Source organism: Cibotium barometz, chromosome 5 (assembly GCF_041138505.1).
Source record: "Cibotium barometz isolate CiBa-2024 chromosome 5, ASM4113850v1, whole genome shotgun sequence".
NCBI classification, from domain to species: Eukaryota; Viridiplantae; Streptophyta; class Polypodiopsida; order Cyatheales; family Cibotiaceae; genus Cibotium; species Cibotium barometz.
The window spans coordinates 15,950,837-16,022,925 of NC_141050.1; the positions used below are offsets into that span (position 1 = coordinate 15,950,837).

At 42.2% G+C, this 72,089-nt stretch overlaps 1 protein-coding gene across 1 annotated transcript; it reads left to right on the forward strand.

The window, feature by feature from the left end:
- The first annotated feature begins 14,731 nt into the window (after positions 1-14,731).
- UNE5 (thioredoxin family protein) lies at positions 14,732-52,050 on the forward strand. Its single transcript, XM_086798033.1, has 11 exons — positions 14,732-15,151; positions 17,100-17,184; positions 17,270-17,367; positions 17,453-17,508; positions 19,058-19,175; positions 19,286-19,313; positions 19,403-19,494; positions 19,649-19,805; positions 19,964-20,088; positions 51,283-51,382; positions 51,510-52,050. Exons 1-11 carry the CDS (start codon positions 15,003-15,005, stop codon positions 51,588-51,590), a joined length of 1,089 nt encoding a protein of 362 aa, XP_086654159.1. The 5' UTR covers positions 14,732-15,002; the 3' UTR covers positions 51,591-52,050.
- The last annotated feature ends 20,039 nt before the right edge of the window (positions 52,051-72,089 follow it).

Below are 72,089 nucleotides of genomic sequence, written 5' to 3' on the forward strand. Positions count from 1 at the left end.
AGCTCTACTCAAAAGAGCTAAGAAAACAACAAAAGTTTGAGCCAAAGGGGGAAGAATAGTACTTATAATAAGTGGAAGCCTTCAAGGCAACCAAGTTGGAAGGATCTAATGAAAAAACCCACTGTAAATGCCATAAAAATAGATCATGGGATAGCTTATACGGTTTCAATAGACTCCAAGGAGGTATACTCTAGTTGGAAGGATCTAATGAAAAAACCCACTATAAATGCCATGAAAATAGATCATGGGATGGCTTATACGGTTTCAATAGGCTCCAAAAATACTTCCAAGTGTGAACAGATAAGACAAAACAAGGCCATAAAGGAAGGGCGAGTCAAGAAGGAGGATGAGTCTTCGAGCCCAATAACCAGTGAAATCGGTAAGAGGATTCTAAATAAGTCCCTTCTCAATTCAGGAACTAGAAAGTGACAAACCCAAAAGGTGTGTGTCCCACCAAGGAAAAACCTAGCAACCAGGAGTGTCCTATGAATGGACCAGAAGATACAAAACAAGTGGATTTAGCATTGCCTGTGGAGGAACCCAAATTGGTTTGGACAGCCCCACTGACTTAACCGAAAGGGTAGGAGACATAACTTATAGTAGTTCTCAAGAAATATAGATTTAATCCAAATCAGTTGGGATAGCCACTAACTTAACCATAAAACTCATAAAAGGAATACAAATTTGTGTTCACTTGGAGCTATACAAATTTGAAAGGAGTCTCTCCGAGGTTTGCCAATACATAATTCCATTGGTGGTGGACGGTGCTAGGCCGGTAAACAAAGACCATACACATACAATGAGACCTATGCCAAGGTAATCGAAGATGCCGTCAATAGATACAAGTTTCATTTATGATATTGAGCACATAAATTGGGTGTCAACTGTCGTGATTGTGCCCAAGAAGAATGGTAAGATCCATGTATGTGTCAACTTGAAAAAAGTAAATGCAACCATAGTAAGAGATCATTACCCACTACCATACATTGAACACTTGCTTGAAAGAGTGGCAGGAAAATAAGTCTACTAAAACTTCTTAGATGGATTTTTTTGGGTATAACCAAGTATCCATGGACCCAAATTACTAGCATGAGATAGCATTTGCTATAGAATGGGGAACATTTGGATATAAAGTAATGTCATTTGGTTTAACCAATGTGCTAGGTAGCTACGTTTCAGAGACTTATATACATAGTGTACAAGGATTTCCTAAGGAAGTTCTTGGAGATCTTCATGGACAATCTGTGTGAACTCATAGTTAAGATGAGAGCACATATGTCAACTTGAAAAAAGTAAATGCAGCCATAGTAAGAGATCATTACCCACACCACTGCCATACATTGAACATGTGCTTGAAAGAGTGGTAAGAAAATAAGTCTAAAACTTCTTAGATGGATTTTTTAAAGGTATAACCAAGTACCCATAGACCCAAATTACTAGGCATAAGATAGCATTTGCTATAGAATGGGGAACATTTGGATATAAAGTAATGTCATTTGGTTTAACCAACGTGCTGGCTATGTTTTAGAGACTTATATACATAGTGTACAAGGATTTCCTAAGGAAGTTCTTGGAGATCTTCATGGACAATCTATGTGAACTCATAGTTAAGATGAGAGCACATACCCCGTCTGTGACTAATGTTGGACCGACATTACGAACTACGTTTGAACCCAAAAAAGAACCCTAAAAGACCCTGAAACGTGCAAGTTAAAGCATAATCCTAGGGCATGTGGTGTCTAAAAATGGAATCTCCATGGATGAAGGAAAGATTCGAATTATCATAGAACTCAAAAGACCCATAACACCAAAAGAAATCCAAAGATTCATGGGTCACATAGAGCATCAATATAGATGCTTCATGTTAATGTATGTAGAGATTGCTAGACCAATATATGCCCTATTGGTATGTTTTTGTGTAGATTGAGAAGTGCAAAGAGTCATTCCATAAGTTTTTTGATTAGTGTTTCTTTCCATCAAATCTATTCATAAACATTAGTTTTCTTCTATATTTGCCTAGTTTATGGGGGATCTTGGTAGTTGGAGGATATTGAAGGTTGCAGTTCAAGTCTTGGTGCAATTTTTCATCAAGAAAGTGTGTAGATTGAAGATTGTAGTTCTGTTGACGATTACAAATTTTTGTATAGTTAACAGTCTGATTTTGGTAGATCTATGTGAAGATTGCAATTCTATTAAAGATTTTATGTATTTTATATAGATTTATGTGCAATTAATAGTTTTATTGTAGACTTAGACAAAGTTAATGTGCAAAGCAAAATTTCTAGAATCTTGGTGTAGAATTTTAAAGTCAGCAAAAATTATTGTGTAGAATCAAATATTGGTGACAGTGAGCGATTGTTGATCCAATCTTTCATTGATCTTGGTTATTTCTTGCAAGAATCTGGTTTCTCTAAGAGAAATTGTTACAAAGTTCAAGAAAATAATGAATATTGTTGAAAGTTTATGCAAAAAAGCAAGATAATTGAATCTGGGTGACAATAGTGCAAGATTATACCAAAAATTGTTGATTAAGGGTCATTAAGATAGTTTCTTGATCAAGAAAATGACTAATAATAAAGATTAGTATGAATCTTGTAGTTAATGATTAAACTTGGTACAACTTGACAAATTAGAGCAATTTTTTGATCAAGAAAGTGATGTATTATAATGGTTAGTGCTAATCAATGTGATTAGCACTAATCTTGGTGACACCTTAGCCTTGAATCAGTTAACAACAAATTAAGTTATTGATTAGGTTCTACACACTTGATTAAGAATTATAGCAACAGCCTGATTAAAGAACTCAATTGAGGTAGTTAAGTGGCAGTTTTGCAATTGTTGGTGATTTAAGATCAATTGGAACAACATTTTGATCAAAGGTTAATTGGCATCCTAGTGCACTAATTTATAAGTGGATCGATATTACCTTGACAAACAATGACAAATTAATAGCAACAGATTCTCTATGCAACATTGAATTTATTGGCAAAATGGAGGGATTAATAGCATGATTAAAGTTTTCCTGATCTTGTATGAAGACTGATGAAAAAAATCAGTCTTACTGGGAATTAAACCTAAACTTATGAAACGAGTCTAGTGTGCTTCCATATACACTACAAGACCTTTACATACACAAATATGAAGTTTATGATATGCAAACAACAATAATCAAGAAAGAAACAAGTAAGGCAACAATTGACAAGACTTTGTAGATTGCTGAGAATTGTGTGATAGTTACAGATCTTAAGGAAAGTGTTATGCAAAATATAGATTTTAAGATTTGTTAGGTAGCCAACACAAAATTGATTTGTGGTTATTAGGAGAAGGGTTTTGTATAGTTTAAGGCAAATCGATCTCAACAAGCCTAACAACCTCTACAACCTTAACACCTTCAAGTAGTACAGGTTTTTAGCCAGTAGTAGTAGGCTTCTTCCTAGCCTTGGTGGTCTTATGGACCTTCTACTCAACAACTACCAAAGAAGATAGCCCCACAAAAGGCGGCTAGGAGTCGATTGAGAGAGTAGGAGAGTTGCCATCATGTGAGAGTGGGAGGTAGGTGAGTTTTTTTTGGGAGCCTAGGAATTTTTATGAAATTTGTCATGTGTCAGTAGGAGCTCAATGACCTTTGTTAGGAGTCGAGAGTGCTATTGTGGAGTTAAGTGTCACAGAGCTACCAAGAGCCATCGATGTCTAGGAGTGGCATCGAGGTGGCATCAAGCCTGAGTGTATGCTATAGGGGAGCAACGTCGGTGTGTGTACAAGTGGGCATCACATGCCTGTCTACTAGCGTAGGGGGCATTTAAATAAACGGCAACCAAGTCACTATCACCTCTTAAAAGTAGGCAAAACATAATTGCATTCAAAATATCACTCTCTCTTGCTCTATGGAGGAGTTACAAATGGAAACAAAAAGGTAGCAAATGGCACAGTTGGCACATAGCAAATTTCTGTTCAACGTAGACAAAGAGAAAACCTCAGAAAAGGGTAGAAAGTCGACATCACTAAAGACCTATTTGCATGAGTGCCAGAGTAGAGAGAAGTAGCGAGAAAAGAGAAGAAGTGAGTAAGGAAGCTATGCCATATCATCTCAGCAGCAAATCATTAGCCTTGTTGGCAGTAGGAAGGGCAAGGGATCATCGCCTTATTATAGCAAACAAGGGCAAGCAACCGCATCACAGCAACACACATCAAAGCAAATCATCTTGTTGTAGTAGACAAGTGCATCATAGCAACAAACATCAAAGTAGATCATCAACGTTTCATTATCACAACAACAACAACAACAACAACAACAACAAAAAAACAAGCACTTCCTCGCCTTGTGCAAACACACCCCAAAAAAAACTTCATCGAGCTCAAACCTCTCAGCATCTTTGCGATGTCATTCAAGTTAGCATTAATAGAACAACAAAAAGCAAACACACCCCAAAAAAAAACTTCATCAAGCTCAAACCTCTCAGCATCTTTTTTTTGGGGTGTGCAAACACACCCCAAAAAAAACTTCATCAAGCTCAAACCTCTCAGCATCTTTGCGATGTCATTAAAGTTAGCATTAATAGAACAACAAAAGCAAGGTGTTGGTGTCACTGATCTTAAAGAGCGCCTACTTCCATTAAGACCTCAGGGTTTTTCTTTACCCCTTTTCACACTCATTGTCCATACTTCATTCATTTCACACCCTCCTCTTCGCTTTTCATATTTTGGTATTCACACGATGGTCACATGTGGGGTGTATCATAGTGGTTGATCCCCATGATGCCTTGGGTGTATTGATAGCTTTGTTCACGTCTTTTGAGCAGTGAGGTGTGCTCACACACATTGAGATTATAGAGGGTGTTCACATGGCTCATATTTTGTTGTGAGTCTTGTTCACATGCCTTGTGTTTTTGTTGCGACTTTTTTTACATGCCTTGTGTTATTTGTCACTAGCCTTTTCACATGCCTAGCATATTGAGGTCACCCCTTGGAGGCTCTTGTGGATCCTTTTCACACACTTTGTGCTTGTTGGGTGGTGTTTACGTGTAGCGATGATTTACTTCTATTATCTTTCATTGGACCGACATGTTGCACACCATCGTCATCAAAATTACTATATCACCGTCCCAGATCTTGATCTTAGGAGGTTCACTCATACATTGACTTCATGGCTCTACAATTGATATTTTGAGTTGCCATTTTGTGTCATAGTTCACATATCTTTCGTCGAGTTTACACATACTTTTGGTACTACGAGGCTTAGACCTCTATATCCTCATTTGCTGACTTCATGCTATGACAAGGTGGCATACTCATGCCACAGTTAGATGTTCGAGCTTGTGGGTTTGTTGCCTAGTCATTTGAGGCGTTATTTTGAGGAGGAGGATATATGTGCCATATGTTCTACACATGACTTCATCGACTCGTTACTTGGTTACCTCAACACACAGATGGCTCGACATTATTCGCATGGGACGAGCGTTCTTTTGGTGACTTGTATGAGTGTCTCGCTCTCTTGAGCCGTCAATGATTTATATTCCTAATGGTTTAGATTACATCGATACATATCTAGATGATGATGATGTATCTTATACTCATACACATGATAATGTATCACACCCACACACACATATGATGTTATTGATGTATCACACCCACCCACACACACATGTGCACATGATGATACAGATGCACACATGATGATACACATGCACATGCACATGCACATGCCATGATGCACATGCACATGATGATACACATGCACATGATGATAGTGTGATACATGTGCATGTGATGAGTTGGACACGTGCACATGATGATGATGTGTATGAACTAGATCATCTCAAGGGCAGGGATGACATCGAGCATTACAAGTGTTGATACACCTATGCCTACCTCCTTTCCTAGGGATCATAGTTTGGCATTAGATGATTTCATGGGTCGGCATTTAACTAGTGATGCATCCATTAGCACACATAAGGTTAGTGTTTCTTCGCATGTGGAGTCACGAGATACACATGAGCATAAGCACAAGTTTCTTGTGCTAGGTATATCAAGCTACTCTTCTAGGGCTTTCGCATGTGGAGATGTTCACGATACCACTACTTGTAGTTCTTATAGTTTGCCTGGCAACGTTTATGTGGGTATATTGCATATATTTGAGCAGTCAGGCATTGAGCATGAGGGTATTTGAGTAGTCAAGCATTGAGCATGAGGGTAGTGATGACTTTAGTAAGGTGAGATCTCATAGGAGACACATGATTATACATATGGATTTAGAGAGTTTTACATTTGACTTGGACATTTTCTTAGATCCAGTTTTACATTTAACTTAGACATTTTCTTAGATCCGATATTGATGGAGATAGACCCTACCTATGAGGATTACTTTAGTGACCTTGGAGATTCTAGGGTTAGTGACTCTATGGATGATTCCACTTATATCTCATGTGTGGATACGTTGTCAGCTTGACGATGATGCTTATGATGGTCCTATTAATCATATTCTTACCTTAGAGGATCATGTACACATAGAGGGATTTGCACATGAGGATTTGGTGCATAGTTCAGATCATGCCCATACACACATGGATATTGTGGATCATGCCTCAGATGCTCAGAGTTGTGCTACATCAAGCGATTGTGTTGATTCCCATCTGACTTTGCATGATGCTGACTACGAGCTATGTGTGTTTGGTTCCTACGATTGTCCACACGACCCTATGTTTTTCGCAGTTGCGATAGTTACCTTTGGGTGCATCATTTGCCATTTGTAGTGTATGGTTTTTCGGAGTTGCGATAGTTACCTTTGGGTGCATCATTTGCCATTTGTAGTGTATGGTTTTTGACTATGTGGCTCAACATTCAAATACACTTGTGGCCCACATGATGGTTGTTTTGTGCCAGGATAGTTTGACATTTCGGCCACATGAGTTTCAGGTTCATTGTGTGGACATCTTTAATGCTAGATTCACATTACGACTGTGAAGAGGGACTAGTTGTTAGTATTCCCTTTGACCCATAAGGATTTATGACTAGCCTCACCATAGACATTGATCTCCCATATTTACCATTTGACTAGGTGGTTGAAGGGCCATTCTGATAAAGTTTGCATGGCTTAGATTTCCATCTGATCTAGGTGGTTACATGATAAGTCTCGTCTTCGACAACATACCACCTTCCTTTCCATTCAACCCAAGGGAGGATCATGCAACTTTTGCATTGACATCACGCAATTCATGTTTTTGGCATCTATTTGCTATGACATTGACACTTAGTCATGATTTTGGTTTTGTATATATCCTTTTGTATGTCTTTTGTGCATAACCACCCTTTGATTTTGAGGATGAAATCATTGTAGGAGGAAATGGTTTGTAACAACACATGCACATGGGGGATGGGCCTAGGCACATGGGGCGTTTATACATGTGGTGTTAAGGCATGTGGTGTTAAGGTATGTGGGTCTTGGGACTATAAAAGGCACCAGCCCTAGTACTATTGTACTTTTTGATACCTTTTATGACCCTTTATGATCTTTTGACATGTTATGTTGTTTCTTGGAGCTCATGCTTCTATGGCTGATTTATGGTAGTCATTCCATGTTTAGGTGGCTACTCTCTATGATGAGCAGCACATGTGTGTACTGCATGATAATGAGTGCAACCCTAGATCCCCTTCATTGCAAGAGATGGAAACGGAGAAGGAGAGGGAGAAGAGGAGAGCAAGCATCATCACTCATACACTCACACAAAATCCAATACACAATCTTTTGGTAAGTAAGTATGTATATAAGAGAGAAAGCAAACATACAAGCATGTACCACCACAAAAGATGGAGACGGAGAAGGAGAGGGAGAAGAGGAGAGAAAGTATCATTACTCATACACTCACACAAGATCCAATACACAATATTTTTGGCAAGTAAGCATGCATCGAAGAGAGAAAGCAAACATACAAGCAAGTACCATGTAAAGGCAACCATGGTTGCACGACTTCTTCACCAAGACAAGGGTGCTGAGAGCTCACGTTTTGCTCCACCCAACCCTAGACAAAATAAACACCAGACCCTCTATACATGGACTCCATTCTTTTATTAGCTAGTAAGCTCTTCACATCTGCCAGCCACTCTCACTAGTGTCCGTACACCTGATCATTTTAGCTCGCCTAAACCCCTCTTGTACCTTGTCCAGACAGTCGAGCTCTCTAGGCTCCCAATAATTCCATTGTCATGACATTACTCCCCCCTTAAGATGATTTTTCATCCTCGAAAATGAAATTCGGGAACCTCTTTCTGAATGTGCTTAGCTTTTCCTAGGTAGAACCTTCTTTTGGTCTATCCTTCCACTCGACTAACCACTCCTGTCATATAGAGTGCCGAGTTCTTTTCTCTTGAAAATCCAATGCTTTTTCTAGTTCATGTGGTAGGGATGGGGGTTCGATAAGTTCTACTAGGATCTTTTGATTGATGAGATTATCGTCATCACCCAACTTCTTTTTCAGTCTATTGACGTGAAAAACTGGATGAACTTTAAAGCTTTCTGGTAAAGCTAACTTATAAGCAACACTACCTAATTTTTCAAGTATTGTAAATGGACCAAAATACCTTGGAGATAGCTTCGTACTTCTCCTCATTTTTTAAGATTAGAAGTGTGCGGGAACCTTTAAAAACATTTTATCACCTTCCTCAAAGATGATTTGCCTACGATCTTTGTCTGCATAATGTTTAGCATGGTCCTGTGCTCTCTTAACATTATCTTTTGCGATTATTGTCATCTCTTGGAGATCTTGAAGAAAATTTTTAACCTTTTGTATCTTTTCTTTCTCGAGTCCAATGGCCCACTAGAGCTTGTGGTTGAAAACCATACATCAACATAAATGGACTAAATCTCGTTATTGAATGTTTGGCACTATTATAAGCAAATTCCAATATGGGTAAATACTCTTCCCAATTGGTTTGCTTTTTACTTACATATGCTCGACCATCGCTTTGAGGATGATCAGCTGTACTCATACTTAGCAGGGTGTCCAATCTCTCAAACACAGCACACCAAAAATGATTGTTAAACTTTGTATCTCTATCACTAACTATATCGCAGGTAAGCCATATAATCAATAGATATTTTCAATGAAGAGCCTTGCTAACTGAGATGTAGTCACTGTCGTTTTTGTCGGAATAAACTGACACATTTTTGTCAACCTATCTATGACTACCCAAACCGAATCGTGGCCTCTATTCGTTTTAGGTAATCTGACTCTAAATCCATTGAGATACTCACCCACTTGCCATTTGGAATCTCTAGTAACCCACCTACCTTTAAGCATTCTGCTTTATTGACCTGGCACTTTTGGCATTTTAAGACATAGTCCTGGATCTCCTTACGTAAGCCAGACCAATAAAAGTCTCTTAACTAGTGCATATGTCTTCCGTATTCCAGGATGACCAACACTCAGACTATCATGACATTCATATAAAATACAGTGCCTAATGTCTGAGTCCGAAGGTATACATACTCTACCTTTGTAAAGTAGTAACCATTATTGATGGAAAAATTCTTCCAACGATTTCTTTCATCACTTGTGACATGTCTCCTTGAGACATCTCTCGAGACTTACCTCCACTAATGGAAGTGTATGTCTCATGAACGGGGCTATTTTTTTTTATAGTCAAGGGATCCCTCTTCTCTATGACACTCCACACGACGTGGGCATAATGTGGATCATCAACGCACTTCCCCCCTTAAGTGATTCCAAAATATCACTCTTAATTTGAGTAAAACTTAACTTGTTAGCCACGGGCATGTGACTCAATGAATCAGTTTACCACATTGTAACATCTTTTTCTATATCTCAGCTGAAATTCAAACTCTTGGGGCAACTTTTCCCATCAAGCTTTGCGTCCTTTCAACTCTATTTGACTAGATAGCCATTTGATACTCTCATGATCAAAGACTATCTCAAATTTGGCACCATATAAATAATGCCTCCACTTCTTTAAGGCATTAATTATAGCATATAACTCCCTTTCATAAGTTGAATAATTTTGTTGAGCTCTATCCAAATTTTTGCTTTCAAATGCAATAGGTTTCCCCCTTTGTAAGAGGACTGCATCATTACTAGCATCCGTCTCTCTACCACAAAGGGTTGATTCGAATTGACAACTTGGAGAATGAGAGCTGTAGCTATAGCTACCTTAAGTATTTCTTTGTTGGGAATCCCCCCAAACAAAGGTCTTTCCCTTTCCTTTAAGTTGATTTGTCATCGGAACAACTATCTTTGCATAATCTCGAACACACTTTCTATAGAATCCAAACAAACCAAGAAAAAATTGTAATTCTTCTAAGTTTGTGGGATGTGGCCATTTCAATATGGCTTTAACTTTTGTTGGATCCATATGAATGCCATATTTCGAGATTATGTGGCCTAAGAATTTATTTTATGAAGAATTCACATTTACTCTCTTTGGCATAAAGTGAATGCTTCCTAAGTAGCTCAAATACTTGCCACCATAAGTGTTCGAGATGTTCTTTCTTATTGGTACAACTATAGATTAGGATATCATCTAGGAAAATCACAACATATTTTCCTAGATAAGGTTTCAAGACACTATCCATGAGTGTGATGAATGTGGCTGGAGCATTAGTTAAACTAAAGGGTATGACTAAAAACTCATAGTGACCAAACTTTTGGATATCTGCTTTCCAAATTCTCACTTGATGATATCCGAATCATAAATCGATTTTTGTAAAGTAATTTGCCCCTTGGAGTTGATCAAACAACTCGTCTATTCATGGCAAAGGGTACATATTCTTAATCGTGATTTGATTCAAACCACGGTAGTCTATGCAGTCTCGTAGACCCATCTTTTTTCTTCACTAATAGAATCGGTGAAGCCCAAGGTGAAGTGCTTGGTTAAATGAATCCACTTTTAAGATAGTCCATTAACTGCCATTCGACTTCTTGTGCTTCCTTAAAACTAAGTCGATAAGGAGGTTTACTTATTGGCTTTGAGCTAAGTATTACTTAGATTGGATGCTCAACATCACGGATAGGAGGTAATCCTTTCGGTAATTCATTTGGAAACACATCTTTAAATTGTTGTAAAAATTGCTTTAAAGATTCATTAACTTTTTATTGTTAACATGCTTTGATTGGGTAATCACTATGCTCACTTAAACCACTTATGTTTTCACATGCAGAAAAGGAAATGACATCATCAAGACTCATGTAGCACAAAAAGATGTTTTCTACTTCATTAGCTTGTACAAGGCAATTGAGTTCTATAGAGCATATAAGAGGTGAGGAGGGTACATCATGTTCACCTTGCAAGTGTACTTTCTTACAATCTACTTCAAACTCAAAAGAATTATGCAAATAACTTCTAGACAAACATAGACCAATGTTATGTAACCGCTCACAACCTAGAATAACATTCGCTCGAGTGATATGCATAACTTGAAAATCCAAATGCATCTCATGACCTTAAATGATTGATGGGACATTACGAACTACTGTATCCCAAACATCTTTATCATAACCATTAATCAAAGAAACCACATACTTATGATCACTTGGACTTTCCGGCAACTTTAATTTCTTGACTAAAGTATAGTTCAAGAAATTGTGCATGGCACTATCATCAATCATAACTCGTACCTTATGACCTTTAACGTGACCATACATTTGAACCAACTCATGTAGTCCAAATTTTAGCACCCACATCGACAACGTGACACAATATGCATGAGTAGAATCAGCATGATAAACTTGAACCTCTTTAAACTTACGAGAAGATTCTAGAGGGAGCACTTGAATAGTATGCACTTGCTTTTCTTTAAGTTTGCTGAAATTTTTTACGACACTATCGAAAAGAAAAAGCGTGCACATAATGCAAAACGGACATCTAGTGTGTCCAAGGATTCCAAGCATCAAGGTCAAAATAAAAGAAAGGGACCTAACCAAAAGAATGATCAATCTAAGAAGTCTAAAGAACCACAAAAATTTCTGAAGCATAAAGATTTCAAAAGAGCTAAAAAAGAAAATTTATGTTTTCACTGCATGGAAAAGGGTTAGTAAACTACAGTGTCCTAAGCTAAAAGAAAATGAGAAGAACCAGCATGATCAAAGTAAAGAAAAGCAAGTGCATAGTATTCAAGTTCTCCCTCTAGAAACTACAGTGTCCTAAGCTAAAAGAAAATGAGAAGAACTAGTCTTTTATTTTGCTTAACTTGATTCTTATAGTCAGTCCGAGTCTAATCCACGAATAAATCCACAAATTTTCTAAAAGTCGTCCATTCCTTTCAACTTGAGAATGATTTCTTTATAATTGGAGATATACTAAGTCAATGTGAGATTTCTCATCTCACAATTGTCCCACGTTTCCCAATTACGATCCATCTCATTCTTAGTAAGAAATTATCTCTTCAAATTCAGCGCATGTAATAGGCCGATTTCTAGACTCCAAGCTCATCCACCACTTGTATGCTTTACCTCCTAGAGTTAAGCTCGCTTCAAGCGTGTGTATCTTCTATGGAGTGTGATGCAATCGATGCAAATCTTGCCACTTTTGTAAGAAAGTGTTAACCACATCCTTATTGTGTTCCTTCTCCTCCCCATTAAAAGTCGGAGGTTTCAAATCTTTTAGAATAGTAGCAGCATCTCTAAAGGGAGATGTACCGACATTCATGTTGCCGCCTTGGGCGAAAGTCACTGGCATTCCTCCCACTGAAGCACTTACAATGGTAGATGCTTGCATATTATCCTTTAACTCTTGAAAGGAAGAGGAGTATCTTATCGTACTTGGCCTCAATGTCCAAAGTACGGGACTCTAGAGCCTTAAACTGTTTAGTGCTAACCAAATTATCAACAAGAAGACCATCGTCTGTCATCGTGACATCAGAATCGGCCATTGCCTTTTCCGTGTTAGACAAATAACTACGATCTTCACTGATGGATTCATTAGGGTTATTAGACTCGATATGAACCCTCTAAATGCGATGCAAGAGAATAAACACAAGCACCAACCTCAAGTCCAAGCTCTAGGAAAGCAACCAAATTATTAGCTCAAAGTGAAATTACTGGTGTGGTATAAAATTCTGACAGTTCTCCATCTCTCTTTTCTCTCGCTTTTTTTAATTTAAAAAAAAGGATAAATTTTTGAATTTCAAAGAAGCTTCAATGTTTTATGAATTTCAAAGAAGCTTCAGCTTTTTCCAGCAATGCGGCTCTGATGGCTCAACTTGGTGTGAGATATTGTCGGCTGAATAGCACCAAAAGTGATACAAAGTCGTCTATGGCGGGCGGTTCTAGATGTTGGGGTAACAAGTGTGTAGTTGGCGACTTTATCTACAGAACTGCAGCAACTCAACCCGGCAACAAGACTAAGGTCGTAACAACGTGTGCGTCTGGCCTCGATGTGGTTGTCGACCCTGGGTGTTTTCGCCGGATCTTCTCGTCGGTTATGTCTTTTTTTTTCTGGTGTTGTTTTTTAACGCCTATATATCGGCTGGGTCACTTATTTAAGCGTAGATGTGGGAGTTCATTACTCCATAGATGCAGCACTCAGAAAATAAAAACGTTGAAGCACTGCTAATCGTTGAGCTCTGATACCAGTGTAAAGGCAACCATGGTTGCACGACTTCTTCACCAAGACAAGGGTGCTGAGAGCTCACATTTTGCTCCACCCAACCCTAGCCAAAATAAACACTAGACCCTCTATACATGGACTCCACTCTTTTATTAGCTAGTAAGCTCTTCACATGTGCTCGACCACTCTCAGTAGTGTCCGGCCACTCTTGAGTCCATACTCGATCTTTTTGGCTCCCTTAAACCTCACCCGTACCTTGCCCGGATGGTCGAGCTCTCTAGGCTCCCAAAAATTTTGTTGTCATGACATTACTCCTCCCTTAAGAGGAGTTTTCGTCCTCAAAAACGAAATTCGGAAACCTCTTTCTGAGTGTGCTTACATTTTCCTAGGTAGAATCTTCTTCTTGTCTATCCTTCCACTTGACTAAACACTCCTATTGTGGACTTCTTCACCAAGACAAGGGTGCTGAGAGCTCACGTTTCGCTCCACCCAACCGTAGCCAAAATAAACACTAGACCCTCTATACATGGACTCCACTCTTTTACAAGGCATAAGCTCGAAGATTTTCCAAAATCTTACATGAAGCGTATTGTACGACAATAGGGTGTAGCTGCATGTTAGGAGTAACGTTAACTAATATGGTTAACAAATAGGCAAACACAAAGAGTGTTGAGTCACAATTAGTACATGAATAATGAAAATATACACATAGGATATAGAGATCATAAAGACACATATGAAGAAATAACACATCAAAAGAAAGACAAATTTTACATCATTACAAATCAATGCAAGTTAGCACTTGCATTGAGTCATCGAGGTGGCAATTAAGAGGATCTGAAGTAATTATCATACTTGGTACATTCCATAGATCAAAAGCACTAATTTGCAACTTCATGCAATCACGACCACTTTACATAATGAAAGATATTTACGTGGGTAAGCACTAATTACGAAAAATCAAGCTAATCATGAAGCGAAAACCACTCATGCATCCAAAGTACTAATGATCCTAAACAGGTAGCCCATTTACTCTTCAGGTTAGAGGAACTGACCCTTTAGCCAGCAAAGGCTAAAGTAAGGAAGACATCCAACAAAACCAGAACATGCACAAACCAGCAGAGACGACTAAACCACATAGCTTGTGTAGGCTCAAGTAGTAGGGGAAATGGCTAGCAAACCAAGGGCAAGAACAACATCCTAAAGAGCTCGAACGAGCCTTACTGCACAAGCCTGAAGAGCCTTAGGTTGACAAATTCTATTCCAAAGCTGAAACCTTGAAAATCAAGACTTTGTCTCCCTATATAGTATCAGCCCTTGTCCCATTCTAAGCCAGAAAAAACTTTTACCGATCCGCGTGATTAGGGCTAAAACAGTGATCTTTAGGGTTTGAGCAGTCTCTGTGTGCTCCCATCGTTGAACAGATCGAAGCAGGCGTAGAGACCATGGCTTCGCGTGTGCTTCTGTGTTTGCTCGTGCTGGTCTGCAGCATCGCCACAGCCGTCGCTGAAGATGTTGTTGCCCTCAACGGCGACACCTTCGAACAAGAAGTGGGAAAGGAGAAGGACGCCCTCGTGGAGTTCTATGCACCATGGTATGCCTACCTCCCTCTCGTGCTAGTTGTTTTGTTAATCTCACCATTTAGTACTTGCTAGATCGTGAGGTTACATGCTCGTGTAATCCAACCATACAATGGCACACTGTTAATAATTGCTCTGAGATTGTTGGTCAGGGAAGATATGTGCCTTGAACGGCTCGCGTGAACGCTAATTAATTTTCTTATTCTCATCACTTACTTCCTTCTGAGACGCTGCTCAGAAGCCAGATCACGAGATTACATACTCATTTAAGTGAAGCATACAATTGCATGCTGTTAATACTTACTCTGAGATTGTTGTCAAGAGAAGATCTGTGCCTTGATTGGCTCGGCAGTGCGCTAATTTCATTTATTCAGAGCGCATTTCTGAAGAGCAAAACAAGTGAAGAGAAAACACATATGAAATATCAGATCCCAAAAATATCAGCTGAAAGTTAGAGAAGTATAAAGTGTAGATCCAATTCCAGAGAACCCCAAACATACACAAGGGAACAAACAAGGTAGCTGTTGATGAATTGGGCACAGTATCACCTCTCTTAAAAAAAATATGCTGTAACATTCTGAAGGACAGGAGCACTCATGAATGAAACATAGGCTAGTGGTATTTTGCTTTGTTAAGCTTTTTCTTAATACTTATCATAGGTGTGAGAACTAGAAAAAAAGAGTTCACTAAGAGGTTCTTTTGGACATCTCAATTGCAATCCTTATATTTTGACATACATGTTGGTGAATTGCTGATTGCAATCTGTCTGAATGATTCATCTTTGTAACCTAGTGGTTTTCAAGAGATTCTTGTATCTTTAGGTTAGAATAAATATGCATAATTAATTCTAGTGTTTGCGAAGCCTAGCTGTGAAGCATGTCAAAGTGAAGGGGTACAAAGAGGATCTGTTTGGACAAACATGTCAGAATGAGGTGGTACAATAGGATTTCCATGTGGGGTTCTGATGGAAGTACGTCACCTTGAGGGAATTGGGACACGTTAGTGTGGCTTCCACAAAGCCAAACAGTGTCTCCAGATCAGAGCCCTTCAAGTCCCCACACCATACTGGATCACCACGAGGCATTGAGAATATCATTGTGTGGGGATACTAACATCATAGTAGAACAACCCCTTCCCATATGGCTTGTACACGTCGGTGTGACCTCCATAATAACCTCGATGAATGAAGGTTGCTTTATTGGGCTGTGGCCGATGTATTGGATATGTGTTGGGATAGTAGTGGATGCGGTATATAAGAGTTTTCACAAAGACATGTTGGAATTTATTTAATTGAGGGGTTTCTGCTCATAATTTGCGTGAGCTTAATTGTGGAACAAGACAAGCATCTTGTTTTTGCAAGATTTGCAACTTTTGCAGGAGCTTCGTACATTTTAAGTTGATACATATGACTAATGTTTTGTAGAGGTGGCAAGAATACTATAGATATGGCAAAGTAAAAATAATGGTTTTCTTGCTGGACTCATTTTCAACGTCGTTACAGTAACAACAGCCTTACTCTACAAGCTGACTAACTCAACAGAGAGTAATGTTGTATAGCTATAACACTGTCCTTTATACCTAAAGCTGTATGCGCCCTTTGTGTTGACAATGCAAGTGGGAATGTCATAGCATGCATGTGAAGCTAGGTATGATGTTGCATACATTCATGATGTTGAGGTTGCACTTTTGTCCGTGTCAAGTCTGCAAAGTAATCTGACTTTGCATTCAGTTTGTCAAATCTGCAAGTTAACCAACATTTTATTTGTGTCTTTATTTTAACAAGTACTGATGTGAACATAAGTAGTGCATGAAGGAAGGTTTAAGCATTAGCATGGACGGTTTTGTGAAGAGAGTTAGCATGTTTTTTTCTTTCAACTTTGGAACTTTTGGGTATTTCACTATTACTTGAAATTTATATGAACATTTTTGCTAAATTGAATGGGTAATGTTTGATTCCCTCAGGTGTGGTCACTGTAAAAAATTGGCGCCTGAGTATGAGAAGTTAGGTTCATCTTTCAAGAAATCAAAATCAGTGTTGATTGCAAAGGTTGGTTCAGAACAGAGAGCTTGAATTCTCAGAGTTTTGGCTAGTGATTTGACCCTTTTTTAATTCTTGGTTTGTTGGGGTGTAGGTTGACTGTGATGAACATAAAAGCCTTTGCTCAAAGTATGGAGTTTCTGGTTTTCCAACTATAAAATGGTTTTCTAAAGGCTCGTTGGAGCCAAAAGAGTAAGTGCTAGCTTCCTAAGTTCTGTAGCTGCATATTGGTTCTACAGAATGGGATGGAAGCTGATTGTTTTCTCATATGTGGCAGCTATTCCGGAGGTCGTACAATAGAGTCTCTTTTGGAATTCGTGAACAAGGAAGCAGGTCTTAATCTATGAGATAGCTTTAAGGATTGCATATTTTTATGAATACTGCTTTTCCATTCAAGCTTTTTTAAAAGTGAAATGACATTATGCACTATGATTTGAACTCACTTCCCCTTCTGGGCAGTGTGGTATGATAGTCACTCGGGCAAGGGCCCTCCAGCAAACTTGTAATGTAATGTAAACCCACTAAAAATAAGAAAATGATCTCGCCTGGGCTGTAACCTGTGGGACTGGCTGTATGCTCTTCCTACAAAACTGATGCCATTGCAGGGTTGCCATCATCATGTGTATATCGTTTGTGCAAATATTAGCAAGGTGGTCTTGGACTTGTCCTTTTTCCATCCTAGAGTAACTTTAAAGTTTAGAGTGACTGCAGTGATTTTTGAAATTGACTTTAGTTTGTGTATAATGTTCAGGTTGGCACTTCAAGCCTTTAGTATGTGCAAACTTTAGTCTAGTCTCTATACCCAATGTGTTTTTTTTGGCAACAGTGCAGGCCTAAAGCAGGTTGTACAAAGTACAAAGTTTAGTTAGTTAGTTCTTGGCAAGTACTCAACGAGTCAAATAAAACATATGCACACTTCTAAAGTATTGTAGGAAAGCCAGGTCAATGTGTGCACTATGACTCTGAGGTCACTGTTGGAAAGGCAACTTGTTCTTGTGGGCATTATGTGGACTCCAGACTAAAAAGGCTCGGCTCAACATTTTTAGGAAAAGTCACTCTGAAGCCAAAGGTGGATTCGCAGCCCGATGGTGATGTGGAACTTATGGGCAGTTGGACAGACTCCAGAGGGTGAGGGATGGTGGAGTCCATGATTTGAAGCTTTGTGAGTAGACTTGAATAATGAAGTCACAATCACACGTCGGTTTGGGAAATAACCTGAACTTTCCGTTGGTATATCCTTTTGCCAAACATCTAGATCTCTTTTGAAGTCTTAGTCCAAGTTGCAGCCAGCTGGTTAACTCTTTGTTTTAAAGTGGTGCAGTTTGCTCAACCAGCTATCGAGTGCTTGTGTGTGTGTGTGTTCTTTAGTGTTAGCCTTCATCATCGTTGAGTTTGCTTCTCATCTCCAGAGAAGTGATAGAAACTCAGTTCGATGGTTTAGTATGAAGATTTGTCTATACTAAGGTGACATTTCTTTATGCATGATTTTGCAAGTGAAGGATAGAGCGGTAGCCTACGTCATAGTTCGTACAATTCTTGAGTGGTAATCTACATGGATTCCAATCCTTGTGGTCTATATGGATTGGTTCGTTGGTGTGGAAATCGGCTACAGTGGCCTAATTGTTCATACGGTTCTTTGAGGAGGAAATGAATCTCACACACACACACACACACACACACACACACACACACACACACATGCATAGAAGAGGAAATGGTAGCTTTCAAGGGGCAATGGGTGTGGAGAATGGGGATAGTATGCAAAGTGGTATTTCATGCTTTTGTTGAGTGAACTATTTCTTCTTCGTTTGGCCCTTGCTATAAAACGTGGAGCAATGGGTTTATGGAATTTAATCATTACATTGATTGATAACGCGTGCAGGTACACATGTGAAAGTGAGTGCACCAGCGTCTGATGTTGAGGTTCTAACCCCGGAGAACTTCGATTCCATTGTCTTGGATGAATCTAAGGATGTCCTTGTTGAATTCTATGCACCTTGGTATGATACAAATGGCAATTTCTTACTATGTTCTCTGCTGCCTTTCTTTTAGCTTTGATTGGTTTTGTTTGTGCAAGCGTTATTTATGTTGCAGACTCTGCTTGATGCAGGTGCGGGCATTGCAAGAACCTTGCTCCTGTGAGTTCATGGTGAAGTTGTGAGATGTCATGCCAAAGAGAAGTAAAAAACATTATTTTTGATGTCTGCTTGTTTTTTCTGGAGTTTAGGTGTACGAACAAGTTGCTACAGCTTTTAAGGGTGAGAAAGAGGTGGTTATCGCTAAGGTGGATGCGGATAGCCACAAGACTCTAGGTGAAAGGTAAGTGTGACATAAACGACTGTTGCTTTCTTTTATTTTTGGGGTGGGGGGTGGGTTTTTCAAAAGGTTTTAGTCACTAGGGCAATGGTTGTATCTTGTATGCATTTTTGACTGTTATTAAGCATACTATCTGACAGTGCTGAATCCACCATAGGTATGGCGTCAGTGGTTATCCCACCTTGAAATTTTTCCCTAAAAGCAACAAAGCAGGAGAAGACTACGATGGGGATAGAGGTGTTGATGATTTTGTTGCTTTCCTTAATGAGCAAGCAGGCACTAGTCGTGACAGTAAAGGGCTGCTTACCACTGAGGTAGTATGATGTGTCAAAAAATGTAGAAATTTCATACTTATTTACATATAGCACAAGAAGAATCTTGTAACTTGTACTTGCAAATGCTAGACGCTAAGTAGATACATGTTGTCAAGACTCAAAGCGTCTAGTAATGCATTTCTATATGGCTTTTGCAGGCAGGTAAGGTTTCCAGTTTAACAGTCCTGGTGGAAGAGTTTTTGAGTGCTGATGCTGAAGTTCAGAAGGAGGTTCTTGGAAAGCTGGAAGCAGAGTCTGAAAAGCTCAAGGGTGCGGCAGCAAGGTTTGATCCCCTGCCTTTGGGCATACGGTGTTTTCCTTTATTTAGTCACTCGTGCTAATGCATCTGCATGCATGACACGATTTTTTCAAGAGATTTTGTGCCCATGAAAAAAGCAAGCGTAGGACACCTGCAGGTACAGCGATGGGTGCTTCTACCGTAGCAGTATATGGGCAGCCAGGCAGGCTTTGAAGGGTGCTCAGGACAGGCCGGGCAGCATTGGATGGGTGTCCACCACACGTGCACACATTTGAAAATGATGGTTAAAAAGCAGGTCGTGGAGCAGTTGGACGTGGCGGACCAGGTCTACAGGCCTCCCACCTCCTATAAATAGGTTGTTTGGGATTATGTTTCTCATTTTTTGGGAGCTGTGCCAAAGAGGAGTGCTAGTAGCTAGACTACAACTGAATTGGGGAGTGAAAGAGATCTACAGCTAGTGTTTTGCTGAAGGACAAGGCAGCAGCATTTGCCAAGAGGAGCGCTGGACCACAAGTGAATTGGGGAGTGAAAGAGATCTACAGCTAGCGTCTTGCTGAATGTCAAAAGTGAACAGCACGTGGGTTGAAATCTAGAGAGTGATTCAATTGTTGTCATTAATACAAGGATTATAGTAGGATACTCGTGAATGCTTGTGTGTTGGTTGGTCTACTGCTATCCATTCTTTCTTTATTTACACATGCATTGCACTAGTAGTCTTATAATTGGTATCAGAGCCTAATCTTGCCTCAGCTAGAATTGCTCTGGTGGGATACATGGATGCCCTACATTTGGGAACCAGTGTCAGTTTGGCTTCAGAGATAAGGGCTTGCCAAATGTTTTCTTTCTTTGCATCTTCTCTCCGTTGGTTGCTCGACTAGGGATAGAGCCCATAGAGTCAGGAGAGCACGCCCGGTTTGGGTATCCTAGATAATCTGCAAAATTTTCTCTGCCAGCATCCTGTACACGATGATGGCTTTGCTTATCTTCTTTTTGGATAAGCAGCTTGCCACATTCCGACTGGAGACCTGAGTTGAATGCAAGATAACGGGAGCATCAGCCTCAACGGACGTTTCCTCTTCAGTGGCTGCCTGTCAATTGCAGGAGGAAGATGACTGCGGACCAAGAATATTTGCATTATATGGCATATGTAGTGGCCTCTCCTACAAAAAGGACCTATTTCTATAATGCAAATATGCTTTCCACGACTCTTCCTTATTAATCCTTGTTGATTATCTTACTGGTCAACGTGTCTCTCTCTCTCTCTCTCTCTCTCTCTCTCTCTCTTCCCATTAGCTGTGCTCCTTGCATACTCATCAGAAGATGCAACAGCTGGTACCAGAGCTACACAGTCATCGTAGAGCCATCGCTGTTGATCTAGAGCTGTCCGCCTCCACCCAGAGCCAACCTCTGTCAGGTCTTACTGATTCAAAGTCCCCACTTCCCCGGCTGCCCAATCATGCCACCTTGACGAGTGGTGCTAGTGCGCACCCAACCACCACCATTGGGGGTCAGCCTGTCTTGGCCATTGTCTTGGGCGGCGCTACTGCAACGCGCACAACGTCAACCAATGTCTCAACTCTTGTCTGTCTCTGAGACCGCCCTGTTGACTTCGCTTTCGCCCCACGCTCATGGCTCTAAGACCGCCACTTTTGCTCGAGCTCTGTCCATGCTCACAGCTCTGAGACACCGTCGCCTCCCAGCCATCGAGTGGTCATCTAGAGGCTCTTGGTGCCTTTCTGAACTTTTTCCGCTGCACATTTATAGAGGTATTCATTAAGAGCTTTTGTGCCTATGTGCTTCTGTGGAGAAGAGAAAAGAGCCAGATCAATACACACCAGCATCTTGTTCACAAAGGTACATATATTTTGGGGCTTGCTTTTGCATACACCATTTTTAATAAATTCAAATTTTCTGTGCTGCATATTTGGGGATTCTTGTTCATAAGGGGAAGATTTATGAAGTGGAGGCATCCATAGCAACTCTTGTACTTGCGCATATCATCTAGGCACTTCTATTTCTATGCAACACTCTTGGAGTCTTGTGTTAGCTCACTCAAGTATACACTCTGTTTTTGGTTTTATTTGGCGATTGCACTTTTCATTCTGTCCTATCCAGGTGCCTTGTTTGCATGCTCCCTTACCTCTCTTCTTCTCTTACTTTCTTGAGAGCTCACAGCCAGGGGGCTTTCTTGTTCCTTGTACCCTACCCAGCTTTGGGAAATCCCATACTGTGAGGATGTCGCAAAGAGCAACTGCCATTGATCTTTTCGGGTTTGGTGGTTTCATGCTTAAGCAATGGTCATGATTGCTCTTTCAGTCAAGCGATCCATTGTTCCTCACATCCGATCTTGTAACTTCGAAAGGGCTGCTTGGGTGGTCCTCGTCGAGACCATGTTCCAGTCCCGTAATGAAGTTTGAGTCATGTACCTGATGTGGGAGCTAGACAACTTGACCATGAACGAGGGTGATTCCATTGTAGATAGAACAATTGTTTAATATAGATGAGGTAGTTGATAACAAGAAATTGGTCACCATATTTTGAATTGCTTACTTGTATAAGGCTCAACATGACATTGTGTTGGTCATCAAGATTCCCTCTTGGTATTTGTCATAGACTAGCACAGGCCACTGGGTTTTGTATAGTCATACACACTTTTGATATAAAACTTTGGGTTTTTTCTCTCTTCTCTCCATTGCTTCTACATGGCTGCATCTATGTAGGTGCTTAGGGCTGAAAGACTACCCAGAGCTTCCGCATGTCACATTGGTATCAGAGCATCAGGCTCAACAAAGCTAAGCACTGATGGTGTCCCAAAAGAAGAGGCACAATCCAAGGAGGGTAACTCAGGAGGTTGGTTGGTGGTGTTCAGCAAGACCCAAGGGGAATGGTAGCCTTGTGAGTCCGGGGCAACCCCAGAAAGCTTTTAGGAAAACGGTTCCAAGGGATGATGATCATCCAAGGGGTGGAGTGAAGATGCTAGACTCAATACTTAGGATAAGAAGACCAAAGAAGTGTTTAGGGCCATGGCATGAAGGACAGGGGACAAAGTGGAACAGATGCATGGACCCACACTAGATTTTGGAGTGGAATTAGAGGATTGCAAGGTTTTTTGTAAGAAGGTTGCTAGCATAGTCACAGGGGACGGAGGGGACGAAGGCTTGGAATGCCGGGACAGCGAAACGGGACGGCGCAGGGACGGGGACGGCAGGGGACGGACGGACGTCCCCTTGGAGGTGTCCCTCACAAGGGACGGTGAAGGGGACGGCAGTGGGAACGGGGACGGCTGTGGGGGACGGCCCTGTGGGGGGACGGCAGGGAGCCATTCTGTGGTTTCTTTTGCCCGTTTCTAGCCGTTTGGCTTGGCCGTTTGGGGAGGCCTTGAGGCTTGGGCCTTGGGCCTTGGGCCTTGAGGCTTGGGCCTTGGGCCTTGGGCCTTGGCCCTTGCCTCTCTCTTGCCTTGAGGTTTGGCCTTTAGGCTTGAGCCTTGGGGCCTTGGGCCTTGGCCCTTGAGGCTTGGCCCTTGCCTCTCTCTCTCTCTCTCTCTCTCACTTGCCCTTGCCTCTCTCTTGCCTATCTAATATCTATATAAGAACAAGGCTACAAGGCTACAAGCATGGAGTTTAGGCTTTAGCGTAAACGGCCCTTCGGCCCCCCGGACCCCTGCAGAGAGGGGCTCACGCCCCCCTCCGCACCTTCCCCCAAGTAGGCTGGTGTGAAACTGCGCGTCGCAACGGACCCAAAATGTACAGCCCATATGTAGTAGGTGTATAATAACTCACCGCATATGCATGTAGCCTGGTTGGCAGTGTGCCAACCTTCTCCAGATCGTCTCATGCTATCTGGCCACAATCGGCCACCATCCGGTGTTAATATGATTCAAAAGCTTACCATTTTATGTAAATTTGTGCTCATTTTGATGTACTTCCAAAGTAGAATAAGTGTAGAGTAGAAAAACTTAAAAAAAAGTATTTTTTGAGTGCCGTTCCCTCCCCCGTCCCCATTCCCTACTTATGGCCGTCCCCGTCCCCGTCCCCGTCCCCCGTTATCGTACCCCGTTCCTTGTGACTATGGTTGCTAGGATTAGAAGGATGATAGTGGGAATCCATGAGGAGACAAAGGGATGATGACCTTCATCTAAGTTCAGAAGTTGGAAGCCTATCATCAAGTTTAGCAGGAGGGGATGCCATGTGCATGTCACATGGATAGGACTAACCCTAGACTTGGCAACTGTTTGTACAGATTGATTTGTCACTAATTTACTCTCCTCACCAGTCTTGAATAGGTTTCACACACTATCTAGAACTAAGGTGTGAACGAGGATTTTCCATAGAATAAAGTTGGAGCACTTACTACTAACGTTTGACTTGAAAGATGGCAACAGAGTTTGAACTACAAGGGATTTTATTTGTTGGTTTGATTTTTAAGGCGATAGGTTCACACATCATTAAAGTGTGGCCGGATTTATCACCTTTTGGACATGCATATGTGGACCAAAAGGAGGCACCTAGAGGAGTCTTTACCAACAAGCTAGGAAAAAGCACATAAGTTGATATTTTTGGCTATTCAGTCACTTTTGGCCAAAAATTTCAGGGGCTGGTCGATTAGCAAGAGGTTAAGGATGCACATAAAGCAGAGGTGGCAGGCAGCAGTTTGTTTCTACTTCTCTCCCCTGGCATCGGCCGTACAGTGGGCAGCAATGCAGCTTCTCTCCTCCTCCTTGCGTTGGCCGTAGAGTGGGCAGCAGTGCAGCTTCTCTAGTCAGTAGCTCTCTTGTGACTCTTTCTCTCTCTCCGATTTGATTGTGGGTTTGCTTTGGGACTAGAGCTCGGGAAAGTTTCGAGGCTGTTTTGTGGGACTGATTTGGCTTGGTGTTTGAGGCTATCTGGGAACCTCATGGATTGTTTCTAAGGAGCAGATCAAGCTTGAGAAGATAGCAGAAGATTGAGGTTCTTTAGCTTTATGCAGCGAGCTTGGACACTATCTCATGTGAACTTTGTGGAAAGCCACCCAAGATCGGTTGAAAATCCGGTGCTTTATGCACCCACACCCTTTTTTGTCTGTATCAGTTTATTTGTTGGAATAAAATAGTGCCTGCGGGAGGCCGGCCGTTCCGGCTCAGTGTTGTGTTTTGATATTGTTTATGGTTATTTTTGTTGTATTTTCATATCATTGTTTAGCATTTGAAGTGTCTGTTTTATTGCTCCGGGTGCTTGTCTAGTTTTATTGGTATCGGAGCGCAGTTTCTTGCCTATTCTATCCAGGTAGACGATCCTATGGCTATGGATAGGACCAAGAGTTGTGAGGAACACAAGGAGAGGATTAGAACTCTCGAGCACATGGTGAAACATTACATTAGGATCATCGATGCATAGTTTGACCATCATAACTCTTTGACGAGAAAGCTTCATCAAGAGCTTCAAGAAAAGGATACAAATTTGAAGATGTACCGGGAAGATCCTCATGTGAGGACTGTTATGGAAAGGAAAAGGATTATGGAGACTAGTGCTACAGATGTTTTTCTAGACTTGGCATCAATGCTAGAAATAAATCCTAGGAAGTTGGCTTTTCACTATCTTCTTCAAGAAGGGGATATTGTCCTTGATGCACGGGGCAAGTATCAGGTAAAGCCAAATCTGGGATTGGCTGAACCTCATTGGTCATTGGTTGTAGAGGAAGATTCGAGATATTCTTCTCGAAAGAGAAAGATGGTTTTTGTTCCGGAATTGCCTATCGTTTTCAAGGTGGGGAAATGCATTCTTTTAGAGAGGCGATGACTCGGAAGATGTCTAGGAAGGAGCACAACAAACAGAAGATGCAAGTTCCTTTGGTGGAAGATGGATCAATGGGTTGTTCCAAGTTTGATTGTTTTGGGAGCTAGTGTTCTTGCTACCACGAAAGGAACGAAGTTTCGGAGGAAACTTAGACACTATTTTGGGTATTGTGAATTTTGGTTTTCTCCTCTATTTATGGGATGTTGTCTTAGAAATTTTGATCATACATAAATATATTGGCAGGCTTTTTATCGGGAAAATGCATTCTTTTAGAGAGGCGATGGCTCAAAAGATGTCTAGGAATGAGCACAACAAACAGAAGATGCAAGTTCCTTTGGTGGAAGATGGATCAATGGGTTATTCCAAGTTTGATTGTTTTGGGAGCTAGTGTTCTTGCTACCACGAAAGGAACGAAGTTTCGGAGGAAACTTAGACACTATTTTGGGTATTGTGAATTTTGGTTTTCTCCTCTATTTATGGGATGTTGTCTTAGAAATTTTGATCATACATAAATATATTGGCAGGTTTTTTATTGAGATAAGTATTTATGTTTAATTCTTTTCTTTTGCCAATATTTGGAATTTTGTACATGTTGAACTCCCTTGCTGATGCAAGTGGAGAGTGTTTTTTATATGTATTTTGAGATGTGTTTCAGGATTTTTATTTTTATTTTTATGAAAGGCGTTCTCGTTGAAAAACATTCTGATTCTGGAAAAGGCTTCTCTATGGTTTTGATGAATAGTTTATGGATTTGGTCTTGTGTATTGGAGGCTTCTAGCAATATGGGATGCTAGAATTGCCGCCTACACAAGGATCTCATATGGGGTGTATTCTAGTAGTATGGGACACTAGAATACGTCGCATATGCGGTTACAAAATTATGAATTATTTATCAATATCATGGATTGGCTGATTCTATACTATGAGCTGTTTTGAAGCCAACATGGCAAGTATTTTGTGCTCGTATGGTTGGTCGAAGATATGCAGGGTTGTCCTGGACAACAGTGTGTCGGTTGAGCTTCAATGGCTTTTTGGTGTGAACATGTGCATGTTTTGGCGGTTTTGCAAAGAAGGATTTCTCACATTAATCATGCCATGGCGCATTCCTTTTGCATGTATGTGGATGGATCCTTGGAAGTGCTCCGATGTGAGCCCACTGGCATGTCAACAGGAGTTTATGTTTTTTGCATGTATGTGGATGGATCCCCGGGAAGGACGCTGGTGTGAGTCCACTGACATGGCAAGAGAGCATGTGAGGCTTGACATGACAGAACATGTGTGGCTTCTGAACCTTGACATGACAGAACATGTGTGGCTTTTGAGGCTTGACATGACAAAACATGTGTGGCTTGTGATGCTTGACATGGCAGAACATGTGGTTTCTGAGGCTTGACATGATAAAACATGTGGCTTATGAGGCTTGACATGATGAAAACATGTATGGCATATGAAGCTTGACATGATAGAACATGTGGTGTGATTTTTCTCAGGACTAGCAACCCTGGTGCTCATTTCGTACTTATGTTTTGGGAAGGATTCAGCATCTGTGAACATTCAGAAAAGCGGTATTTGGGAGACAATTGGCTCTTGTGCTTGTGTGTGGTTATTATTGACTCAGGATATGGATTTATGGATATTTGGGAGACAATTGGCTCTTGTGCTTGTGTGGTTATTATTGACTCAGGATATGGATATAGTTTCTTGATATGATTGGCTCTTGTGCCCATATGTGACTTCGGATCGTGGATATGAAATTATGGCTTTAATGCTAGAATTATGTAATACTATTGATGGGCAGTGGATCTGCTATACTTGAAGGATATTTCAGTGGTATCGGGCTTATACAGTTGCGGACAATTGTCTTTATAAGACGGAGGGAATGTCACCAATTTGGTCTCCTCACCAGTCTTGAAGAGTGTTTCACACACTGTCTGGAACCAAGGTGTGAATGGGAATTTTCCACAAAATAAATCTGGAGTACTTACTAGCAAAGTTTGATGTGAAAAATGGCAACATATTTTGAACTACAAGGGATTTTATTTGTTGGTTTGATTTTTAAGGCGACAGGTTCACATCACAAGATCGGTGGAAAATCCGGTGCTGTATGCACCCGCACCTTGGTTTGTCTGTATTAGCTTATTCGTTGGAATAAACGTTGCCTAGGGGGGGCCGGCCGTTCCGGCTCAGTGTTGTGTTTTGATATTGTTTATGGTTATTTCCATTGTGTTTTCATACCGCTGTTTAACATTTGAAGTGTTTGTTTATTGCTGCGGGTGCCTGTCTGGTTTCATGATGTAGGCTCAAGATGGCATAGGAGCAAGTCCAAGGGATTGGACAATAGTCGGCCAAGAGGACATAACCACACGTGTGAAAAGTGGAGCTCGTGAAGGTGGAGGACAAGCTCGGCACAATTATCAAAGAAAACAAGAAGATGGTCGACTCTTCTGTCACTGTAATCATAAACCGTCTCTCCAAACTCGAGAAGGGATTTGACAAAATCCAAGAGCTCGAAGAGAGATCTTCCAAGCAAGAGGTTGAGATTTCAGCTTTAAAGGAGGAGTGAGGATGGAAAATTTCAGCCCTCCTTTCTTGAAGAGCTGAATACCATCAAGGAACAAATGAGGATCATTCGAGAGGAGGAGGAGCAACATAAAGAGAAGACATCTTCATGGGTGGAGGTGATCACAAAGACACAAAAGAAGATGGACGAGGCGGAGAAATGGATCGAGGTCGCCAAGAAAGGGAAAGGTAAAGAATCGCCACCCATCCCCACTCCCACCATCATCAACATGACCCTTGAAGAGGAGCAAAGGAGGAAGACCCGGGCCTTACATGTACGAGTGTCCGGTCTAAAAGACCGTGATGATGCGTCAGATGCGCACATCCTCACACCAGCTAGAGATTGAGACTGGCAGATTCAGAGGAGTACCAGCTGAGGCCAGGATTTGTCAGCTGTGCCAGATGGAGCCAGAGACAGAGTTACATTACATATGTCACTGTCCAGTATATTATGAGATACGAGGCCGTTTTCACTGCCTGTTTAGAGAGGGTTTTGGACCACTTTCTAGAGTCATGAGATACCAGGATCAGAGATGCCTCGGATTATACTTGCTGGAGCTTCGTAGACATAGAGAGGGTCTTTTGAGAGGGAGGGGATCAGAGAGGGAGAGACACCTACAGAGGCATATCACAGACTTCTTTCGACCAGAGATTGAGCAGTCCGGCCAGCAGGCATTGCAGCTAGCCCCAGAGTATAGCCGTACTAGAGGTACACTATTGATCGGGCTATAGAGCTGGGGCAGTCCAGGCGCCCCAAGATGAGAGGCCCATCTCGACACTGGCGGAGACTACAACAGAGGATCAGGACCATACTAGCACGGCATGGGAGACGTCCAGTCAGAGTACTCACCATGGAGGACATTGAGGATATCTGCCATCGGCCGCTGAGAGACATCTTTGGGTGATGTGTATGATGCTTACCTTTGTTGCTGGAGTTTTCCTCCCAGATGTTATCCATTAGGAGCTCCTAGTATCATACTTTTCCTCATAGTTATTTTAGTTTCAGTTAGTTGTTTTTAGCTTTTCTTACACAGACATTGTATCAGATCCACCAATTGTTGTAACCTTTTTGGTCTCATAGGTCATTTTGGCCTTTTGAAGACGTTAATATATCATTTCATTTCATTTCATTTCTCTCTCTCTCTCTCTCTCTCTCTCTATATATATATATATATATGTATGCAAGCACCTTACAAAACCTTATAAATGACCCGATCCATGTTTAAGGCACCCAATTAGATGTCTTATAAATGTCGGGGACAAGTACATCATTACAGCTTGCAAGTGGGGTATACATCTGATTTGTGCGGCACTTGTGCAGACTCCAGAGACTGGCACTGAGTGGACCCTAGACTTGGATGGTGCGTGGTGACATGTTCTTGAACAAAGGGCTCACAAAATGTAGTGCCCATCCGAAAATGAGTCCTATTTGTACTCTTCTAGGAGTCGTAGGTCATGGCCGTTACATGTGTCAGAATATGCAGCGGAAATGATAACCAAACTTGGGTTGACAAGAGCAAGTAGAATGCAGAAAATAGACAGCACAAGAAACACAGAGAGATAGGTGTGTAAACTCTTCTCTATACACAAGATCCCGCAAATAACTGAATGATACAATGGTGGGGGGCATGGGGCCTATTTATATGCCCCATGCATGCAGTCGGCCAGCGCTGGTGGCCCTCCATGACTGCATGTAGCGGTCGGCCAGCAGTAGATGAAACCGATCCCGTCAAGTGGGAAAGACTCCGTTGGACACCCACACGCTTAATAGCACAACTTTAAAACCACAAATATGAAATGGACAACTTAAAACAACTTGAAATTTTAAATGAACAGAAATGGAAAGATGGACACCAGCACTGGGGCCGGAACGGGCCGACCCCCCCCTCAATATATGATATATTTATTGGGAGTATTTAAAGAATACAATGCTCCATGGGTTCTGAGAACCAGATCATGTCCATGTACATATGAAAACAGTACCAAACAAGTAGCTCGAATTTCGATGTAGAATACTCGAAGCAGTACGACCACTGGTGTGGTCCAATCGCTACGGTCCTGTGCTTTCACTGGACTCCGCGGAGAGCACCACACTGGTGTTCCGAGACCACGCACAGACAGGCGCTCTCGTACTAACGCCTGGCTCTCCCGATCTCAGCACCTTTGGACCGAGGTTCGCCCATATAGCTTGGACAACCCGGCACCGAACGGGTGTAGGCCGAGCGGGACGAATCTTTTACCAGATTTAAACATTAAATGCTTTACTCAAATCTGAAATCACTTACTTGTAGTTGGTATACCCGAGGTATCTGTCTGTGTGTAGCTACCAGTGGAGGATATCAGGGATGTAGTCACCTGGCTGTAGATGAACACTACAAGCGCCTGCAAGGGGCAGCGTCATCTGCTAGTACTGGTATACGCCGCCCTTGTAGACAGCAGCACAGCTCGTAGTAGTAATCACCTGCTGATTAGATGCAACACCTGGCTGTAGGAGTAGCCACCTGTGGTGTAGTGAGCAGCCCACAGGATATCCAGCGCAGCCACCAGTTTAGTTTATAGCCGCCAGCAGGGGGGTATAGAAGTGCAGTCGCCTTAAGATAGACAGCCGCCTGTGAAGAGCTGCAGCATGCGTGGAGTTAACAGCAGCTTGCAACAGCACTCGACCACAAGCAGCAGAGGGTCGCCTCCATGAAGAGCATGCGCCAGAGTACAAGGGGAAGATGGCAGCGCCAGCAGCAGAATTCAGTGTCAGCCCGCAGCCTGGTTGCTGTAGGAGCAGGGGCACATATAGATTCAGCAGCAGCCTGTAGGAGATGGCGTAGAGGAAGCAGTTTGCTGGTGTAAACACGCAGCCTGCAAGACCAGGGGATTCGCCTGTAGAGGGAGCAGCGTATGCTGTATGGAGATGGCCGCCTGCAGCAAAGCTTATGTATGAAGCGCACCTCAAGTCAACACTAGCCGCCTGTAGAAGTGGAGGCGCAGCCAACAGCAAACGATGCAAAAACCGTAGGGTGATGAACCAACGCAAAAGAAAATAGAAGCGATGCATTCTCCACGCTTGAAGGGGAGATTTCTTTTAATAAAATTTCATGTGGAGTTAGCTTTAGTGATACCCACGAATGCATGTGGGGGATTAGTGGGGGTAGGTGACCATGCCCACCCCCACACTCACTTAAAAGTGAGGCTCCCCACCTTGGCCCCTAAGTGGGTGCCCAAAGGGGGTGCCCACTTTTAAATGAGTGTGAACCCCTAACCTTATAAAACAAAGGGGTTAGAATTAAATAACATTTAACAACATGTACCATATACTTACCACCTGTTCACATGCACTGAAACTCGTCAGAATACAGAGCAGACTTCACGACTCACTGGCAGGCGTCCCCGCTCAGTAAGTAACACGTCAGGCAGGCAAACACACGAATACATGTCATGCGAAAACAGTTTCAAGCATGCAAAATATGTGTGCATGTGCAAAAGTAACATGGACATATCTCCCGTTCATGGAACATGTACAAAATATCTGTCGGCACAAAACTGGCACGACATAAAAACATAAAATCCTGGTCTTCCTATGGAGTGACAGTCCCATAGGTAAGACACAGTTCCAGGCACGAGTTTCCCTAGGTGTGACAGTCCCATAGGTAAAACACGGCACGAATACTGGCTCTTCCATGGCGTGACAGTTCCATGGATCGAACACAGTCCAGGTCATACACGGGTGGCACTGATCTGGCTCCCGTCCATACGACACCATCCTGCTAACACACGGGTGGCACCAGTCTGGCTCCCGTCCATGTCAGCAAAAATACTGGCCTCTTCACACGAGACACCGGCCTGGCCTCAAGTGAACGAGACGCAAAAACTAGGAATGGACCAAATGGTCGGCCAATTGGTGACATCCCCCCGGGCTTCTAAAGAGTTGACCTCAACTTAAAAGCCTCAAGATATGCCTGCAACAATTGCGGATAATCTGCAAAATAATCCTCATTTACCCATTTGGCATCAATAGGCAAATAATTCTTAAACTTCACAAGGTATCTCCTGGAAAGCTTTCCTGCAGGTAGCTTTCTCTCCTTGTGAAAAACAATCTGTTCTGGCTGGAGGATCTCCTCAAGCTCTTCAATCTCTGGCGGATCTTCTGTGACAGGCTCATCAGGATCTGGCCCCACATATTTCCGAAATAGACTCACATGAAAAGCATTGTGAATCTTCCAATGACTAGGTAGAGCAAGCCTGTAGGACACTTCATTGATTTTGTGAATCACCTTGAAGGGTCCATAATAGCGAGGAGAAAGCTTAGGATATGATCCTTCTCGTCCTGGCCTCTTCCGAAGCCTAGCCTTCTCAAATTTCAGCAATACCCAATCACCTTCTTTGACTTCCATGTCCCTTCTATGCTTGTCAGCAGCCTTTTTATGCTTATCCTGAGATCTTGCAATGGCTGTCCGCACCTGACCAAAGGCAACATCCAAGTCACGAACATATTCATCAGCTGCAAAAATCTCATCCTTGGTACGAAGGATGGGTGGCAAGACCACTCTGCCATAAATAATCTCAAACGGAGCCTTTCCTGTAGAAGCATGGATTGTATTGTTGTAGGCAAACTCAACAAGTGGAAGATACTTCTCCCATACACTCTTTTGATCTGCCACATAACATTTCAATAAATGCAACACAGCTGAATTTGCAGCTTCACTTTGGCCATCCGTTTGGGGATGATAAGCTGATGAAAACTCAAGCTTAGTACCCATATTATCAAACAAAGCCCTCCAAAATAGGCTTGTAGTCCTGGGATCTCTATCCCCAACAATGGATTTGGGCATACCATGATGCTTGAAAATATTAGCAAGAAAAAGCTTTACCATATGATCAGCTTTGATGGTTTTCTTGACGGGCAAGAAGTGAGCTTGCTTGCTAAACCTATCCACAATAGTCCAAATAGCATCATTCCCATGCTGGGATCTAGGCAAATCCATAATAAAATCCATCGTGATACTTTCCCAAGGTTGCGAGGGAATAGGCAATGGCTGAAGCAAACCTGGAGGCTTTTGCCTGTCAAATTTCACCTTTTGGCAAGTAATACATGCACGCACATAAGCCTCAATATCTTTACGCAAGCTTGGCCAAAAGAAATACCTCTGAATCATGCGAGTAGTAGGCATAATACCTCTATGACCAGCATAAGGTGGAGCGTGACATTCGTCCATAACCTTTGGACGCAAATCCTTCACCACACATAGGCAATTATCCTTCATGAGATAACCCTCGTTGATAACATAAGAGGCATGTGAATGACCAGCCATCAAATCAGTCCATACATGGCAAAAATCAGCATCCAAATGATACAAATCTCTCATAGCAGATAGATCTCCATGAGAGGCCACTGAGACTGCAGCAATATAAGGCCTCCTAGATAGTGCATCGGCCACCACATTTTTCTTTCCTGGAGTATGCACAATCTGAAAATGAAACATGGAAAGAAAGTTTGCCATTCTCATTTGCTTCTCTGAAAGCTTGGTTTGAGATAGAAAGTATCTCAAGCTTTGATGATCTGTCTTGACTACAAATTCAGCCCCAAGAAGGTAGTGTTTCCAAATCTTTAAGGCGTGAATTACAGCCAAGAGCTCTTTCTCATAGATATCCATATGAAGCTCAGCATCATGCAGACGACGGCTCTCGTATGCAACTGCATGCCCTTCTTGATTTAGGACAGCTCCTATGCAATCACCACAAGCATCACATTCAACCACGAATGACTTGTGCAAGTCAGGAACAATCAATACTGGACCACATATGATCGCATGCTTGAGCTGCAAGAAAGCATCCTGTTGCTTTGAAGTCCATTTGAAAACAATTTTCTTCTTCGTGAGATCATGTAGAGGAGTGGCAATCATGGCGAAATGCCTTATGAAACGCCTGTAGTACGAACATAATCCCAGGAAACTACGTACTTGATGTACGTTTTGCAATTCGGGCCAATTCCGAATAGTCTCTATCTTTGCAGGATCCATTGTAACTCCATCCTTGGATACAATATGTCCCAGATAATGAATCTCTGAAAGGAAAAACTCACTTTTCTTGGCATTGACGAAAAGTTTATGCTTCCGCAACTCTTCGAACACTGTGACCAAATGAGTTCTGTGTTCCTGCTCATTCTTTGAGAAAACCAAGATATCATCAAAGAAGACTCCTGTAAACTTGCGATGGGATCGGAATATCCTATCCATCATTCGATTAAAAGTAGCAGGAGCATTGGTGAGACCAAAAGGCATTACCAAGAATTCATATAATCCGAAGGCTGTCCTGAATGCAGTCTTATGGACATCTTGTGGCACCACTCGGATCTGGTGATAACCACTCTTCAAATCAAGTCTGCTAAAGCAAGCTGAGCCATCAAGCTTATCCAAGATATCATCAATACGTGGAATAGGAAATCTGTTCTTGATGGTAAGCTTGTTCAAAGCTCTATAGTCTACACACATACGGAATGATCCGTCCTTCTTTTGAACAAGAAGCACAGGAGAGCAGTAAGGTGAGGAACTGGGCTGAACCAAACCTTTCTCTAAAAGCTCGTTAACCTGCTTCATAATTTCTTCTTGTTGTGCAGCACTCACTCGATATGCGGGTTTGTTAGGTGGAGAACTACTTGGCACAAGATCTATGCAATGATCTTCGGGCCTTTGGGGAGGTAATTCACCTGGCAATGAGTCAGCAAAACAGTCTTTGAATGCATTAAGAAAATTCAGCCTATCATTAGACATAGCATCCACATTTTGTTGATTTGGCACAAGACTATCACGAACAAAAACCAAGTACGCTGAAAGACTCTTTTTCATTGCTTTATTAATTTGGATGTGTGATACAACTGGGATGGAATCCCCTTCTTTGCCAGCATCAATAAAATGCATGCGGCCTTTATGCATAAAAGAAATCATATTGGACTTGTAGTCTTTGCGGGGCTCAAGCCTATGATGCCACGGCTTGCCCAACAATACATCACATCCATTCAGAGGAGCAACTAGAAAATGCTCATTGTCAAGATAGCCTTGAATATGGATACGCAACTTCCCAATCAAAGGGGTAACCTGCACCTCTTTGCCAATAAATGCAGCTTCGGCTTCAATCTGAGGTCCCATGTTTTCAACCTCAATACCCAATGCAGCTGCCATTTGCATAGAGATGAAATTGTCAGTTGCACAGTCATCAAACATGAAGAGTGCGGGCTGATCCTTGATTTGCCCCCAAGCCTTGCAAACCATTCTCTCTTTAGCATCATGACCTGTATTACCTTGCACATCAGGAACTGCATGAACATTTGCTTTGGTGTGCTTGTCCTCATGCTTTGGTTTGCGATCTGGGCATTGCCGAAACATGTGGTCTTTGCTACCACAAGAAAAGCATTTTCCATCCTTAGCATATTGCTCTCTTTGCTCCGGGGTTAATCCAAATTTGTTCTTTCTTGGGCCCTGTTCTTTAGATGTGTAATTTTCAGCTTTACCACCCTTGTAAGGCTCCCGGAAGTTCTTTTTAGATGGCTGTCCGCCCTTTTGCTGATTTGGGGCAGCCTTGTCCTTCGCCTTGGAACCTCCTTGATCCTGCTTGATCTTGAGCACCAATTGCTCTGTAGCAAGGGCAGAAGCTGTGAGTTGTTGCAATGTATGTTTTGGGTGCAATTCAATACCCGATCTATATGCAGGTTGCAATCCAGAACGAAACTTCCTCTTTCTTTCCTCCTCAGAGATTAGCATGAAGGGAGTCACTTCCAGCAACACTTTCCAAAATTTGTTGACATACTGTTGCACACTCTCGTTATCTTTTTGTTCCAGCCTATCCCACTTTTGAGTGAGAGTTTGCTCTGCATTGGGTGGCAGGAACTGAGCATAAAATCTATCTTTGAATTCCTTCCAAGTAGAGATGGGATCCTTGGTGATCTTTTCGGTGATCCACCAATGGGCAGCAATGCCTTTCAGAAACATGCTAGCATGGCGCACCTTCGACTTTTCTGTAAAGTCCTCATCGCTAAAAGCAATGTCGAACTGTGCCACAAACGCTAACACCTTAGAGGCATCATGTTCACCATGAAAGACATCAAATTTGACAGATTTATCACCTGCTTTGAACTCCTTGAGCTTCCTGGCATGAGGCTCATGGTCCTCTCTTTTTCTTTTCCCCTTGTCCAACGGGGTAGCCCTGTTTGCATGGGCTCCATGGGCCGTCATAGAAGCTTCATGGGGCACGGTGGCATGTGCTCCACGAACTCGAAGCTCAGATGCATGTGACTTACCTGCATATGGCATGGTCTCTCCATGAGACAACTCAGAAGGCAAAATTTTTCTGGAAGCAGACCTGTCACCATGAGATACATATCTGGCATGCATGTGACTTTCGTGCCCTCCATGAGCACTGGCATACATAAATCTGTCGGGCTTAGTGCCTTGGGGAGAGGATGCATGTCGAGAGGTGACAGTCACCTCTTCCTTTTGCATATAAGATTTCAGCCTCTGGGATGCGGGATCTCCATGCTTTAAACGAGGTGGATTTCTGAATTTTAGTTCTCCGTCATCCCCCTCTTTGATATCACCTTTGCGAAGGAGATAGGCAAGTGCCAACTCCCTTGGTTTCTTGCCCACTTCACGAGCCATTGACTCAAAGGTTACATCAATCATAGCATCAGCCTTCCTGGCTTCAATAGCACTTTGTAGATGGGGATCTTCATGCAAAAACTTCAATTCTTGCTCTTGAGCCTGCAAAAGTTTTCTCATATGTTCCATTTCAGCCCTCATAGCATCAGGGTCTTGTTCAAGCATAACTGTCTTTCCTGGAGACAGTTGACCTTTGGATTCACTATCAAGAACCCTTTCAAGGGGCTTGTGCCTACCGCGCAGGGCATCAGACCCACGAGAAGCACTAGAGGGACCCCTCGAATTTGGCACTTCCAAAGGGTTGCCTTGGCTGTCCATTGTGTTCAAAGTTTGCTAAAAGCGGGATGTCCAGTACACAGGTTCGTTTCCCCACTAGGAAGAGGGAAACAACCGTGCTCTGATACCAATGAAACCGATCCCGTCAAGTGGGAAAGACTCCGTTGGACACCCACACGCTTAATAGCACAACTTTAAAACCACAAATATGAAATGGACAACTTAAAACAACTTGAAATTTTAAATGAACAGAAATGGAAAGATGGACACCAGCACTGGGGCCGGAACGGGCCGACCCCCCCCTCAATATATGATATATTTATTGGGAGTATTTAAAGAATACAATGCTCCATGGGTTCTGAGAACCAGATCATGTCCATGTACATATGAAAACAGTACCAAACAAGTAGCTCGAATTTCGATGTAGAATACTCGAAGCAGTACGACCACTGGTGTGGTCCAATCGCTACGGTCCTGTGCTTTCACTGGACTCCGCGGAGAGCACCACACTGGTGTTCCGAGACCACGCACAGACAGGCGCTCTCGTACTAACGCCTGGCTCTCCCGATCTCAGCACCTTTGGACCGAGGTTCGCCCATATAGCTTGGACAACCCGGCACCGAACGGGTGTAGGCCGAGCGGGACGAATCTTTTACCAGATTTAAACATTAAATGCTTTACTCAAATCTGAAATCACTTACTTGTAGTTGGTATACCCGAGGTATCAGTCTGTGTGTAGCTACCAGTGGAGGATATCAGGGATGTAGTCACCTGGCTGTAGATGAACACTACAAGCGCCTGCAAGGGGCAGCGTCATCTGCTAGTACTGGTATACGCCGCCCTTGTAGACAGCAGCACAGCTCGTAGTAGTAATCACCTGCTGATTAGATGCAACACCTGGCTGTAGGAGTAGCCACCTGTGGTGTAGTGAGCAGCCCACAGGATATCCAGCGCAGCCACCAGTTTAGTTTATAGCCGCCAGCAGGGGGGTATAGAAGTGCAGTCGCCTTAAGATAGACAGCCGCCTGTGAAGAGCTGCAGCATGCGTGGAGTTAACAGCAGCTTGCAACAGCACTCGACCACAAGCAGCAGAGGGTCGCCTCCATGAAGAGCATGCGCCAGAGTACAAGGGGAAGATGGCAGCGCCAGCAGCAGAATTCAGTGTCACAGCCCGCAGCCTGGTTGCTGTAGGAGCAGGGGCACATATAGATTCAGCAGCAGCCTGTAGGAGATGGCGTAGAGGAAGCAGTTTGCTGGTGTAAACACGCAGCCTGCAAGACCAGGGGATTCGCCTGTAGAGGGAGCAGCGTATGCTGTATGGAGATGGCCGCCTGCAGCAAAGCTTATGTATGAAGCGCACCTCAAGTCAACACTAGCCGCCTGTAGAAGTGGAGGCGCAGCCAACAGCAAACGATGCAAAAACCGTAGGGTGATGAACCAACGCAAAAGAAAATAGAAGCGATGCATTCTCCACGCTTGAAGGGGAGATTTCTTTTAATAAAATTTCATGTGGAGTTAGCTTTAGTGATACCCACGAATGCATGTGGGGGATTAGTGGGGGTAGGTGACCATGCCCACCCCCACACTCACTTAAAAGTGAGGCTCCCCACCTTGGCCCCTAAGTGGGTGCCCAAAGGGGGTGCCCACTTTTAAATGAGTGTGAACCCCTAACCTTATAAAACAAAGGGGTTAGAATTAAATAACATTTAACAACATGTACCATATACTTACCACCTGTTCACATGCACTGAAACTCGTCAGAATACAGAGCAGACTTCACGACTCACTGGCAGGCGTCCCCGCTCAGTAAGTAACACGTCGGGCAGGCAAACACACGAATACATGTCATGCGAAAACAGTTTCAAGCATGCAAAATATGTGTGCATGTGCAAAAGTAACATGGACATATCTCCCGTTCATGGAACATGTACAAAATATCTGTCGGCACAAAACTGGCACGACATAAAAACATAAAATCCTGGTCTTCCTATGGAGTGACAGTCCCATAGGTAAGACACAGTTCCAGGCACGAGTTTCCCTAGGTGTGACAGTCCCATAGGTAAAACACGGCACGAATACTGGCTCTTCCATGGCGTGACAGTCCCATGGATCGAACACAGTCCAGGTCATACACGGGTGGCACTGATCTGGCTCCCGTCCATACGACACCATCCTGCTAACACACGGGTGGCACCAGTCTGGCTCCCGTCCATGTCAGCAAAAATACTGGCCTCTTCACACGAGACACCGGCCTGGCCTCAAGTGAACGAGACGCAAAAACTAGGAATGGACCAAATGGTCGGCCAATTGGTGACAGTAGAGAACTCCACGACTGAGTCGGCCAGCAGTAAAATACTCCACGCTTGCTGATGGGCAGTCGGCCAGCCACACGACTGCTGAATGGACAGTCGGCCAGCCCCACGAGTAGCTCCTGCTAACATCTGGCATCCATCCACACCACTGAAAAATGGAAAAAAATAGGGAAAAAATACGGGGAGTGAGGAAAAATGATAAAACACCTATACAGGGCGGGCACACCCACAACAGAGGCCCTGGTGTATAAAAGTAGATAGGAGATGACTTCTAACACCCCCTCTCAGCTCTTGGCTGTGAAACCAACCCAAGGGAGCTGGAGTGCCGCCTGAGCGTAGCTTGAGGTAGAGACTTTGTGAAGAGGTCCGCCGCATTGTCCTCCGTCGAACAATAAAGTAGCAAGATGTCACTAGCCAAGATCTTCTCACGTACAAAGTGATACTGTATCTCTATGTGCTTGGTCCGGGCATGGAAGACCGGGTTCCGAGCAATAGCTATACAACTTTGGTTATTGCACTGAATGACTGTGGGCTCCTTCTGTGGAAACCCAATCTCGCCTGGTAGCCTCCGCAGCCACACAACCTCACAAGCAGCCCGGTACTCTGCCTCTGTCGAAGAAAGGGCAATAGTTGGCTGCCTCTTGCTGCTCCAAGAAACTGCTCCTGAGCCGAGGGTAAAACTGTATCCAGAAGTAGATCTCCTCGTGTCTGGATCTCCTCCCCAATTTGAGTCATTCCAACCTTGGAGCCTGACTCCATCCCCTCCTGTGTAAAAGAGTCCTAGATCCTTCGTATTCTGCAGATACCGCAAGATCCGCAATCCTGCGTCCCAATGAGACTTCAATGGCGTCTGATAAAAAAGCTCAACAGTCCCACGGAGAAGCTCAAGTCCAATCTGGTGTTCAGCAACCAGGTCAATGAACCAACCAACTTCCGGTACTGCGAGGCATCAACTGGCTCACAAGGATCAGTAACGGTTAACTTTGTGTTCGGGTCCATCGGCGAAGTAATAGGCTTGCAGTTCTCCATCCCAAAGGCCTCAAGCAGCTCATGAACATACCGCTGTTGAGAGACGAAAAACCCCCTTTGGGTCTCCCAGATCTCCAATCCCAAAAAGAAGTGGAGTAAGCCTAAGTCGGTCATCTCAAACTCCTTTGACAAGGCAACCTTCGTCACTCTAATGTGCTCCACATGACCGCCAGTGAGAATGAGATCATCCACATAAAGGATGATAAGCGTGACCATGCCGCGTTCCCGAAAGAGATATAGGTTTGGATTTGCAACCGATCTCTGAAATCCAGTCGGAATAAAGAAGGAAAACTCGAACAGATCGTGGAGCCTCCTGTGATCGCGGGGGCTCTACTCCAGCTGCGGGCTCAACCTCCCGAGGTTGATCAACTGGAATGATGGTCTGGGAATCATCATCAGACTCCTCTGGATCTCCAAGAAGTGGCGGCTCCTCGACAGTGGATACTGGAACATGCTCGTCAAAGACCACATCCCGGCTGACAACAATCTCGTTCTTGTCTGGATCCTACAACCTGTATCCCTTGGAAAGATAGTTATACCCCACAAATACAAGCTTGTGGGACTTGGAGTCAAGCTTCCCCCTCTGCTTCTTCGGAATATGTACATACGCGTCACTCCCAGAGACACGGAAGTGCGAGACATCAGGTTTCCTGCCAAAGTATGCCTCAAATGGAGTCATATGGGGTACTGAAGTCGTCGGAGATCGGTTGAGGGTATGGACAATTGTTGCCACAGCCTCTCCCCAAAGTGGACGAGGAAGATCACGATGCTCCAGCATGGTCCTCGCCATCTCCATCACAGTCCTGTTCTTGCGTTCGACAACTCCATTCTCCGAAGGCGATCCAGTATTGGCCAGTTCCCTTTTGATGCCATGATCTGCACAAAATCTGAGAAATACAGTCGAGGAGAATTCACCTCCTTTATCAGCTCTGAGAGTCTTGACCTGAAATCCAGACTCTTTCTCCACCATCACGTGCCAATCCTTGAACCGAGCAAAAGCTTGGTCCTTCTGGGAAAGAAAGTAGACCCACGTGAATCTGGTACAATCATCAACAAGCAGCATAAAGTAGAGAGATCCTCCCAAAGATGGTGTCTGCTGAGGTCCACACAAGTCAGTGTGAATCAACTCCAATGGTTTCGAAGCCCACCTGGAAGCCTGCTTCGGAAAGGATTCCTTGTGCTGCTTACCACGTATGCAAGAACTGCAACGCCCTTGCCTACTACCAACATCTGGCAAGCCAACCACCATCTGGTCTCGGAAAGCTCGCCTCAATGCATCCACATTTAAGTGGCCAAAACGAAAGTGCCACAAATCTCCGACCTGAGAACCTGTCAACGAGGAGAGTGCAGAGAGCTTGTAGATACCATTCCCGCCTTCCCAAACAACCTGGCCAGTCTCACGGTCCCGTAGAGCAACTGAATGCTCCTCAAATTCCACCCGAAAGCCAGTCTTGCATACTTCATGCACTGACAGAAGATGAAAACCCAAAGCAGGGACATAAAGAACACGGGAAGCATGCTTGCCCCCCTTGCCGTCGGGAATAATCTCCATCCGGCCCTCACTGTGTATCGGAATAGTGGAGTTGTCGCCAATAAAGATGTGACCTGACAGCCGTTTCAGATTCAGAAAGAAGTCACGGGATGGAGTCATGTACCTGGAAGCACCACTGTCAAGAATCCATTCCCGGGTATCCTTCGCGGTGAAGCCAACTGCCTCCTCGCTCGAAGATGATGAAGCGTCGGAGTCCACCATCTCTAAGTGCACAAATGCCGGAGTCTTTGTTGTTGAGGCTGAGGAATTAGCACTCTTCCCTGTCCGCTTAGGACACTTCCTCCAATAGTGGCCTTTCTCGCCACAATCATTGCAGAATCTTTCGGCCTTCAGCTTCTCTCGTTCTGAGTCAGGCTTCTTCTCAGAAGACTTCTCCGGTGAAGCCTTCACTTTGCCCTTGTTGTTATTCCGGCCTTTCGACCGTTGGCCAGTTAAGGCCTCCGAACCGCCGCTGTGAGGAGGGTTCGTGAAACGTTCCTCTTGGTCCAAGACCATTGGCACAAGCTCCTCCCAGGTAATGGTGCTGAGCCTGCCACTCGTAATCAACGAGGAATAGAAAGCAGAATACTGAGCAGGCAAGTGGGACAGCAAAGTGATGGCCATGTCTTCAGATGATATCTCTTTCCCAGCTTGTAGGACTTCCTGCTGAAGGACCTGCAGCTTGTTAATGTGTTCCCGCATCATCGAGGACTTCGCAGGGTTCATAACCCGCATCTGCACTTCCAAGGAGATCCGTTTTATGGGTGATACCCTGTTGTAAAGAGAAGCCAAGTCCTCCCATATGCCTCTCGCCAGTGTCATGTGCTTTACATGATTGATCACTTGTGGTGTGCAGTTGAGGAAAATAAATGACCGGACCCTGGCGTTGACACGATCCCACATGTGTGCCTTTGCCTCTCGGTCCTTCCTCATCGACAGTAACTCCCCTTCCTCTGCTTCCAACCGTGGAACCCCGATGATGATGAAATCAGCAAGATCATATGACTCCAGCACAGGCTCCATCATGATCTTCCAGATGCCGTAATTGGACCCGTCCAATTGATGGTCCACTGGGAACGTGGGGAGAGTCGGAATCTTCACGTGCTTCTCAGCCATCTCTAGTAAATCTGCCATTGCGGGGAGAAAATTGAAAGGGTGGGTGGGTGGGAAAAAAAATTGTGTGAAACCTGCAAGTGGCTGTCCAGCACCTTAGCCCGCCTTTCTCTTGCACCTTCTCTTCCCTAACAGTCCAAAACAGGCCACCAATCAGCAACCTAACGCTCCCCCTCTTGCTCAGAAAAACTCCCAAGATCTATCACGAGCCTAGGGCGCTGATACCATGTCAGAATATGCAGCGGAAATGATAACCAAACTTGGGTTGACAAGAGCAAGTAGAATGCAGAAAATAGATAGCACAAGAAACACAGAGAGATAGGTGTGTAAACTCTTCTCTATACACAAGATCCCGCAAATAACTGAATGATACAATGGTGGGGGGCATGGGGCCTATTTATATGCCCCATGCATGCAGTCGGCCAGCGCTGGTGGCCCTCCACGATTGCATGCAGCAGTCGGCCAGGAGTAGAGAACTCCACGACTGCATACAGCAAGTCGGCCAGCAGTAAAATACTCCACGCTTGCTGATGAGCAATCGGCCAGCCACACGACTGCTGAATGGACAGTCGGCCAGCCACCAGTAGCTCCTGCTAACATCTGGCATTCATCCACACCACTGAAAAATGGGGAAAAATAGGGAAAAAATACGGGGAGTGAGGAAAAATGATAAAACACCTATACAGGGCGGGCACATGCACAACAGAGGCCCTGGTGTATAAAAGTAGACAGGAGATGACTTCTAACAACATGGTCCGCAGCTCAAAGACCTTGTTCTGGTCACCTAGTGGGGACCCACCCGAGTACATGAAGTATGCACGTGACAGCTACATGGAAGTGTGGGCTGATATACCCACACTATGGGTAGAGGGAGATGATCTCGAGAGTGACTGCTCACAAGATTCGGGGCCTAAACACACAATGAGACAACCTTGAATGGGGTTGGAAGTGCTATGCCAAGACCATAGGTCTTATGTTTAGTTTATTATTACCTTAGTGGGGGGGTATTGACTGTTGGGTTTATCTGGACTCAATGTAGGGTGGCCGACAAGGGCTGACTTATCATACGATTTCCTTTGGGTAGTATATATAGACATGTCCAGTAGCTTCCATCATATTTAGGTCATCAGTTTTGATATCTGACTTCACTGCTTTATGCTCACAATGCATACAACCTTCGTCTTGTAATCTTTCCAGATTGTCATCTAAGCTCCTCATAGGAGTGTGTGGGTGGAATGCAGTTGCCATTGGTTGTAATCTCAGTTTGCAACATTAATTCTATCTTGCCGGATCTTGTTCTCTGTGAAGGTCCTGCTGTTTGTGATAACATAGAAGTTGTAATTTCTTAGATTATTAGAGCTTGTTATGGCTTTCTTTTGTTGGGGTAAAGGCGTTATGCCCACCCTTATAGTGTGTACAAGCCCATAAGTTGTAGTACATAGTACACTTAGTACTTTTAATGTACTAAGTGCACTATGTGTACTAGTGCAATATACATGTGTGATAGGGGAGTCACACACTCATGCCTCATGAGTTGACTTATCCCCACAACTCTCTCTCTCTCTCTCCCTTGTGCTTCTCTGTGTATGTCTCCCACATAACTCGGTGGTAGTGACGGCGACGAATCACATTTCACCTCAAAACAGGCCCCGCAGCTCTGTCCATTGTTGAACAAGGCAGAACTTAGTGCAGCCGTCATCGTCCCGTACCCTGAACTGTGGAGAAGATGGTGTTACTGACTTCATTCCTGAACGCCATAACGTGGCTGGAGAAGTGTTCGTCCTTCATCTTTACAGACAAGCACCTGGATCAAAATTGCCCACTTGCACCAACAATCTGCAGCAGCAAGAATTGCCCCCATCTCCTGCAACAGCCTGCAAATTAGAGAAAAATCAGAAAATTACAAGGTATTTTGCTTCAATTTTTTTTTTGGGACTTGCAATTGAGCAGGTACAATTATCAATTGAGCAGGTACAGGTGCCCAATTGCTCAATTTTGAGCAAAATTGGCAAAATTGGGTGACATTGGTCACAATCAGGATCAATTTGCAGGAAATTGGTCACAATCAGGATCAATTTGCAGGAAATTGGATGTCGAAATTTGGGGCTTTTGATGTAATTGTGCAATTAAGCACTCATACATGCTGTATGATGTGAAAAATCGCACATTTGGGCAAAATTGCAGCAAATTGCAGTGCAAATCAAGGGGCTTTTGTGCCGATTTGGTTGATTTGCATGCAGGCAATCGCGTTTGATGCTGTGGATAATGTGTTGATGCCTTACAAGCACTCAATGTGCCTGTAAATCAAGGGGCTTTCATGTATTTGATGTATATGTGGCCAAGGGGGAAGCATCGTGAACACTCTGGATGCCTTCATGTGCGCCAATGTACCATGCATGATCAGAAATTGATCTCAAATCAAGGGGCTTTTCAAGTTTGTATGCTTGTTGAGCTTGGCAAAGCAGCAGGCAAGACATTTATGCCTTGAATCCTCAAAAATCAGCTTGCAGTCAAGGGGCTTTTGCCCAATTTCTGTTCGGAACTGTTGTATGCAGTGTTCGGGACTGTTAAAGTCTGATTTTTACTCGTTTGGACAGCCAGGAGAGCATTTATTGCTATTGTACCTGCTGGTACAGATTTGGCACAACTTTGTGCATGTTTTGGCATGGCTGTACACTGTTTTGAGTGACCAAAAGGTTCAATTTCAGCTGCTGAACTTGCCGGTACAGGTTTGGTACATCATTGGTGAGCACTTAGTACTGCTGTACAGTACTTTGGAAGGGCAAAAGAGCACATTTAAGGTGCTGTCCAAAATCTGCAGCAACCAGATTTTGGTGTTTTCATCACATATAGTGGGAGAAAAGTTGCATTCTTGCTTCCGCAGTGGGAGATAAAGCTTGGGAGAAAAACTGTGAGCACTTTGTGTGCTTTGGGTGCAGTGTTTGCACATCTTTTGGTGCAGTGTTTGCACATTTTGCAGGGAGTCAGGCATTGACAGGTTGCATTTTGCTATGGCAACCACAGGTGAGAGCTCTTCATTGCTTCACATCAAGAAGCTTGAAGGCTCGCATAATTATGATATTTGGCAAACCCAGTGCTACAATGTGTTGCTCCAGAAAAAGCAGCACAAGCCTATCAAAGAAAGGGGTGTAATGCCCGCTTCTCTTACTGCTGAAGAGTGGGAAGATATGGATGAGCTGGCAAGATCTACTATCATGTTGTCTATGTCAGACTGATTACTTTTCAGCATTCGTGAAGAGAAGACAGCTTGGGGAATGTGGCAGAGATTGCAGGACTTGTATGCCCAACAAAGTGCCTCAAGCAAAGTGTATTGGTTGAAGAAACTCATAGGACTTCAGATGAAGGAAGGGGCGTCTATGACAGCCCATCTAAATGAGTTTAATGGTATTGTCAGCCAGGTCATCAATCAAAAGTTGGCAATGGACGATGAGTTAAAGCCACTTTTTTGTTATGCACTTTGCCAGAGAGTTGGGACACATTCAGGACAGCCACTAGCAATTCGAATGCTATGCTGTCATATGCAGATGTTGAGGGTGCTCTTCTTCAAGAAGAGATGAACAAGAAAAACAACTCTGTTGGAAAGTCCAATGCAATGAATGCACGTGGGAGATCCCAGCAAAGGGGGAAAAGCCAAGAAAGGGGAAGGAGCAAGTCTCGCTCCAAAAAGGATTTGGAATGCCATTATTGTGGCAAGAAGGGACACATTAAAAAGCAATGCTACAAATGGAAAAATGATCAAAAAGAAAAGGGAAAAGGCAAAGACAAAGACAAGGATGAAGCCAAAGATGTAAAGCCAAAGGGCAAAAGTGGAGTCAAGATTGAAGAAATCAATGTGTCACATGCAGGTGGCAGTGAGGATGAGGTCCTATTTACTTCTTCACTTGATGCCCATTCACTTCTTACAGGTGGTCATGGTATGCACTCATGGATCATTGATTCAGGTGCCTCCTTTCATGTCACAGGTTGCAGAGACGTGTTTGTCAGGTACACTGCTGGCAATGAAGGAGTGGTTTATTTGGGTGATAACCATGCATGCAAGATACTTGGCAGAGGTGATGTGAGGCTTGTGTTTTCAGATGGCTCACAGCTTATGCTCCATGATGTCAGGCATGTGCCTGAGATCAAGAAGAATCTGCTTTCTACTGGACAGCTTGATGATGCTGATTATGTTACCACATTTGGTAGTGGAAAGTGGAAAATTAGTAAGGGCTCACTGGTTGTTGCCAGAGGCTCTAAGGTGGACACTCTTTACTTCATGCATGCAGGTGTTTGTCACCATGCTAATGTAAATGCAACCGAGCTGCCGGAAATCTCTATGTGGCATAGCCGGTTGGGACACATGAGTGTCAAAGGAATGGAGCAATTGTCTCGTTTGGGTTACTTGCCTTCTCTAAAGTTTTCAAGTTTTCAGTTTTGTGAGCATTGTATATATGGTAGGCAACTACAATGCCCCCACAAGAAAGCTCTTGGACAGAAAGATGCTCAGTTAGAGCTTGTGCATACAGATGTATGTGAGATGCCTCAGCTTTCTTTGGGAGGGGCAAAATACTTTGTGTCTTTTATAGATGATGCCACACGCAAGGTGTGGGTCTATCCTCTTCGTTTGAAGAGTGATACATTCTCAGTGTTCCAGAAGTTTGTTGCTCATGTTGAGAATCAAACTGGCAAAACACTGAAGGCTTTGCGTTCCGACAATGGTGGAGAGTATATGTCCAAACAGTTTCAGGACTTTTGTGATGCTAAAGGCATCAAGAGGGAGCTCTCTACTCCTTATGATCCTCCACAAAACGGGACAGCAGAGAGGATGAACAGGACCATTCAAGAGAAGGTCCGTTCTATGTTGTCACATGCTGCATTACCTCATGGTTTTTGGGCTGAAGCTGTTATGACAGCCGTTCACCTTATAAACAGGTCACCTAACACGAGGCTTGGTGGGAAAGTGCCAGAAGAAGTATGGACAGGGAAGCCTCCGTCATACAAGCACTTGAGAGTGTTTGGTTGCGTTGCGTACGTGCACATACGCAGGGAAATGCGCACCAAACTTGATCCTAAGTCTCATAAATGCATATTCCTAGGATATGGTGACAGAGGTGAAATGGGGTATAGACTTTGGGATCCCATGAATAGAAAGATCATACGTAGCAATGATGTCATTTTTGATGAAACATGCATGTATAAGGAGCCTGCAAGGCAACAGGAGCCTGGCAGAGTCATCTTTGATGATGATGGACATCATGGACAACAACAAAGGGCTGTAAATCAGCCATTACAGCAGGAAAACCAGCCCTTAAATGGTGCTGAAAATGGTCCAAATGGACAGCCAGAGATGGCAGAAGATATCCCTATGGATATACCACAGTTAGAGGAGATACCGGGCATGATATTTCAGCCTTATGGCATGGAACAGGAGCCACCAATGGGTGATATGCAGGCTGGACAGCAACCTGCAAATGATGGTCATTGGGTACGGAGGTCCACAAGACCCTCCAGAGCCCCTGACAGGTTTGTTCCAGGGGTTGACTATTTGATGCTTACTGACTGTGGGGAGCCCTCATGTTATAAAGAGGCTTTACAGAGGGCAGACAAAGCTCTTTGGGAGCGTGCCATGAAGTCAGAGATGGATTCTCTGCATAAAAATGAAACATGGAAGTTGGTGCATTTGCCTGCAGGCAAGAAGGTTTTGCCATGCAAGTGGGTATACAGGCTCAAAGTTGCACCAGATGCAAAGCCAAGATACAAAGCCAGGTTAGTGGCTAAGGGCTTTAAGCAGGAATATGGTGTGGACTTTGATGAGATCTTCTCTCCAGTGGTCAAAATGACCACACTTAGAGCTGTATTAGCTTTGGTTGCACATGATGATCTGGACTTGATTCAGATGGATGTGAAGACTGCTTTTCTTCACGGTGATCTCCATGAGGAGATATATATGCAGCAGCCAGAGGGTTATGCAGTGAGTGGAAAGGAGAAGCTTGTATGCAAGCTGAAAAAGAGTCTTTATGGGCTCAAACAGGCACCGAGAGAATGGTATCATAAATTTGATACATTCATGAAATCTCAGAAATTCAGGAGAAGTGACATAGATCACTGCTTGTACACCAAGAAAGCTTTGGATGGCAGTCTATTGATCCTCATCTTGTATGTTGATGATATGTTGATTGTCGGGAAATCTCGTAAAGAGATGGATGCCTTGAAGAAGAGGCTGCATGAGACCTTTGATATGAAGGATTTGGGTGATGCAAATCACATTTTGGGTATGAATATGGACGGGGGGAAGAAAGCTAGTACTCCTTTGCCTCCATATGTGAAACTCAGTGCTATGGACAGCCCACAGTCGGATAGAGACAGGGCTGATATGGCCAAGATTCCGTATGCTTCAGCTTGTGGCAGTCTCATGTATGCCATGGTTGCTACTAGGCCGGACATTGCATTTGCAGTGGGAGTGGTTTCTAGATACATGGCCAACCCTGGCAAGAAGCATTGGGAAGCAGTGAAAGGTGTCATGAGATACCTGAAGGGCACACAGGATTTGTGCATTTGCTTTGGCAAACAGGATGCATTAGTGCATGGTTACACGGATTCGGATTATGCCGGTCATCCAGATAACCGGAAGTCTACTACCGGTTATGTATTTACATTCACAGGAGGTGCTGTGTCATGGATATCCAGGATGCAGAAGTGCACAGCCTTATCCACTACAGAGGCCGAGTATATTGCAGCCACAGAGGCTTGCAAGGAGGCATTATGGCTATCTCGGTTAGTGGTTGATTTGGGCTATACAGGGGATATTCCATTGTTGCATTGTGACAGTCAGAGTGCCATCCAGTTGGCAAAGAACCGTGTCTTTCATGCAAAGACGAAGCATGTGGATGTGAAGTATCACTTCATCAGAGAGGTGATAGAGAACAAGCAAATTCAGCTTGTTAAGATTCATACGGATGACAACCCGGCTGATCTCTTGACAAAGAGTTTGCCTCCGGAGCGGTTTGCTCATTGCAGACACTTGATGGGCATTGGATGAGGCCAGTTTCAGCCTTGATATGGCCTTGTATATTATCATGTACATGCTGATTTTTTCTTTTCCTTTACTTAAGGGCACTTTGCCTTTAAGTGGGAGGTTGTTGGGGTAAAGGCGTTATGCCCACCCTTATAGTGTGTACAAGCCCATAAGTTATAGTACATAGTACACTTAGTACTTTTAATGTACTAAGTGCACTATGTGTACTAGTGCAATATACATGTGTGATAGGGGAGTCACACACTCATGCCTCTCTCTCCCTTGTGCTTCTCTGTGTATGTCTCCCACATAACACTTAACCCTAATTCTGTTTTCTCCCCATCATCTTTGCTTAGGTAGCAAGCTATCACAATAGGTCTCTTGAAATTGTCATGGATTGAATCGGTGATTGATGATGCATGTGCAATTGTGACCTTCATCAACAATCACACATACCTTCGATCTGAGTTTGGGAAGAGGCCCACAAAGGTCCTTCTCAAGTACTCGGACACTCGCTTTGCATACAACTTTCTTATGTTGCATCGCTTGAAGGATTGTCAGGGTGCCGTGCGGCAACTATTCATCAGTGATGAGTTTTGCTCCTCATCTTTTGCACGTACACAGGTAGGGATTTCATGCAAGAAAAAGGTCGACGATGCTGATTTTTGGGAGGACCTCAAGCGCACTGACGCCATGGTGCATCCCATCGTCCACTTGCTCAGGATTGTTGATGCTATGCAGCCATGCATCGGCAAAGTATATGAAGCCATGGACCAGATGATAGAGAGTCTTGAGAAGCTTGAGCCAGACGTCTCATGCATTCCAAAATTAGTGGAAAAATTTAGCTTCAAAAACTCATCTACTTTTCATAAGCTAGGACATAAGTGGTGGTTAACTCAAAACTGCTCTAGTGGACAATTTACTCGGTGACTTTCTAGTAAAAGTATCTAACATAATGTTCATGGGGCAGCTATGGAAAATTGTATGTGAAGGCTGCTCGAAAAGCTTTGGAGAAAGGCGAAAACTATGCAAAGAAGGAAGTGGAACGATTGGAACGCCTTCTTTCAGGGGTAAGACAAGACTATGCAGGAGCAATGGCTCCATTATTTTCATGGTGTGAGGTATGAAATAAACTAGATGTTTTTGTCATCTAATGAAAACTGTTTATATAAAAAGTTTTGTTTGCAACTTGTGCAGCATGTTAACCCTTCGAAAGCAGATGAGTTGACCCTCAAAAAGAACATCATCTCCTTATTCGTGGTCAAACAGGATGCTTAAAAGTATCTCTTTGTTGGTGACTTGGCAATACAAAGTTCCTTCAAAGAGGAACAACAGTTTTCTAGAGCTGCCCTTGGGACACAATTTAACTGACATAGTTCTCAGGTATTTCACATGTGAAGGAAAGTATCATTTGGTGATGAGACTCCACTACTTGATTATGCCAGGTCAATCTCTACCTTCTCAATGTGGAGCAGGTGGCAGCAGCCACTTTTTGGATAATGCTTAAGAAATTCATGAATTGATAAATAGCTTTTTTCAGTATTATTGTGTCATTTTGGTCTGTCTGTTAGGCTGCAATGATTGTAGATCTTGAAAAGCTCGAAAGTGTATCAAGGTGTTGGGGAGGTCCGAGGGACAAGGACTAATTTATGAGTTGATATAGCTGAACATATGACCTGCGTTATGGCTCGACTTTTTGTTTACATTTAATAATGAGGAAATTTGTGAGCATTATGTAGTACTCTTGTTCATAATTTTATGTTGCAGAGAATTTTATAGTTAATGCTGGGTGCTGACTTCTCAGCCTGGCCAGCTACCTACTGTGGGCCCATGGTTCTAGGGGGTTGCAAGATTGCTGACTGGATAAAGAGGACCTGCATGCAAGCCCCTTTTAGGTCATACCCTTACCCAGTTTGTATTGGATTTGGGCCTGAAGGTGTGGAAAGAAGAGCCAGGATTTTGCTGAGTGAGTGGCGAGCCATTAAGTCACATTGAAAAAGCCTCCTTGGCTTATTCCCTGGAGCGACGAAGAGCCGATAATACGTTGTGTCGGGGGTCGGCACAATCAGATCTGCATTAGGAAGTGGGGAAGGGCTTCAGAAGGGCCTTTTGATTTTCCTGTTTTTGAAGTGCCGACTCTTCTTTAAAATTTTTATACTGGAATGATAGATTCCGTATATAGTAACTTCCTTACCAATCCAATTCCATCTTGACTCAAAAGAGTAAATGCTTATACAATCCCCTCTTAGCTGCTAAGAAGCCGCTGTTTTGATTTAGTGGAGCTTGGTACCACCAATGAATCTTGTCAAGAGCTCCTCGATGAGTGACGTAGTTATCTTTATTATTAGACTTGCCTTTTGATTGACCCAAGGCCAATCCAGACTTCATCCTTGCTAGCCCTTAGCTTCCTGGGTGGGTCCCATCATTTCCCATGCTCGGCTAAGCCCTAGCCCTATCCTTGGGTTAGCACATCCTTAACCTCAATTATCATAACCCTTAATCAACACCGTTCCTAAGTCTACTTAGGGATGCAACTAGTGACATGTAGAGTTTAGCGTTGAAGGACAACACTAGCTTTTTTCATACAAACGTATTTTATTTTGATAGGTTATAGGATATATTCTCAAACTTACAAGAAGATTGCTATGAAATGTCCTTTATTGTCTAGAAAGGCCAGAGGAATTATAGTCCATACTAAAAATAATAATGGAGATTGAAAACCAAGTAAGGGTGACACATCTCATCTTCCTTACAGAATGATTCAAACATGGAAAATCTAAGAGTTTTGAAGTCAAAATATTTTCGTAGCATAAATATAGGTCAAATTAATTGGGCCTCTTGTTTTGACTATATATATATATATATATATATATATAGCATAAAAAGTAGCAAGATCAAAAGGTTATCAAGTCACTTTGATTTGTGCTTTTGGTTTTTGTGTAACACACTTGATAAAATCCAATGGAGAGCAATGGTGGAGAATTGGAGACAATTCCAGCTTGGCCTTTTACAAAATATTGAAGCAATTTCTAGAGACTTGAAGACAAACCAAACTTTGTGATTATCTCTGGGTAGGAGGCCGTAAGGTTTCCATTTAGAAGTCTTTGTTCAGTCCTTTTGGAGGGTAACAAACAATAGCTATGCATATATAATTTTTGTGGATAAAAGGGAAGGCACTTCGCACATTGAGCATATGGATTCTAAAAGGAACGCAAGTTTTTGCGGTGTAATGGCAAGTTTTGAGGAAGATAGTCAAGCTAGTAGTCATGATAATGCTATTGTGGCAGACAAGCTTGATTGAAACTATTTGAGGTTGGGTTTACAGCCGTCAACTTGCTTATCTTTGATGTCAAATGGTTCAAGGTGGTATGTAGAGGAGCTCATGCAACTCTTAGGAAGCATTCAAGTGGGTTTTTTTTGCAATTGAGTCCGCAAAACTTTGGAATGATCCAAGAGACACCTTTGTACTACCTCAACGTTGTGAACATGTGAGCTTTTAAATCAATTACACCCTCAAACAAATAGGTATAAATTTCAAATACTTACTAGCTTATCTAGGTTGTGTTTCATCCCAATCCAAAGGATTTAAAATGGTGGCATGTTATACAAGTTGCCCCTCGATCAGAACGTATCTTTTAAGATCAAGATGTTGAAGGGAGATAACATAAAGTGGATGAATCCAAAATGAATTATCATGGCTTGAGAAGAGTCAATATTTTTTAAAACACAAGGGTTAAAGAGAAAGCAAACATCATTAATGAAACGAGAAGAATGAAAAAAGGAACCTAAGAATCGATATTTACCTAGATTGCCAAGTCTTTTAATGAATGTGATTCCAAAGGAAGCTAGGTAGATGTTACGCCACAAAATCAAGCATGAATATCCCATATGGATTCATAAAGTTTGTTCCCATATGGTGGTCCAAATTTAACTAAAGTAGCTTAGAAATGGTCAAATGTAAGAAAATGCTTTTTTTTTTGGTTAGGACATTTATCATTTTTTTTTTTGGCTAGGAGACTTTGTTTTGGTGAGGAAAGTTATCATTCTTTTTTGGTGAGGACACTTGTCTTATCATTTTTCTATAATAGCTAGTGAATCCTACTAATTTAAAAATAGAGAAGATGTATTAAAAAACGAGTGAATCCTAGATGTATTAAATGAAGGGCTAGGTGTAAAGTCTCCTACTTATCCTTTCTTTTCTTTATAAGGCTAGTAATATCTTTAAGCTTCTTATTTTATCTTGCTACTTAAAAAAAAAATAAGAATCTTGTTTCCGAATCTTTGGTAGTTGTAGAGTTCCACAAGTGCATATCCAAATTTTTGGGATATAGAATTTTAATGAAGGATCTTATCTAGTTCTTCTAGTGACTCACATTGAGCCTTGTAGTTAGCTAAATTAATGTAGCTAGTGGGTTATGGGATTAGGGTGCATATCCAAATTTTTGGGATATAGAATTTTAATGGAGAATCTTATCTAGTTTTTCTAGCAAGCTCACCTTGAGTCTTGCAGCTAAATTAATGCAGCTAGTGGGTTGTGGGATTAAGGTAAGCTGGAAGCTGCTACTCATAGTGGAATGCAATAGAATCAAGTAAGATTCTAAGCTAGGAGTTTAGTAAAATTCATAGTGGGATGACTTAAGATAGATTCTAAGCTAAGAACTGATGAAAAGAGTTACAAGAAACTAGGGTTGGCCACTCAAAGCATGGAGTGACAACATGGGTGTGGGTCACCATCCTAAGGCAATAGCCAAGAAGGCCATAAAAGCTTGGACATGAGCACCAAGAAGACATAGATGTCTATAGAGTGAATATGATAAAAAACGTACAATGCTCATGAGCCCTATGTCTAATATAGCCCAAGGCTCCCAACAGTACACATGTAAATGACCTTAAGCCCAAGTGCCTAGGTTCCATCCCCCATTTGCATGTGCAACTAAATCTACTTCATTACAAACCACCCCCCCTACAATGATTTCGTCCTTAAAATCGAAGGGTGGTCGTGGGTACATGATAGTCCATATAGAACCACCCACTTGGATCATACATCATGATGGTGTATCAATCCCACATACACAATGCTCCCCAAATGATACACATCATGTCCAAAAGTGAATGCCTAATTGCATTCATCACCATACATAGGTCCACAGGCATGATTCACATTACAAGTGACTACTTGAGCATGATCCATATGTACCAAGGCATAATCCTCATCATTGTCCACATGACCCTTGTAGAGTTCACAATCATAGACTCTCCACTCATGTCTCAAGAAAGGGTCATAGAATGGGTTCCCACATAGATCCTCCATGAGGTACCCAATAGTTGCTCACTGTGCTAAATGCATGAGTAGCCTCATCATCGATGTCATCCATATCATCAATGTCATCCACATTGATGATGTCATCCACATGCTCACTAGCATCATAGAGCTTATCCTCATCATATGTGGCATTGTATGCACACTACCATCATCCACATCAACGTAGATGTTCTCATCACTAGGAATGATGGTAGACGAGTCATCAACACTTGCATGAGCATCATCATCAAGATGCCTGATGTCACCATGACCAACAATGCTGCATGTGTCTCCACCATGTGTGTAATCCTCATCCTCATGTGCAAGGCCTATGTCAAATGCATCCTCATAGGCATGTACTGATATCATCACGAGGCTGCATAGGTATGACTCAAACTGTATGGATCCCAAGGGACAATCATCATCAGTGACATCACATGTAGAAACCCCATGATCCTCATGCGTATCCACATCCATGTGATGCATTTCCACATCCACATGATGTACAAAACTCATCCTCCTACGAGGTCTAACCTCGATAAAGTCCCCCAACCTCATGCATAACACTTGGCTGTCCAAACACATGTACAACATCACCACGAACATCGCCAAATGGTTTGCAAGGACAGGTAGTAGAGGATCCATCACAACAATGCCCAAATGCGTGGGATCCATGGAAGAGAACCTTGTCACATCAAGCTACCATGTGCTCCTCATGGCCCACATCATCCATGACATGCTCATGGGCATTTAGCACATCCCCATCAACACTAGGAATATCAATAGCACAGTGGTAACATCATCCACATCAATGTCACATGTGACATCATCAATATCAATGTCGTGTGTGCCCTCATGTCCTCTTCGTGATCCACATGATCCATAAAATCCACATGATCACCATGATCCACATGAATGGCATCCATATCATACACACAATCACGGTCACCACATGTCAACTACATAAGTGCATGGTCATCATCCTCATAGATACATATGATATCACGAACCGGTGTATGTGATCATCATCATGCATAGCATCCATATTCAATGAAGCATCACTACATGCATCTACATCATGTGAAGAACTAATAGCATCACTACGTGCATCTACATCATGTGAAGAACCAATAGCATCTGCCATGCATGTATCCATAACATCATCAACATCCTCATCTCGTCATCATGTGATGGTGTACATGCGTGACATGTATCTAAAATCCCATGTATGCCATCAAGTACATCACATATGACAACATCTTCATGCTCATCAAAATCTTCCTCAACATCAGGTCTTGAAGCACTGCCTCGATGAGTATTCCTTGGGTTTGGAAATGCATGACCCTTGCCTTTGACTTCATTGGGTGTGTATAGAAACATCGGGTCGCACATAGCACCATAAGTAGAATGAGAACTTGGGTGATGATTCTCTTTGTCTTCAACATGAGCTTGATGAACATGTTGAGATGATCCACCCTTATCTTCATCTATGCTCTTTATGTCATCACACGAATGCCCCTAATCTCTTGCATCGTGCTTTTCACAAATGGTTGCATCATGCTTATCATCATCATCATCATCAAGCTCATGTCTTCAACATGAGCTTGATGAACATGTTGAGATGATCCACCCTTATCTTCATCTATGCTCTTTATGTCATCACATGAATGCCCCTAATCTCTTGCATCATGCTTTTCACAAATGGTTGCATCATGCTTATCATACATCATCATCATCATTTGGGACATGTCATTTGTTATAATGGGCATCGCTTGTGCATTTTCTCCTCCCAATTGATTTGATGCATTGGCCACATTTGCAAAATTTGGCCCAATTTGCAGATATGTTCTATGTGTCATAATTGCATTATTGTTGTCGCCTTGTAAATTCATATCCTCTTTACCAATCACCTCTACATGATCCTCATTGACCATTTCCTTGTCTTCCCTATCTCTTGAAGTCCCGTTGCTTGCTTAGATGGATGTCCCGTTGGCATAAGGGTTGAAAATGGGAAATGACTAGTAGAAGGCTTAAATGGTGTTGGAAATTGGTGATCTAGAGCTCTATGGATAGCTTTTGTTGCGTAGTATCCAAATATGCAAAAATAGAATTTTTTTTGGATAGCCCTAATATTCTCTGTTGTTTTAGGGTTTGTACAACACTGTTGAAAATAGAAATTAGGCGATAGGGTACTCAAAACTCACCGGATTTGGATGAAATTTGGTGTGTGAGCTTGTCATGATGAGTACTAACTATGCCTAGGAGGGTTTAGAGTACATATATACTTTGTTTTTACTTTTTGGATCAAAGTCAACCATCTAGGTTTGATCATCCAAACGACATTGGATTCGGGTATACTATGGATTTTTGGAACGCCCTAATGATGTGCAACCATCTTATGATGTTAATTGTCCCAAATAACTTGCTGTTTCTGATTGGACCTCCGATGAAAAATGACAAGTTGGGGATCCAAATGGTGTCTAAACAGAGAGGTTGAAGGCTTGTTGGGAAGGTGTAAGAGAGTAATAAGAGCTTATATAATCACCTAAACTCAAAACCTAACGTGCTTTTACTAAACTAGGGTTTTGCAGATCTGCGATTTTGCTCAAGTGATCTTTTGGTATTCATTTGCCTTCCGCATGTTCCACTTGTTCCGCCCTTGCTTCTTCCAAGCAACTTTGGCATCCAAAATCACCTTACATGTATCCACAAATGCCCTCAATCCAATTCATGCATCTAATTTTTAGAAAATTTTAACATGGTCTCTTTGTATTAGGGACCAAATCTCAAGTTTCCCAATGAACTCAATCCAACAATCAATGCTCCCTTGGCATTTGGCATAGAATCAAAAGCATATCCTCATTGCATCATACATTGACCAATGTAACCTTTGCGCCGATGAAGCAATTGAATCTTTGTGCCGATGAAGCTTGAGTATTGATGGAGAGCTTTGCTTGTTGCTAATCTCCTAGAGCCAAGCCTTCCCACCCCTTAGCCAGTATTCTCAAGCGAAGGGTTGGGGCCAAGTCTTCACCGCCGCCAATACCTAATCCTCCACCTTACTGCTTTTCCAAGGCACTCATGGCAAGGCGCATTCACGAAAACACTCCCCTTGGCCTCTCCAACCGATTGCCAAGGTACCCTCACCACAATTCCAGTTTTCTATATGATGCAAGAATGTATGGAAAGCTTCGAAGTGGATGAGAGTCAAGAACATGTACCAATGGCATTTATAAAACATGTACCAATGGCATTTATAAAACATGCCAAAGGAATACAATATTAAGGTTCACTAGCCTTATGCCTCCCTTATGGATCCGGTACATAGCCCCTCACCATGGGCTCAAAGGAACACATAAAAGGCATCTCAAGAAAGTATAGGCATGTGTCATTTCCATCATCATGCATCCAAATAGCTCAATGTACTCTTCTTTACACCATTTATGCATCAATCAAGCCAAAATGGAGATATAATTACCATTTGAATCACTAATTTTGAAGTGGATTCAAATGCAATCCCATATTTGCATGTATGGCTATGATGAAACCCCATAAAATCAAGAAAGTGGCATGGAAACTCTATCACTCTTGTTTCTTGATCAAAGAAGCTTGTAAATGTATCTAATAAAATGACTCACCATTGATAAAAGGAAAACCTTGAGATGTGATCATGCAATCCATTTTTTCTCCCTTTTTTAAAAAGTAAAAATTAGTGCTAATCATCATGTATTAAGCAATCATGCTTGTATCAAGGAAATTAGACACAAGAAGTAGCTAGGGTTTGCATCAATAACCGAAATATTGATGGCACACATGCAATGGCCATGAAATCCATGAAATGGTGTACCTTGTTTGATATCAAGGCACGTAGAGTACCAAATCCTTGTTGCAAAATATCATGGCATGTAAAACACCAAATCGTAGAGTTGATCTTGTTGCAAGATATCAAGGACAAGTTTTGGTAGAATCGTGGAAGAGTAAAAGACATAATCAGTGTCGTTTTGCACCATTAAGCCATCACATCATGGCTAATGTTACGAGCAAACACCAAAGAAAACCTTAGACCCAGCCAACTGTTGGTAAGGGCATAGAATTGTTGAAGAGCGCAACGTCATTTTTGCAGTATTAAGCCGTTACCACTCTAGGCTTTCCTATGCTTCCATGCCATGAAAACACACTGAAACCTCATAGAGAAAATCTTGCAGAAATGCATAGCTCGTTGTTGGCCTCCTAGCAGAAAAATCTCCCATTACAAGACTTATCTTGAGTTTTATGCTTGCTTAAGCCATTCCAAATCTTAAGCAAGCTCCAATGTGAGCCACAACTCCACAACCTACCTTATTCAATACACACATCCATCCCAAAATGGGAAGAATTAATGCTAATGGTAGGGGAGGGTACTTTATGGGAGAATGTGGCAGTTCTTTGCTAAGCTGGAAAACCCATAGTTATAGGATCTCCTCAAAATCTACTTGGTCACGTAGATGATATTTTACAGCTACCATGCAAAAGGTGGAAGAAGAAGCACCAAGAAAGAGCACCTACTAGAGACACGAGGAGGCTACACAAAGATAGATACAAATGAATCCCAGCCCAAAATCAAGGATTTTAGAATTTTGGAGGAAAGAATTTTTCACTATTCTTGAATATGGCAGCATTTATATATGGCTAATTCCGACACAATGGGCAGGTGCACATGCCCATCAAAAGGTGGTTTACCCTAGTTGCTTTTGTAGTAGAGAGAAGAAATAGGATTCACATGTATGTTATAACATTTCCCTTTGTGAGCCTGTAACTTTTGATAGCATTGAGAGCCAAAGGAAAGGATTATATTATGGACCAGAGCATGGCACAGAATCCTAGATCGAGCCATAGTAGCTTGCTACCTATTGTTGATGATCTTTGAATTTCATTGTGGTCTTGATAGATCAAAAGTAGGAGGGCAGTAGAAAACTTTACTCAGGAAGTATTATGCTTTGACATGAATAGTGGACTTGAAGATCAAGGCATCTTGTATTACTATCTTTATCTTCGTTGCCTGCCAGATTCTATGCACATCACTTTTGAAGACATGATGGATAAAAAAAACATTTTGGATACCACTTCCATACTTTTGACAAACTCTCTGCAAGTTTTAATCCAGAAGGAATCATTATACAGGTTTACGCCATGAGATAGGGAGTTTAGGCCTTAAATGTTCCAAGGAAGGAACATACATAAGGTAGGGGGGATGTTAACCCTACTTTGGGCTTAACAAAAGTGTTGCCTACTACTCCATTAGGGAAAATTTGGACTCAAAAAGGGGCCTTGTAAGAGATCCCTTGGGATGGTGATGTGGACAAAGCAAGCCAATAAACCCACATATAATATTGGAGGGTACGTGCGTCATTTTTGAGTTCTTTATTCCATTAACTGACATGTAGGGTGTTTTTTAATTCAAAACAATGTCTCTTAAGTATAGTTTTTTATTCCCACTATGGTGCCTTATTTTATTGAAAAAAGACACCACTCTCTTTCTTCATTACACTTTTGAATGTAACGAAGCTAACTTTGCTTACCAAACTTGAACCGAACTTCGTCTCTGCAACCCATCATCTTGCATTGTCTCCCTCATTGTCTTCCCGACTCCACAACCACAACCACTCCAAATCCAAATTGTTTTGAGCGGGAGGTTTTTGATTTTCTCTTCTTCTCAAGGCAGCAAGTTTTGAAAAAGGATGGAAAAGTATTTGTTCTTCATGCGCCATACTTGCTTGTGCATGAATAACAATCCCATTTCTTACCTTTTTCAAGTGAGGGTTGTGCTTACAAGTACTCTGTACATTTTGGTTCATCCAGGATACCAACAAGTTTGTTTGATGGACAAGGAGGTATTATTTAGTGATGTTGTCTTTTGGTTTTAATGAAGCAATCTTCTTCACGGGAGATAAGTGTAATATCTTTGGTTTCTTTTGGTTAAAGTGTGAGTTCATGATGCTTTTTGGTGTTGTTAAAGCACAGAACAATGCAATGGAACCTGTGAAGCAAAAGAAGAAAAAGGTGGACATCCACTTCCAAGTAGAAGCCAATTATGCTCCCTGCCTGTAAGAGAAATTGGTCTAGGCCAGCATGCGAAGCCCACATTACTGAGCTTCGAAATGAAGGAAAGAAAAATATGGACCTATGGTTGGATGGTAGTATTTACCCACCAGATCCAACCTCCTCTCAATCTCCATCATTCTTTGGGTTGACAAGTTTCTTCAAGTTTGTGTGTGAGGGTGAAAATGGATTGCTTGGATATTGCAAAAGACTGTTTGGCCAATGTCAAAGTATCTTTGAAAGACATTTGAGTGATAGAGATGCCAGAATAAAAATGCTTGAAGGTGCAAATTTTTACTTGGCATCGATCACAACAGCTTTGCAAGCTTCAAACGAGAACAAAGCAAAAGTTTGTGCTAGGTTACAAAAAGAGTTTGATCATTTGCAGCAGACTATTTGTAAGATGCAGGACACTATTAAAGAGAAGAATGAAATTTTGGCAGTTCGAGAAATCAACAATTTCACATTGGAGAGTGAGAATGCACGAAAACAACTTGAAAAGTTCAACAAAAAATTACAATATTTGAAAGACACGCCATTGGGTGCTCGATTACGCAAGAGACAGATCAAACCATTGGAAGAACTCAATGTTGGAGGTGGCCAATGGAAGCGTCGTGTAAAAGCTTGCAGGTATTGGGATCTATAATTTCTTTGAGCTTAAATTTCTTTGAGCACTCACTTTTCATTTTCATCTTTAGTTCCTTTTTTGGAGATGGGGGATTGGGTGTGGGGGTGGTATAGTTAGATGAATGATGGACTGAAATAGCTATCGTTGTTGCTTCAGCATGGTCACAGATGTTGTGGGTCCAAAAGAGCAAGGTTCTAATATATTTGGCAAAGTTCTGACAAAAGACATCGTGGAGTCAGCAATACAGCATCCTAAGTTTGCAAGACTTCGATCAGACATAGCAAAGCAATCCTTGTAGGAGGTGAGTGAAGCATTCACTCCTGCAGATATACAAGGTATATGTGACATGGTTGGTATAAGCACAAAGTCTTACAGGATGTTGTTTAATAAAGTTAAAGAGGGTTTCAATTGTAAGCTTGGAAAAAAAATAGTAATTCCCATTCCAAAACCATTTCACGTGAACAAAGCTCGAAATATTCTCAACTTGGGAATGGTCGAACTTGTTGGAGAGCCTTGTCACGTGTCTAGTACATTGACAGTGACTAAAAAGAGCGGGGAACAGAAAATCATAGAGCTTACAGAGTTCAACAATTTCATTATGGATGTTCGGAAATTACAAATGGCTATGGTGAAATTTTATGACATCAGTGTACATGAGTGCAATGGAAGGCTGAAATTTGTTTTAAAACTTGATGAGAGTGAGGTGATCAAAGGACAGAAGCTGGAAAGGGTTAGCATGACTTTAATGAATAGAGCTTTGGATGCAAGTGTCAGTAATGCTGATGAGAAGCACTTTACTGTACAATTCGAAAATGAGATTTGGTGGCTGGCTGCATTTGAGGTGACGTGCTATCCATTTTTAAAAAAAGAATATTATGTTGCTATCCTCTTGTTATGATGTTGTAGACAATTTAACTGTTGTTGTTAACAAGTTCCAACAGAGACCCATGAAATTCTAAAGTGGTACTTCAACCAGACTGAGCTTCCTTCCACTATCCAGTAGCAGTCGAATGGCGAAAAGCTTTATGTAGAAGGATATGGTGAATATGAGGTTGAATGGCACCTGGCTGCAGATCTTAAAACCTTGAAATGCATGTTTGGTATTTCCCAAGGAGCAATGGCCAAGTATCCTTGCCTGTATTGCATGACCGAATGAGGTGTCTCCAAAGGAGGAAAAGAGAGAGAATGGAAATGCCTAAATGCAATCAGTAATAGGCGTGAAGCCCCAAATCGTGATGCTCCAAGAGTGGATCCTAATTGGGATCCAATTCTTCCTATCCCTTTGATCAGAGTTCATATTTGTGTTTTGCATGCGCTGGTTAGAATAATTGAGAAACTAGTCTACATGTACATCGAATTTTCATGGAATATGAAACCAGCATTAGAGAGTGAAAGAACTATTAAAAAAATAGAGCAAGTGCTTTCAGATGCAGGTTTACACTGTGGTCAAGTGAAGATTGAGAAGGACTTGAGAAGATTAGGGAAGACCGGAAATGTTCCTAGCAAACCATGTTTTGGAGGTGCAAAAGCCAGAAAGTTCTTATCTAATCATACCCAAAGAGGTCATCTGGGTACAGATTTTGAGGTGTGGAGGAAGCTTCATGCAGCTGTACCTGCTAATCGAGGCTCTTCAGGACAAGCAAGGGTGGCAAAGGCCAAAGCGTGGTTGGCACTTGATCGCCTAGCACCTTTGTTGCAAAAAGCAAGGTTTGAAGATGGGGATGTTGAGAAATTTGAGGCAGTTGTGATAGAGTTCTACACTAGCTATGAAAAGGCATGGGGTGCGACAAACTTGACACAATACATGGTTATTACTTGAAAACCTACAGCTTTGAGTTTTTTTTGTTGTTCAAAAAATATTGTACGATACTAAATGTCTTGTTGTTATTGAGCATTTGTAGCACATTTTGCATGCACATGGAACCTTTTTTGCGGAAGAGTTTGGAAGCCTTGGGATTTGGTCTACCCAAGGCATGGAAAGATCTCATTGGCAAGCACGTTGTGCCTATCAAAGGGCCACTCAAAGGGCCACTCAACATGGAGGAGGAATGAAGAAAAGTAATCCCATGAAGCAACTATGTCAGTGGTGGTATAGGCGGATTCAAGTAAGGGCTCGTGTGAAGATCAAACAGTCTGAATCAGCTGTGTCATGTGCAATAAGAAAGATAGCCACCTAAATACCTAGATAGAGTCTTTATCGCCATCAGAGGAAAACTTGCATTGTCCTTGGAGAAGCTAGCGTGAAATATCACAATTTGAGAGAATTTTAGGCGATGTATATATGTTCCTAGTGTCGAATCGTGGCCCAATCCCGCCATACGCTTGCCTGAAGCACGTTTGAGGAATGTGTCTTCATATATTTCCAACTGAAAAAATAAAGGAGCATTAGCCAGAAACAACATCACCAAACATTTCAGGACAAAGTTCATAAAGCCAAATCCGCAACAAAAGTACGAAAACACAACAAAAAAAAATAACCTCTTGGTTCTCATCTGCTTCAAGCAAGGCGTCTTGCCATAAATTAGTGCTCGAACTAGGAAAAGTTTCCGCTGACTTACTTGGCACATCCCTAAACCCTCCCATGTTGGTAATATTCAGTCTTTCCCTTGCTTTTTGTAGCTCTTCCTCTGTGGCATCTTTTCCTTCATATTTAAGGGCATCAGCATAGATCATCTTTAGTGTTGCTGCAGCAGCAGATAGGAACTCGGTGTCTTTCACATGGCTATCCACTAGTAAGTACTTATCTATCCCATCATCATCTACAAAATTGTCATCGACCTCCAGATTTTGGGCTATGAAAGCTATGCAATGGTCCTCCCTTAAGTTAAATACATGTTGTATGTCTGTCAACAATATATACTCTAAATCTCTTACTTGGTAGGAGGGGAATAATGGCGTTGGAATGGGGGAGGAGTCATCTGATTCAATCACAAGCTGACCTATATCAGTGTTTTGTTCTCTCACTGCCTCAATATCAACCGCCGAACTGAGCTTCCTCTCTTCTTCAACATTGAACTCCTCAATCACATGAGGAGTGTCCTCCTCTTCAGCAACATCCTCAACGGTGGGACTAGCCTGACGAGAAATCGTGTCTTCACTTTCATTTGTTGCATGCGGCTCTGTACATTCTTCATCTGTTAATTGCACGTTCATGTGCAAGAAGCATAAGAAGGCATAAGAGTATTCCATCAAGCGGCATTTTCTTTTATGAAAAGGGCATAGCAAAGCTCTCTTCTTATCACATGGTACCTTGTGCCAATCCCTGTTTAACCTCTGCTTCTTCTCCGGCAACACCTTGAGATTAAAATGAATGTGATTTTTTCCATCAATCATCATTGGTTCTTCATTTGTGAGCTTGTCAAACTCTTGCTTTGCCTCTTCAAAGTATCCATGATGGCTAGAAAATGTATCCTCCAGAGAAAAATCGCAATTGAACATCAATGAAATTGCAGGGTGCAAATCATGACGTTGACATTTGTAGAGGAAGTCATACAACAGAGTTGCAGGTGTTTCTTTAATCTCTTCGTCCACATCAAACTCGACTTGAACTTGCGCCATGGCTGAATTCAAGGGTGTAGATAAGACATGGAAAATATTAGTTCAAGCAATGAATCAAGAGACAGTCGGTCTTAAACAACAAATCTCTGTGTGGTGTGAATGGATTCAACATAACGCGAGAGGAGATGCCAGAAGAATCCAGGTATTCCTCCTCGCGTTGTAGTGAATCTATTTTCCCTAACGCAAATAAAATCGCAGCTTAGTCAAGGACCTCTTCTCGCGTTATGGTGAATCGATTCACCATAATGCGAGGAGGAATATTGTGCTTCCTATGGGACCTTCGCTCGCGTTATGGTGAATTGATTCACCGCAACATGATGACTTTTTCATCCTTTGGCGCCGCCTCTTACGTTATGGTGAATTACAAATAAAGATAGTTCTCAAGTACCCATACTGAGAGAGGAGGTGTCAAACGAATTAAAATAGTCTTCTTCGCAGTCAATTCACCATAAGGCGAGGAGTCATAGGTTTTCAATTCACCTTAACGCGATGAAAAGACAAAGCAAGGAGTTCTGCACGAATGAAACCAAAAGAACGAAATAACAAAAGAAGAAGGAAGCACAAAAGAGATAAAAATACCAGGAAAACGAATTGTATACAAACGTCGCAGGAGATGGAGATGAAGGAGTTTGTCGTTATCTTTGATGGAGATGAAGGAGGTTGGAGGTTTGTCTTTGACGTTTGATACAGGAGGATGAAGGAGGATGATTGATGAAGGAGGGTTGGAGGAGGTAGTCAGTCGTTGATGGAGATGAAGGCCGTTGGTGGGGAGATAAATGAGAATACGAACTCCAAGAGAGGCAATAAATGGGATGGGTATCCTAGAGAAGCAATTAAAAACCGTTTTTAATGCTATACGACACGTCAGCGTCGCGTTTTCACCCGTGGTGGTAGCTTGTCGTATACCTAGCATGTGTACAAGCTATAAAGTTTAATCAAAGCCCTTTTTAATGCTACGCGACACGTCAGCGCCGCCTAGTCGCCCTAGCAGCCCGGCAGCACATGTGTTCGCTTTAAAGACTAATCAAAGCCGTTAATCACGCCACCTCTTCGTCCTCTTATCGATTTTGCCTTGTCCGTCCTCCTGCTTGCCTCCAGGTGACTTCTGACTACCGCCACAGTACTGAACCAATATTCCACCTCTTGCATGACAGTCTCCATCCATTCTCACGCAAGAAATGTAAGTTTTTGTATATTACTTGATTGTTTTGTAAGTTTCTTGTATATTGCTTGTTTGTTTTGTTTTTTCTTCGACTGTTTGCCCTCTGCCATTGTTTTTTCTTCGACTGTTTGCCTTCTGCCATGGTGATTCGATTCACCACGACGGGCCATTAGAATCTCAATACGCTCCATGTCTTATGGTGAATCGAATCACCAAAATGCAAGATGGAATGGTAAGAGATTCGCGATAATCCTCCTCTCGTTGTAGTAAATCGATTCACTATAACGCGAGGAGGATTGTTTTGCTTTGACTGGCCCTTAGTCTCGCGTTATGGTGAATCGATTCACTATAACGCAAGACCAAAGGGCAAAGGATTCACGATAATCCACCTCTTATTGGTGTCAATTAATTCACCTCCTACACGACAGTCTCCATCCATTCCCACTCATAGAATGTGATGAAAGTGTATTGCTTGATTGTTTTGTGAGTTTCTTGTATAATCCTTGATTGTTTTGTTTGTCCTGTAGGTGTATCAACACTTGTAATGCTCGATGTCATCCCTGCCCTTGAGATGATCTAGCTCACACACATCACTATCACACACATCATCATCATGTGCACGTGTCCAACTCATCACATGCACATGTATCACACTATCATCATGTGCATGTGTATCATCATGTGCACATGTGTGTGATACATCAATAACATCATATGTGTGTGTGGGTGGGTGTGATACATCAATAACATCATATGTGTGTGTGGGTGTGATACATTATCATGTGTATGAGTATAAGATACATCATCATCATCTAGATCCGTATCGATGTAATCTAAACCATTAGGAATATAAATCATGACGGCTCAAGAGTGTGGGACACTCATACAAGTCACCAAAAGAACGCTTGTCCCATGCGAATAATGTCGAGCCATTTGTGTTGAGGTAACCAAGTAACGAGTCAATGAAGTCATGTGCAGAACATATGGCACATATATCCTCCTCCTCAAAATAATGCCTCAAATGACTAGGCAACAAACCCACAAGCTCGAACATCTAACTGTGGCATGAGTATGCCACCTTGTCATAGCATGAAGTTAGCAAATGAGGATATAGAGGTCTAAGCCTCGTAGTACCAAAAGTATGTGTAAACTCGACGAAAGATATGTGAACTATGACACAAAATGGCAACTCAAAATATCGATTGTAGAGCCATGAAGTCAACGTATGAGTGAACCTCCTAAGATCAAGATCTGGGACAGTAATATAGTAATTTTGATGACGATGTTGTGCAACATGTCGGTCCAATGAAAGATAATAGAAGTAAATCATCGCTACATGTAAACATCACCCAACAAGCACAAAGTGTGTGAAAAGGATCCACAAGAGCCTCCAAGGGGTGACCTCAATATGCTAGGCATGTGAAAAGGCTAGCGACAAATAACACAAGGCATGTAAAAAAAGTCGCAACAAAAACACAAGGCATGTGAACAAGACTCACAACAAAATATGAGCCATGTGAACACCCTCTATAATCTCAATGTGTGTGAGCACACCTCACTGCTCAAAAGACGTGAACAAAGCTATCAATACACCCAAGGCATCATGGGGATCAACCACTATGATACACCCCACATGTGACCATCGTGTGAATACCAAAATATGAAAAGCGAAGAGGAGGGTGTGAAATGAACGAAGTATGGACAATGATTGTGAAAAGGGGTAAAGAAAAACCCTGAGGTCTTAATGGAAGTAGGCGCTCTTTAAGATCGGTGACACCAACACCTTGCTTTTGTTGTTCTATTAATGCTAACTTGAATGACATCGCAAAGATGCTGAGAGGTTTGAGCTTGATGAAGTTTTTTTTGGGGGTGTGTTTGCACAAGGCGAGGAAGTGCTTGTTTTTTTTTTTTTGGTTGTTGTTGTGATAATGAAACGTTGATGATCTACTTTGATGTTTGTTACTATGATGCACTCGTCTACTACAACAAGATGATTTGCTTTGATGTGTGTTGCTGTGATGCGGTTGCTTGCCCTTGTTTGCTATAATAAGGCGATGATCCCTTGCCCTTACCTACTGCCAACAAGGCTAATGATGTGCTACTGAGATGATATGGCATAGCTTCTTTACTCACTTCTTCTCCTTTCTCGCTACTTCTCTCTACTCTGGCACTCACGGAAATAGGTCTTCAGTGATGTCGACTTTCTACCCTTTTATGAGGTTTTCTCTTTGTCTACGTTGAACAGAAATTTGCTATGTGCCAACTGTGCCATTTGCTACCTTTTTGTTTCCATTTGTAACTCCTCCATAGAGCAAGAGAGAGTGATATTTTGAATGCAATTATGTTTTGCCTACTTTTAACAGGTGATAGTGACTTGGGTGCCGTTTATATAAATGCCCCCCTACGCTAGTAGACAGGCATGCGATGCCCACTTGTACACACACCGACGTTGCTCCCCTATCGCATACACTCAGGCCTGATGCCACCTCGATGCCACTCCTAGACATCGATGGCTCTTGGTAGCTCTATGATACTTAACTCCACGATAGCACTCTCGACTCCTAACAAAGGTCATTGAGCTCCTACTGACACATGACAAGTTTCATAAAAATTCCTAGGTTCCCAAAAAAAACTCACCTACCTCCCACTCTCACATGATGGCAACTCTCCTACTCTGTCAATCTACTCCTAGCCGCCTTTTGTGGGGCTAAAAACCTGTACTTGAAGATGTTAAGGTGGTAGAGGTTGTTAGGCTTGTTGAGATCGATTTGCCTTAAACTATACAAAACCCTTCTCCTAATAACCACAAATCAATTTTGTGTTGGCTACCTAACAAATCTTAAAATCTGTATTTTGCATAACACTTTCCTTAAGATCTGTAACTATCACACAATTCTCAGCAATCTACAAAGTCTTGTCAATTGTTGCCTTACTTGTTTCTTTCTTGATTATTGTTGTTTGCATATCATAAACTTCATAGTTGTGTATGTAAAGGTCTTGTAGTGTATATGGAAGCACACTAGACTTGTTTCATAAGTTTAGGTTTAATTCCTAGTAAGACTATGATCGTTTTTTATCAGTCTTCATACAAGATTAGGAAAAATTTAATCATGCTATTAATCCCTCCATTTTGCCAATAAATTTAATGTTGCATAGAGAATCTGTTGCTATTAATTTGTCGTTGTTTGTCAAGGTAATATTGATCCACTTATAAATTAGTGCGCTAGGATGCCAATTAACCTTTGATCAAAATGTTGTTCTAATTGATCTTAAATCACCAACAATTGCAAAATTGCCACTTAACTACCTCGATTGAGTTCTTTAATCAGGCTGTTGCTACAATTCTTAATCAAGTGTGTAGAACCTAATCAATAACTTAATTTGTTGTTAACTGATTCAAGGCTAAGGTATCACCAAGATTAGTGCTAATCACATTGATTAGCACTAACCATTATAATACGTCACTTTCTTGATCAATAAGTTGTCCAAATTGCTCTGATTTGTCAAGTTGTACCAAATTTAATCATTAACTACAAGATTAGTACTAATCTTTACTATTAGTCATTTTCTTGATCAAGAAACTATCTTAATGACCCTTAATCTCAACAATTTTTGGTATAATCTTGCACTATTGTCACCCAGATTCAATTATCTTGCTTTTTTGCATAAACTTTCAATAATATTCATTATTTTCTTGAACTTTGTAACAACTTCTCTTAGGGAAACTAGATTCTTGCAAGAAATAACCAAGATTAATGAAAGATTGGATCAACAATCACTCACTATCACCAATATTTAATTCTACACAATAATTTTTGCTGACTTTAAAATTCTACACCAAGATTCTTGAAATTTTGCTCTACACATTAACTTTGTCTAAGTCTACAATAAAACTGTTAATTGCACATAAATCTATATAAAATACATAAAATCTTTAACAGAATTGCAATCTTCACATAGATCTACCAAAATCTGCTACTACAGAACTGTTAATTATACAAAAATTTGTAATAGAACTACAATCTTTAATCTACACACTTTCTTGATGAAAAATTGCACCAAGACTTGAACTGCAACCTTCAATATCCTCCAACTACCAAGAACCCCCATAAACTAGGCAAATATAGAAGAAAACTAATGTTTATGAATAGATTTGATGGAAAGAAACACTAGTCAGGAAACTTATGGAATGACACTTTGCACTTCTCAATCCACACAAAAACATACCAATAGGGCATATATTGGTCTAGCAATCTCTACATACATTAATATGAAGCATCTATATTGATGCTCTATGTGACCCATGAATCTTTAGATTTCTTTTGGTGTTATGGGTCTTTTGAGTTCTATGATAATTCGAATCTTTCCTTCATCCATGGAGATTTCATTTTTAGACACCACATGCCCTAGGATTATGCTTTAACTTGCATGTTTTAGGGTCTTTTAGGGTTCTTTTTTGGGTTCAAACGCAGTTCGTAATGTCGGTCCAACATTAGTCGCGTAGACGGGGTATGTGCTTTCATCTTAACTATGAGTTCACACAGATTGTCCATGAAGATCTCCAAGAACTTCCTTAGGAAATCCTCGTACACTATGTATATAAGTCTCTAAACCAAATGACATTACTTTATATCCAAATGTTCCCATTCTATAGCAAATGCTATCTTATGCTAGTAATATGGGTCTATGGGTACTTGGTTATACCCAAAAAAAAATCCATCTAAGAAGTTTTAGACTTATTTTCTTGCCACTCTTTCAAGCACATGTTCAATGTATGGTAGTGGTGTGGGTAATGATCTCTTACTATGGCTGCATTTACTTTTTTCAAGTTGACACATACATGGATCTTACCATTCTTCTGGGGCAAAATCATGAGAGTTGACACCCAATCCGTGTGCTCAATATCATAAATGAAACTTGTATCTATTGACGTCATCTTCGATTACCTTGGCATAGGTCTCGTTGTATGTGTATGCTCTTTGTTTTACCGGCCTAGCACTGTCCACCACCAATGGAATTATGTGTTGGCAAACCTCTGGAGAGACTCCT

What these genes read in the sequence shown, in the direction of transcription:
- UNE5 (XM_086798033.1), top strand. Translation starts at nt 15,003, where the DNA reads ATGGCTTCGCGTGTGCTTCTGTGTTTGCTCGTGCTGGTCTGCAGCATC. An exon ending in GTGGAGTTCTATGCACCATG is followed by an intron (nt 15,152 to 17,099) that starts GTATGCCTACCT and finishes TGATTCCCTCAG; the next exon opens with GTGTGGTCACTGTAAAAAAT. An exon ending in AAGGGCTGCTTACCACTGAG is followed by an intron (nt 19,806 to 19,963) that starts GTAGTATGATGT and finishes TGGCTTTTGCAG; the next exon opens with GCAGGTAAGGTTTCCAGTTT.